The sequence below is a fragment of the Nomascus leucogenys genome, chromosome 22a, assembly GCF_006542625.1.
Source record: "Nomascus leucogenys isolate Asia chromosome 22a, Asia_NLE_v1, whole genome shotgun sequence".
Classification (NCBI taxonomy): domain Eukaryota; kingdom Metazoa; phylum Chordata; class Mammalia; order Primates; family Hylobatidae; genus Nomascus; species Nomascus leucogenys.
In genome coordinates this window covers 107758513-107830601 of record NC_044402.1, presented here as the reverse complement: position 1 = coordinate 107830601, position 72089 = coordinate 107758513, and the positions used below count along the sequence as shown (strand labels likewise).

General features: G+C 42.9%; 2 long non-coding RNA genes across 2 annotated transcripts; one reads left to right on the top strand and one right to left on the bottom strand.

The window, feature by feature from the left end:
- Positions 1-35850: 35850 nt before the first annotated feature.
- On the top strand, positions 35851-52351 carry LOC115832477. Its single transcript, XR_004027981.1, has 3 exons — positions 35851-35978; positions 49843-49904; positions 52239-52351. It is a non-coding gene; the product is annotated as an uncharacterized LOC115832477 (long non-coding RNA).
- Positions 44221-50366, bottom strand: LOC115832476. The gene is made up of 3 exons (XR_004027980.1): positions 50095-50366; positions 49882-49980; positions 44221-44819 (listed from the first exon to the last, which is right to left on the bottom strand). It is a non-coding gene; the product is annotated as an uncharacterized LOC115832476 (long non-coding RNA).
- Positions 52352-72089: the final 19738 nt, after the last annotated feature.

Sequence of the window (72089 nt, the reverse complement as noted above, 5' to 3'; positions counted from 1 at the left end):
TTGGGCAGACCCCAAGACCTCTTTTGATATTAGAGATAGTTCCAAGGATTTCTGTAGCTTAAAAACTCATAGATTTAAAACTCTTGTTCAAATGCAAGTAAAACATATCTGGTTGTTCCTTAATGATCTTACTTTTCCCTGCAAATATTTCTCAGAGTCACTGATTACATGCATTCCTTCACACACAGGGAAGTGGAGAGCCCTCTACTCTTACCAGTCTTTTCTTCTCCAGGATATACGAAGCCAGTTCCATTAGTATTTCTATATACATCCAATTTCCCAAACCTTTAATTGTCTTTTGTGCCTCTCATCTGGAAATACGTGATTACATGCTTGACTAAGAGAAGTGTTTGTTTTCTTGATTCTGTGTTGGCATTGCTGGAAGTGCTGAAGGGCTTCAATCTACAGGTGTCGTCGCTCACTTTCACCACAGATGTGTGCCCTAAAAACGTGAATATAAATCACTCTTTTGGGGTGAAATCAAATGGCACTTTCCCCTTTGCTTAAATTTCAATCTCAGCAATGCTTTCACTTTATTTCTCATTGGCCTTCTGGGAGCTCTAACTTCTAACCTTTTACTATAAAGTATGTTCTTCTTTCTAAACTGTCAATGGTCATAACTGTACTTCCAACCACCCCCAGAATAAAATTTATCTTTATCATGATTTGGCATTGATCACTCTTTTAAAAACTGGATTTACCGAATTGAGAATTTTAAAAGTCTCTTTTTAAGTCATGGAAAGGGAAAATACCAGAGGGTCAATAATCCTGGGAGGATCCTGGGTAGCAGCTAGAGGCCCCTAATTCACAATGAAAGAGAGTAAGAGAGTTCACCTCTCCTTGACTCAGGAGATTCACATGCTCCACCCCCACTCTTGCAGAAAGCAGGACTCAGTCACCATGGCTGAGCTGGGCAGGGCTTACCCATGGAGATGGGAAGGGAGGGCACAGCAAGCAAGACTGGCCTTCCTGTTCAGTTACTTAAGCTTGTGAAAAGCAATAGACAGCAATTCTTTATCCTGCTCTTCTGAGTATTTGATGAATGATGAGGGCAATTGCAGTTGGCAAAGTATTTGCAGCCCAGAGAGGTTAAATGATTAGCTGAAGATGATGTTGCAAGTAAGTGACAGGGTTAGAAGAAGAACCAAAGATTATACAGATCCAGGATTTTTTCCATAAGAGACCAGAGGGTCTTGATTATGGTGAATAACGTCAGGCTTGAGAAAGATGTTTGTCACTGGGGCAATATGGATCCATGCCCAGAGAAGCAGGAAAATCCTGTTTTCCCTCAACAACCATCAACCTTCTTTGCATCGACTTGGAGAGAGTATTACATATCAATTTTTCAGGAAGATAAGGTAATTTACATAAGGCTATAAAGGGACAGCAGAGCCAGAGTTGAGAATGATGTTCTGTTCTCCCTCTTGCTCCTGCTGAATGACAGGGTATTTATCTATTGTCTTTTTTGGTTGTCAGTATTTATTTTGGTGTTTCCCTAATCTCACTTGGAGCATTGAGCTTTGTTTCCCCATTTGTGAGCTTCCCTGTCTTGTTTACTGAGAAGGTTCTGGGCTTCAAGCAGAGCAATGGTCTGGGTGAGGAAGATGGAGCCCCGTATTCCCCAAATGGAATCATGCATTAACTTTGGTGTATTTCTTGAAGAAAGTTCAAACCAAATGAAAACCTCCCTTTCTTAATTTTGGCAGGAGAACTGTAATATAGTTTTACAATATCCTCTCAAATCTGGGTGATGCTCAGAGGAAGTTTGTAGAATTCACTCTTTCCCCAGCAGGTTATTTTGCCAAAAGCTAACATGGTCTCTTCTAGGGAGTGAGGCTGTCTACACTTCTGGCAAATAGTTCATCTAATTAGAACCATGGGAAACCCCTCCGGGGAATCCCTGGCTATGTGTGACTAGGCTATGGCTAATCTGAATAAACACACACTAGGGGATATTTGTCTTGTAGAGGCCACAGGCGTCCCCCCCGCCGCCACCCCCCCCTTTTTTTTTTGAAGGAGAAGTTTTTGTTTACTGCAATGGTCTGAGAAGATGAGGGTTTTTCTTACAATTTCGAGTCCCCATTCCTTTGTCTGAAAACTCCTGGGAGCTCTGCTCCCTTGCATAGGGCATGGGGGAGAGTTCAAACCTTGCATAGCACTTTAGGCTTACCATGCTTGGGGGGAGCTCACTATCTTAGTGATCTTTTTAAATTTTTATTTTCTGTTTTAGTGTAGTACGATCATAGTCAACTGCAGCCTCAAACTCCTGGGCTCAAGCAATCCTCCCATCTCAGCCTCCTGAGTAGCTGGAATTCCAGACATGAGCCACTGCTGCCAGCTTATTTTTATTTTTTAAGTAGCTTCTTATTGAAGTGTAGTTAACATATAGATAGTGCATGTATCATAAGTGTATAGCTAGATGAATTTTCTGAAGGTGAGACTAGACTGTGTAAGCAGTCTAAAGGTGAAGAAATAGAAGACATCAGGACCCCAGAAGACCCCTCGGGCCACCTCCTGTTCACTACCTCTCTCTTCAAAAGGTGACAACTATCCCAAATTCCAACATCATAGACTAATGAAAATGTTTAGAAATGAAACAATACATCGTGTTTCTCGCATGTCTGGCTTCTTTTGCTCAACATTATGGTTTTGACATTCATCCATGTTGCAAGGATAGTAATAGTTCATGCCCTATCATTGCTCTTAGTGCTCCATTATATGTAGGTAGCACAACTTCTTTATCAATTTCACTGCTTATGGACATTTGGGTGGTTTTTTTTCTTTGGATTTTAGCTCTCTTTTGATGTGTCTCTGCCCTGTGTACACAGTGTACACAAGCTGTCACATAAATGTGTGCCCAGGTGTGATCTTATTCTCTGCAGAGATATAGCTGCCAGAGATGATCAATTTTGGGGCTCAGGCCTGATTTCAAATATACTTATTGTTCCATGAGTATACTTCAGCTTATCAAATGAGTTATGCCAAGTTTCAGTTTGGAGAAAATGGTTTCTGCAGATACAAGACATGTAAATATGTTTCTTACAAAAACCCATTCTTCAAATAGAACTATGTTGATTCTTTGTGACTTTCAGCTATGCATTAAGTATGTATGTTTAGAAAAAACTTAAATTACATATAAGACCAATCCAGGTTATTCATATACAATTGAGTATAGCTTACTTTTACATGGATAACATAGGGAACGTTTTTACCCAAATTATACTTCTTACCCACTTTAGTTGGAACCACCTTGCTAAAGTATACTCTCTTTATTACACATTGTTTTATAAGACTAACCATTTATTTAAAAAATAAAACAAAATGTTTTTGGAACAGGCATGGCTAGATATAATGTATGTGACTTGTGTTGTATGTTTATCTACCATGGGATTTTTACCTTTCATATTTTTAGCCATTAGAGATGAAAAAATGGTTTGTCTTTCTTCTTGGTATATCTATAAACCAACATATTAAAGTCGTTTTTACTAGATTAATAACTAACTTTCTCTGACCTGGTTCAACTTCTAAAAAGTCCTCAGTTATATTATCCAGAACTACATAAGCAACTGTGATAAATTACCCTATATGCCAATGGGAGGTGAATATAACTCTTTCTAGGATAAAATGGGGCAGGCAACAAAATTGCTAAGAATGCTGTCCCCTCAAACAGTACAAGTACTTTTTAATGCATTCAAAACTTGTGAGCAAATATTTGGAACATAGTTCTGTGTATTTTTTTTTTAGTACAAACATTGTTTACAATAGTCACCAATGAACTACTAATGCAGTAATTAATTTACTATGTAGCTCTAGTTGGGAACATGGCTTGAAATTGTAAAAATGTCTTGTAAAGAATGATTTAATTTAACGATTTAACATCGAGTATTATCCCCTTTAAAGTCAAATTTATGGAAAACCCTTCTGTGTTGTCACCACGTGCCTCACATAATAATTTAGTGAGGAGAGGAGCCACATCAGGGGAGACAAATGCTTTCACTCCAGCATGGGAAGGTAAAGGGAACCCACCGTGCTTTGTCGCTGGTCTCCCCTGATTTTCTTCAGGTAGCCCTTTTAAGGGGTTACTTGGGGGTTAGAGACTTCTCACCAACCTGTCCCCCCACTGCACCTAGGAGAAACAGCGAATGTGATGGGAGAAATGCAGGCACATGTGGCATTTACCTTCCTTCCCAGGGATAGGGCCCAGACAGCATCGAGGGTAAAGGTTACTTTTGAGTGTGTGTTTTTATTGGTGTCCATGACCAGCTCTTGTGTTAAATATTCAGGCAGAAAAATCCTGATGACTTCCATTTTCTTGGACTAGCTAAATAACTGGCCACATGTAGCCTGAGTTCCCTCCACTGCTGATCATGACCTTGGATAAGTCACGTAGCTGATCTAAATCTGGAAAGGGGGATGACCACATCTCCCTCATTGCCTTGTGAAGCTCAAACAAAAATAATAGCATTGGAAAGCTCTTTATGAGTAAAGCACTCTCATGTTTACTATGGTTGAGGGAAAAATAGGTTTTTTTCCCCCCAGTCTGAATTGTGCCAACCCTTCTGGCTCACTCACTGCAGGTCCTGCATTCAGTTTGTGGAGTGTGGATTTTGCCTGTTTGTATTCTGATATTCTGCCTGTTTTGGAATGGAAGCTTTCTTTTGTGCAATGATTGTGGTTTTCTATGGATTATACAGAGTTCTGATCCAAGCATAGTAGAAAAGCTTCATGTGTTTTAAAAAATAAACAATAACAAAAAATTACTATTTTAATGAACCAACACATGGTCTTTATGTGCCAACTATGGACTGAGCTTTGTAAGACTTCTTTTTTTTTTCCTTAGAATCAACAGCAACATAAGAGATATGCTTAAACCATCCTGGCTAACACGGTGAAACCCCGTCTCTACTAAAAAATACAAAAAATTAGCCGGGCACAGTGGCGGGCGCCTGTAGTCCCAGCTACTCAGGAGGCTGAGGCAGGAGAATGGCGTGAACCTGGGAGGCGGAGCTTGCAGTGAGCAGAGGTTGCGCCACTGCACTCCAGCCTGGGTGACAGAGCAAGACTCCATCTCAAAAAATAAAAAAAAATAAAAAAAACAAACAAAAAAACCGTGATTTTGCTCCTATAAAGTGTAACAGGAAATTCACCTGGCTTCCAGCCAAAGGATGTACATAGTTAGGTGCAAATTAAGATTAAAATGGTTAGTCTGTGTCTGATCCCATTCCAGTTTTTCCCCCTGGCTGCAAATAGGTACAAGGAGAAGGAGTTGTCACAGTGTTTTTTCCCCAGGGTCTCCATGTGATCCATGTGATTCCAGCTGATTCTCCCTGGATGACTTGCCCAGCAATGCAGCAATGCTTAGAGATTTCTCACCGGGCCAGAAGAATCTACATGCACCTGGAAGCACATGCTTTCAGCTTGGGCATAAAAGATTGGCTCCAGAATGTGTCTGTGGTTTGCTGGTCACCCTTGAGTCCCAGCAAGAGCAGGGTGCCTCATACATCATACAAGGCCACATGGTGCATCTTCCAGGAGAGTGGGCAAACTGCTTAACTACTCAATTTGCTCATTTTAAAAATGGGGTTATAATATTACCCATCTTGGTGGGTTGTTTGGAGCATTCAGTGAGATAATGCTTACAAAGCAATTAGTGCAGGGCCTGGCTAAGGTTAGCTTTTAAAATTGTTGTGTGTCTCCCATCTCCACCTGCGAAGGAGGCTGTACCTCACAGTTTCAATGCCTGGTCAAGTAGTACAAGCCTTTTTCTCAAAGCTGCAGAGGCTAGATCCCATTGGGGAGCTACAATAGAGAGACAAACACCCCACAAAGATTGCAGGATTCCTGCCCTTCTCTTATTTCTGCTCTTCCAGCCTTATCTCTCATCTCCACTAGCAAATTTACTTTCTAAAACCAGTAGCCCTATCCTTTAAAGGGATTACTTGGTGAATAGTTTAAGAACAAACAATAACAAGTATAATCATTATAGCAATAACTCTTGGTTGGCCTGGATTGGTTTCTTCCTTGCACACATGACAAGGGAGACAGAGTGAAAGAGAAAGAGCAAATTTTTGCATTAGCTTTCCCTGTGAGGGGAGTTAGGGACAATTTCCCAGTTGAAAAGAGCAATGCTGCTTGGTCCTGGGTGAGACACAATGTGACAGTAACATGCCCCCAAATTCATAAACGCTGGAGGGAGTTGACAGCTGGTATTTTTAAAGGAGCTGATTTGGTGGCTAATTTTATTTATCTTGCTTCCTTTGCCAAGATCAGCTGCTTCTTTGCCCTGTGCCATTAAGTCCCAGGAGGTCCATAGGCAGCAATTTACAAATCTATTCATTTCCGTGGCGAAGGTTCTTTCTACCGCCATGGGTTTTTCATAGAGAAAATAGAAAATCTAGAAGCCATATAACCAGAGTGATCTTTAATGTTTCATCAAAAGCTGTCCTATATGGGTATTTATTTATATTTAGCCCAGAGTGAAAGGTCCCAGGAGGCTGCAGCCTGAGCAGATTTGGTTCAATATCTGCAAAGGAATTTAAATAAGCTTACCAATAAAGAAATCTTCCTACAAGAGGAAAAAAAAAAAAGTGCAACTTGAGTCTGATTGACCTTGAGACAAAGACAGCCTGGAAGCCATTCAGTAGTCAATAACAGAGCCATGCAGCCTGTAGACATATCTTTGTGAGTATGCTTATATGTAAATCGGGCCAGAGGTGGAGGGAGGGAAGCAACATCTTCATGCAGTCTCCATGGTTGCATTAGACTGAAAAAAAGGATATTTCATTATAAAGCTGAATGTTAAAAATTAGCATTCCTAAAATTTCTGACAATCTGGCTTAAATAAAATAATAACAGATGTATGTGAAAGTGATATTGCTAGAGATTAACAGTTGTATAATGGATATCCTGCTGTACAACATTTATGAATAATGCATCATTATCTATTATCTTTAAATCTATCCAGGATTAACAGCTTTGCAGATTATTTAGCCTCCAAGATTTAAGGGATAAAATCAATACATATATGTTTTGATAATCGATGGCCATCAATTCATTAAAAATAAACACCTAGCCAACCTCAGTTAAATGCTCAGGAGGTGTCCTTATTCTCTAATTGTGTTAGTTTATTTGCCATGCTAGCAATTTGGGATGATATCTTTATAATCCATGTCAATGTTGAAAAAAAAGAGAGAGAGATAGAATGTTCTCCAGATCCAAGCAAGAAACAAACAAACAACCCAAGACACCTTCTCCAGGAGTTTCAACCTAAAAAAACAGAGCTTTCTATTGCCCTTGGGGTTTTGCTGCTGCATCTCCTGACACTAGGGGCTGGACAGTGATTGGTTTCCTTTGATAAAAAGTTCTTCAGGAAAAGAACAGCTTAGTCAGAGGAGGCCACCAGGCTGTGCGCCCCAGCAGTGCAGCCTTGGGCAGGGTTGAAGAAGGGTAAGAGGAAGAAAAGCCACTGCCTCTGCAGCACCTACAGTGGGAAAGCAGTGGGCCTGGAAAAGGCAACAAATTGCTCATGTTACATTTAGGATGATCACTATTCTTCCCCATTTTGACATGGATGTCACTGTAGAAAGGGATTTTTAGCTTAGATTACTGATAGTTGTGGGAGTGAGGAGAGATTCCCCCACCCCCAAATTCTGTAGTAGAATTCTTTATTCTTGAGTTCATCTTCTCAAGGTGACACTAGACCCTAATTTCAGACAGTTGCTATATCTTTCCTCTCCCTCCACCTTTCTCTCCCTTTCACTTTCTTTTTGTCTATAATGCTGAGCTTTTGGCAAAGATACCAAACAGACAATCCATTTGCAGCCAAAAGTTTATGTGTATGTTGATTGTTTCTGATGAGTGGATGGAAACCTCAGCTTCTCAGTGCCCTTGAGCAAAAAGAGCTGAACAAGTTGTGTGTTTCCATATCACATATCATCTCAATAGCTAATTCTTAGGTTGCAGAATATTGTTATAATATGAAATTCTGGGGTTGTAGCTCAATTCACTCTCCTTAGTGAGCTACTGCACACACAGATCTGATTGTGTCACAGCTTTTTGTTTAAACCAATAGCTGGTTTCACAGGGGTTAGAAGCTGTGTTTGAGAAATGTGTTTTGCATCGATTAAAATTTCTTAAAGGACACACCGCAATTGAATGACAGGCTATTTTTAAATTATTTACAAGCTCGACATTTTACTCAAAGCAAATTGTCAACTAAATCTAGTTATCATTTTATCTACTGGACCCATTCCCCCTGAGCATACCAACCATGAAAAAGATTATCTCTTCAACTTATTGCTTTAGCAATTCAGTAGACATCTTCTTGGCACCCCCCTCCTAGTACTAAATGATGATAGAAAGGCATTGATGAATTTTGGGGACATTTGTTTCCAGAATTCCCCCAAACACAATTTTTCAATTGCATTATGAATGAAGGCCATGATATGAGAGCTTTTTCCCGGATCCAATTTCCACTATAATCACTCTCCTATGGAAAAATCAGAGATTATTTTTCCACTTACATTTTCCCCATGATACTAATAATATAAATTGACACGATTTCTTTTGGTACCTCTCTAACCATGTACATATTGCTATTGTATTGTCATGAATGCAGTTCTAAGCTCTTTTCCATGTCACTGCTTATACACATCAATTCCCTCTGTCATGGGGACATTCTTCCCATTGACCTTTGCTTGGCTCTGTCCTGATTATCACTCAGATCTTAGTCCAAGTAACAACTCCTCTGGGGGCTTCCTGGACCACCTTATCCTATGTTACTTACTTCCCCCAATACCATTCCAGTAGTTATCTATTACATGTTACCTACTTTATGTCACCTACTACCATCTAAAATACTCTTACTTATTAACCCTACATGATTCTGGTTTGTTTTTCTCAGCAGAAGATAAGCTCCATGAAAGAAAAGATCTCATTTTTTGGTTTACTACTATTTCCCAGTGCCTATCACAATGCCTGGGGTGTAGCAGACAATAAATATTTGCCACACAAGTGAATGAACAGGTACAAAATTGCAATCAGAAAACCTAACCACATTGCTATCTGTATTTTTGGTTTTCTGCATGATGCTAGACTTTCTATTTAACCCAGTTGATTTTCTACAAACCCATAAAATTCTAGATTTCAGGACCAAAAGATATCTGTAAGGTTAGATAGTCATTCTGTTGATGAGGAACTGGAACACAGAGAGGTCGAATCACCCAATGAGTGGTAAACGTGAGTTTTAATTCCAGCCCTCCAGTTTTCTGAGAACAGTGGTTTTCAACTGGGCAATTTCCTCCCTCCTCCTCCCCCCATCACCAGGGACACTTGACAATGTTTAGAGACATTTTTGGATGTCACAACTTGGGGAAAGGGTGTGTGTTACTGGCTTCTAGTGAGTAAGGGTCAGGGCTGCTGCAAAACATCTTACAGTGCATGGGACAATGCCCCACAACAAAGAATTACCCAGCCAAAAATGCCAGTAGTGCCAAGGTTTAGAAAGCCTGACTTCGAGCTATAAACAGCAATAATGAGACTTCTCCCTTCTGTTTGAGAATCAATGAGAAAAGGTCCATAAAAATTTGAGTTTTTCGGGATTTTGTAGTACAGAATCATTGATTGGCATTTTTTGCAACAAAAAATTGTAATTCTTAAAATAAAAGTGCTTTATTATTTGTTGATTATAGAAGTAATATGTGCTTGTTGTAAAGGAATTCAGGTCAAAAGAAATATATTAAAAAGGAAGAGAAAATCATTCATAATCCTGCCCCTTAGACATAAACATATGAGCATGTTGATGTGTATTTTTCAAGACTTTTTTTTATAAATACATACATACACCTACATATGTTTTGACAAAACTAGAATACCGAATTTATACATACTCTTGTAATCTGCTTTGTTCACTTAACAATATTTTATTGACACATTATAACTCTATAAATAAAAAGCTAATTATAATTCCTAATGGTTTTATATTATTCTGATGTATGGTTGATGCGAAATATGTTTACCATTCACCTATTGATGAATATTTATTTTGTTTCTGATATTTTAATATTATAAACAATGGGTCAGTGAATATCCTTGTTTATTTATTCTTGTTCATTCTCAATTCCTTCCTTAGGATAAGTGACTGAGTGGGATCGCTGGGGCAAAGGAAATGTGATACATGTTGTCAAGTGTATGCCCAATTACTGACTGGAACCAAATAATTAGAAATCTCAGTGTGCTGGAATTCTCTGTCACCCCACTTTCAGATGAGAAATGCAATTTGCAAAGCAAAATATAGTGAGGCATGATTTTTTTTCTTTATGCCCTAGTATTAGAACAAATTTATTCTCACCTCCTCCACTCATTTAAATTTGATTCAAGAAAAAATTATTAAGGAGGAAGGAAAGAATATTCACCAAGTCCTACTGTGCGTTATTCACTATATGTTAGGAATTTGTATTCTTCCAACAACCTGAGGGGTAGGCTGTCTCTTCGTGTTCATAGATGGGGAAACTGAGAATTAGACACTCTCACTGAATATCACAAACGTGAAACCTGATAGAGTCAGAATTTGAATGTGATTCTTGCCTTTAAGAAGTTTAGAGCCTACTGTAAGGCAGAATGTGCCAGGGACACTTGCCATATTGATGTCAGGTATGATGAGATTGATGTTCAAATTATGACCCTGAGAATTTCAAGATTTTAAACCTGTAAAGAAATAGTCAGCGAGGTTCAGGATATTGTACTTACCAAAGCAGGAAAGTTGATTAATGTATATTTGAAAGTACTTTCAATAACTAAGACTGAAAAATGCAGAGATGTCTGATCTCTCTCTAGTAATCAAAAAATTTAATCAGTTAATTGAGTTTGTACTTGATACATTCCTTTTTTCAAAAGACCCCAGGATATTTGCCTATCATCAGCATGCAAGATATATGGCTCCAGTCAATAACTATGCCATAAATACAATTTCTTTTAGAAAGCTGAGAAGCCAAGAATATTAGAGAGCTCTCTTGTCTACTCATTTTCTTATGTCCTTTTATTCCCCCTCATTAGAATTCTTAAGTCTTCTCAAGCCTGTGTACTCTGGTTAAGCATGTTAGGGTCTCCAAAAGGAGTAAAAATGTGCAGGGCCCAGGCAAAGAGAGATCAGACAGCTAGTTTCAGAATGAGATTTGCAAGATGGGAGAAAACCCATGGGGTGGAAATATATTTCCATTGGCCTTTGTGGTTTGAAATGCTCTTCAGCACTCCACTTCTGAGTAATTCATTAAGAAAACACTCAAAGATGTACAAGTGTATTTATTGCTGTACTGTTTTAGATAGTGAACAATCAGAAACAGAGTAAATGATCATCACTAAGAGATTAAACATAAACTATGATACATATATACTGTGGAATAATACGCAGCAGTTAAAAGAATCTATTGTGGGTAGGTAGGTATTTTTTGTTATGTATATGTATCATGAATATTTTTTGTGGCTTGCCTTTTCGCTGTCTCTCTCTCTCTCTTTTTGAGATGGAGTCTCGCTCTGTCGCCAGGCTGAAGTGCAGTGGCACAATCTCAGCTCACTGCAACCTCCACCTCCCGGGTTCAAGCAATTCTCTTGCCTCAGTTTCCCGAGTAGCTGGGATTACAGGCATGTACCGCCACACCTGGCTAATTTTGTATTTTTAGTAGAGATGGGGTTTTGCCATGTTGGCCAGGCTGGTCTCGAACTCCCGACCTCAGGTGATCTGCCCACCTCAGCCTCCCAAAGTGCTGGGATTATGGGTATGAGCAACCACGCCCAGCCCAATACCACCTATCTTTATGAACATATATACAAATGCATATGTGTCTCTGGAAAGGATATCAGGTGTTACCATATGTTGGCTTTCTAAAATTGAAGACATTTAACTTGACTGTATTATCACAATTCTGTTGGCATCAGTTTGGCAATCGAATTGGAGATCAGATCATTAGGTGGATTAAAGTTTACTCAGAGGGTCTCAGCAAAAGGGGCAATCAGGTGCTCCTGCTTTTCTAACACTTAAATAGAGCTGTTGACCAAGAGTTGAAAGGTCTTTGAGTACCAGTTGACCATGAATAATCCCAAACCTTGTGCAAACTGCTTTAACACTAGCTGTCAACTTTAAGAAAAAATATCATTCAAAAGCAAGTATTCAAAAGGGCACCTATTAAGAGAACCAACCATATTCCAAAAAATTTTACAAGTAAGTAGAGAAAAGTTGGCTGGGCACAGTGGCTCACAGCTGTAATCCCGGCACTTTGGGAGACTGAGGTGGGTGGATCACATGAGGCCAGGAGTTCGAGACCAGCCTGGCCAACATGGCGAAACCCCATCTCTACTAAAAATACAAAAATTAGCTGAGTGTGATGGCACACGTCTGTAATCCCAGATACTCAGGAGGCTGAGGCAGGAGAAGTGCTTGAACCTGGGAAGTGGAGGTTGCAGTGAACGGAGATCATGCCACTGCACTCCAGCCTGGGCAACAGAGTGAGACTCTGCTTTAAAAAAAAAAAAAAGTAAAGTTAATCATTTTATTTTTCAGGTAGTTTGAGACTAGAGAATAAATATGAGGGCCAACATGTATATTTGAGAACTGCCTAAATCTCTGCTGTTTCCTCTATCGATAAGATAGAGGAAATGAAGCCACAGAAGTCAGAATAACGAATTGGCCTACTGAAATCTCCTGGGAATCACAGGGAAAGCCATTGTGGGATCTCCTCGCAGTTGTATGGGCTCTATAATTAAGTTTTGGGGAATCGGGGCTGAATGTAGCAGCAGAGGAGAGAAGGGATCCAGGAACATTAGGAGGAGTCCTTTAATATTGGGGTGGAGGGAAATCAAAGGGACTTTAAGCACATCCGTAATTTCATTTGTTTGATTTCTGGAAGAGAGTGTAGCTAGTGGTGCTACATGTATAATAAAAAAAAAAAGCCCTCCATTAGTGTAAAGGCCAGAGCTGATTCCCTAACCTTGGATGGTTGAGGCCCTCTTTTTAAATGTTTGCATTGTACTGGAGTAAGGGTAATCTTGTGTTATTATGGAACCAGAGAACCGTGAAAGGTGGAAGGGCCTTAGAGCTCATGATTTTAATGGCTCTCAGCGCAAGATGTCTATAAGATTCACCTGAAGGACTTTTATAATGTTGAAACTGAATCAATGGGGTGAGACTCAGACATTCGTGTTTTTCAAATGCCCCCGGTGGATTCTGATGCCTGGTGTGGGGTGAGAACCACTGATCTATTCGGTCCATTGATTTTCATCTCTCTAAGGCTCCGTGGCCTACCTCAGATGCTTCAGTAGAGCTGTGCCACTTTATTCTGCTGTACAGCCTTATTTGAAGAAATAGTTCTACTTCTAAAGGCTAAACTCTGGAGAACCCCTGATTTAGTCTAATGAGCTTCCAGCCATTCCTCTTTCTTCACCTGGATGTATTGGTCAGATTGGTAATTTGGCAGCAATCCCATAAAGAGACTGAAATGTGAAACAGCTGTCTCAGATTGTCTCTTCAGAGCAGATGCTGAGCCCAAGTTTCCAAAGCAAGATGCTCATCAGATCAACACCTGAGAAGGGAAGAAAACAAAACCAGGATTGGGGAAGGGAGAAAGCTGACCTGTGATACGAGCCTGAAAAGGCCTTGGCCAAGCTGGTCGGGAGTGCTAGAGTGAATATTGCCCTTCCATGTGGTTTCCCTGTGGGCATCTCCCTCAGTCAAGGGTTGTGGGCTATCCCGGGACGAGTGTGACCTCAGGTGGAGAATGTCTCTCTGCAGCCAGGGCAGGGCCTGAAATAGCTGAAGGCAAAAGCGTGACCTCAGGTGGAGAATGTCTCTGCAGCCAGGGCAGGGCCTGAAATAGCTGAAGGCTGGAGGAGGTCCACTACGTACACTCCCACATCAAGTCATTCCTTGAAAAGGAAGCTGGGCGCAGCTCTGGGGTCTATATTGCAGGTATGCCGATTTTGGAAGGGGGAAGGTAGGGAATGCCTGTGAACTGGTAATCCATAATTCAAAAAGAGAAAGGGGTTCAGGGAGGCAGGAGGGAGGGAATTTTAAGCATCAGGTGGGGTTAGATAACTTCCCAGAGGATTCTATTATGCCTTGACTTTTGTCTGTTACCTCTGTCTCATGCCATGGACTAACTTTAGTACAAAGGAACTTTAATTGTTGCAAATCAGATTCGGCATGCATTTATTGAGAGCCTAGTATATGCTACCTTCTGTGCTAGATATTTTCATGTATGGTCCTACATGCCTATATTCTCATCTTAATTAGTTTGTAATGAAAATTACCCTTTGCATGATTTTCTTTTGATTTTTCAACTTGCTTGTTTATTTAAAAACTAAATGTAGAGGACATCATTTTCTGAACTGAAAACAGTGGAACCCCTAGAATCTTGTTACTAATGTGGAAAATAAGTTCTCATTGTGTTTAAAAGATTCATTGTTATCATCACTTTAATTATACTTGTAAAATAAATCTTCATGAGCAGGAATGCCTTTAGCTATGTTCTTAATTTTAAGAGACAGTGCACAGCCCTTTTATGGTGGTTGAGTAGATTAGATCTAGAGCAGTGAACTAATACTGAGTTAACTATCACAAGATTGGTTGTTTATATCAACGTTCTATAACAAACATAGAACAAGTCAACACAGGCTGTTTTCTACTAAAACTCACTAGGTTCAGTAACAAATTCCTATAATGCGCTTTAAAATATTTCATTTTCCATAAAGAACACTTATAGTTTCAAGGTTATAAGACAAAAGTTCTTAGAACGATTAAAATACACTTTTAATGTCATAAGAAATCTCTTTGCCATAAGAAGCAGGCTTAGAAGCTCAACTTTAAGATATAAACAAGGGATTAATTCAACTTAAATGTTGTTAACTGGTATGTAAATATTCAGTAATAATTTTCTTAACTGTCTATTAAGGAAATTTCTAACAGAAAGATTTGTCTACTCAAACAACCAGTGTTGACTGTCTCCCGAGAGTTTAAAGTTTCTCATTAATCTGCTCACTGAAGCTTGTAACTCCTGGCTTCAGTTATAATTTCAAGCCAGAGGTACGTTAAAAGAATATGGAGCCTATTAAATTCTGTTGTCGCGTTAACTAGACTTTAGGTTTGAACAAGTTATCTGTATTCTCATTTTGGCCCAAACGTGGACATCTAGAACTGGCCCTCTGGCAGTTACCCTAGGCAGGGGCAGATCCTAGCAAAAGATTGTGCGTGGGCTTGCACCCCCAAAGCCGACCGGCACTATGTGTTTCTGATCAGCCCGTGTAAAGTGAGAGTCAGGAACAGAGCTGTACAGAGGGTGGCTGCCTGCCTTTGAAGGAGCTACACTGGACCACTCTACTCCTATACCTTCCGAATTATACACAATGGAAGGAAGGGAGACTTGGGCATCAGGGATACTATCTTTTGCTCATAAATGAAGGCCAGCGAGGGGAGGCAGGTGGAGACAAGATCACAGTGTGACTTTCGTGGGCCCTACACACTGTGGCTGCTGTTGCCGAGGGCTACGTTGGCCATGCATGGAGATGCTGTTCAGATGCAGTCTCAAAGGTTCTGAGTTCCAAGTCCCCAGTTGTACAAATTCAAAGTAACAGAGGCAGTGCCAACTACTCTAGTTGACAGTGAATCTGGCCCCTTCAGTTTCTGCTGGGAGATAAAAAAACAAAAACAAACAGCTAAGAGACCATCATCAGGGACATAGGTGAAGAGTTATATCTGGTGGAATAGTCCATCATCAGAGTAGCTGTTTGGAAATATTATTTTCATAATTAAGCGGGGAGGGGAGTGGATAGGTTCAAGGGATCCAGCATTTTGGAGAACCTGCTACTTTAGGCAACTGGAAGACCCCAGAGATGCAGAGCCCCTTCTTAAGGGGCTGAAATTGGTGCTCCCCCACCACTCACTTCCCTCTATCAAAATCTCTTCAGGGTAAGGCCCTCAAGTTCTCCACTTCCCATTCACATCCTATCACTAAAATACCCTGAGGCTGGCCCTTTAACATCTGTTGTGACACTATGACTGAATATACAAAATACAGCATGAGAAGCCTCCTTAGGACCGTGTGGAATCTATTTAATTTGAGATGGTTTGTCTGTGGGAGGAATAAAAACACAACAAGCCCTAGAAAATAACTACTTCATCACATCTGATAATTTACTCCACCAGGAGATTGGAAGTATGCCTCCAAATTGCCCTAGTGCAATTTTTGTGGATTTGGTGGCTCATACTAGTAAAACTAAAGTCAGTGGAAAATTTCCACATGTGAGAATTATAGTATTAAATCCTTTAAATCAACAACATGTACACACACAGCCCCCAACATTTCTGAGTGTCTGGAAATCCTGATCATGACTCTGAAAAGCAGGAAGTCAGGATCTATTGCATCAATTGTGTTGGAAAGCACTTATGTGGTGTGTTTTTTTAATACTAAAAATTGTTTGGTTAGACTTAACATGCTCAGTCTCATTTCCTGAGAGGATTTCTTCTTAATTGCTACGGTGAAAAAGTTCTGCTTTACACCATTCACAATAGCAAAGACATGAAATCAACCCAGGTACCTATCAATGGTGGATTGGATAAAGAAAATGTGGTACATATACCGTGGAATACTATGCACGAAAAACAATGGAATCATGTTTTTGCAGCAACATGGGTGCTGCTGGAGGCCATTGTCCTAAGCAAATTAAAGCAGAAGCAGAAAGCCAAATACTGCATGTTCTCACTTATAAGTGGGAGATAAACATTGGATACAGAGGGACACAAAGATGGGAAAAACAGAGGGACACAAAGATGAGAAATTCCAAAAGGAAGGAGGGAGGGAGGAGGGAAAGGACTGAAAAACTACCCATTGGGTACTATGTTTGCTACTTGGGCAGTGGGACCATTAGAAGCCCAAACCTCAGCATCATGCAATATACCCATGTAACAAATCTGCACATGTACCCCTGGGTCTAAAGTAAAAAATTAAAGTAAAAGTCCTCCTTTAAATCATAAAGTAATATATAGGGGTTGATGGATTGGATTTTTTTTAAGTTAGGTAAACAGATAGTGTAGATAGAATGTGGTAGTAACCTATTGCTGGTTTTCATAAAACAGTTAATGGGAAAGAATCAATCAATCTTTCTTCTCTTTTTTTGTTCCTTCTTCTCTCTGCCTTATTTCTTTCTTTGTTGCTTAAACAATCATAGCTAAGACTATGAGTTTGCAAGAGCCACTGCCTTTAGATTTTCTATTTATTCTTGCTCTCAGATGGCAACTGTATAAATCTTGTTCTGACCTAAAATATCTTGAAATCTGGGAACAGGGACTGGGTTGAAAACTAGAAAGGTGCTAATTTTCACTGTCTGACCCTGGTGTTCTGATCATCTCAGTGCTACCACACATGGGCTAATGCCTTCCCTTAACAGTTCTCCTGGCTTGGAATTGCTTTCCTTACTCAGACCTGCTCTTATCATGTAGGCCATTTTCTTCCTTCAAAATCTACAGTTTCTATGCTGTAGGAACTAAAGTGCAGATAGAAAGAGGTGAAAATGGAGAATTATAGGTTAGAGCTTGGGCTGGGCTTTGGGAAACGGGTGATGAGTCACTGGAGGGCTTAGGAACAGAGTTACCACCAATCCAAACCACAGTTATATGTGGGAGTATAGGGGAAAGACTGGTGGTGCTGGAATAATCCCAGTTCAAACTGGGCCGACCAGTTCATGGAGGTTCCTTAGCAGAAGATGTCATGCAGCAATGTCAGTAGATACCAGGGGTGCTTGACAGGAGTCTCCTCATGTGAACCCTACACCCAAACCATCTGCAAATCCTATTGGCCCTACTGCCCAAATGTATTTAAAACCTGATATCCTCACCACCTCTGCCACAAACACCTGGGCCAAGCCACCATCCTCTATTATTTGGATTATTACCTACCTGGCTTCCTCGCTTCTGCTTGGGCCTCCCCCACTTCTCAGTATCTCAATCCAGCAGCCAGAGCAATCCTATCAAGACTTAATGGCTGAAGGTAAAAGCTCAAATCCTTCCTAGGGCCTCCGGGGTCCTACACGGGTCTGTCCTTCTCCTCTTCCCTCTTCATCATGTCCTCCTCCTCCATCACTCCCTTGGTCCTGATGTGATGGTCCACCAACTGCTTTCCCCTTCATCCCAGGCACACTCCCACCTCAGAGCCTTGCTCCTTCCTCTGGCTGGAGCACCTTCCCTCCAGGTAGCTGCATGGGCCTCTCTGCCAATTCCTTCAGATCTCTGCTCAAAGGTCTCCTTCCTGTGGAATCTTCCCCAACCACAGCTTTAAACCTTGCACTCTCAGCTTTACCGTACTCTATCCCTCTCTCCTGCCTTTTCTCCATAGCGCTTACTACTGAGGTATTTACTTCGTTGGTTTATTTTCTGTCTCTACTCGCAGAAGCTGAGGCACATTTGCTTTCTAATGTATCCTCGGAGTGTAGAACAATGCCTGGCACATAGTAAGCACTTAATAAATATTTCTTGAATAAATAAGTGAATAAATTGGTAAATTAAACAGGACCCTAGTAACGACAAGGGGAATAGAATGGAGCTCAGAATGTTCATCAAGAGTCAATGGGACAGTCAGGGTCCTGATTTCTGGAGCTGAGGCTGTGCTGTTAGGAAAGCAAAGGCAGATACAATATTGTCTATATTTATCTGGAGCTTGTAGTGGAGCCATCAGGCACAGGGTGCTATCAGTTTGTCAGAGAATGGTCAATGCCTATGGTCAAATAGGTTCAACCCAGCCAGAGGCTGCCACTTCAGGACCCAAGCCTTCTGTGAACCTCTGTAACAACCACTGTCTTATTCATTCATTCACTCATCCATCTGTCCATCCATCAATACATCCACCCATTCATTCAATCTTACAACAGTTATTTACCCAATGTCTTTTCAAACCCAGGTTTTCATGGCTTGGATTTTCTGAACATCATTCCTACCAAATTCTATGTCCTTGTGAGCAGGAACTCCTATGTCTTCAAATTCTCCCATACCTTAATATGTCTTGAATGAATGAACCTTGGACAAGAGGTTTCACTTGATTGTGGCTTATTTTCTTTCTTTATAGTCAAAGCAAAAGAACAATGAAAATGGATAAATTAATAGATCAAAAGTCTCAGAATTTTTAAGTTAGAATCCAAATCTCCAACTAGTGCTGAATACTCTCGCAGTGCTACCCATATGTCTCTGCTAACCTCTCATGATCAATTCCTCTTGTTTAGAGCCTTGATAAATCCCAGGCTGACCCTAACACTGGAAAAGGGGCTTCATTCCTGACTATTTATTCCATTAATTGCTAGGTTGTTTTAGTCCATTCATCTCACTGACTTTATTTCTCTTTCTTGTTCCATGTTCTTCTTGGGTTTAAATAACTGTAGCCATTTCACATAATAAGGTTTTTAAAATGGGTATGTTGGTGCTCCTCCAAGCAGATTTTAATTCTTGACTGCCTGTCTTAGTCAGCTTGGGCTGCTATAAGAAAATATTATAGACTGGGCGGCTTAAACAACAGAAATTTATTTTCCCACAGTTCTGGATGTCGGAAGCCCAAGTTCGGGGTGCCAGCATGGTAAGTTCTTGATGATGGTTGTCTTCCTGACTTGCAGATGGCAGTCTTCTTCCTATGTGCTCATATGGCCTTTCCTCAGTGTGTGGGCAGAGAAAAAGAGTGGGGAGGAGAGAGAGAGAGAGAGAGAGATTTCTTCATCCTCTTACAAGGCCACTAATCCTGTTGGATTAGACTCCACCTTTACAACCTCATTTAACCTTAATTACCTCTAAATACCTTATCTCCAAATACAGTCACATAGGGCTTCAACATATGAATTTTGGTGGGCACTATTCATTCCAAAACACTGCCCTATTTTAAGATGCCCATTATACACAGTAGCAAGTATTGATGGGGTTAATTTCATTGCAACTTTAATTTGATCATAACTCCCTGCTGTGTTTATGCCCAATCTTTATATTTTCTTCCTCACTTAGCATGCATTTCAAGTCGCCACTTAAACCCACTTCAGGAAGAGTGATTTATAGATTAGTCCTACTTTTGCCCCAGTTGTCAAGTTTTTACTTTACTCAAAATCTGGTTTCTTTTATTTTTGTTGAAAAGCTGGTCAGTATAGAATCTGCTGTCCCTATTAAACATTTTGTACACATTGTCCGGCTCTGTCTTCTTGATCTTATCTACAGTTGCACAGATACAAGCGCAAGATTGCTCTTGCTCTCTCTCTCTCTCTCTCTTTCCCCTCACGTGGCTGCTTTCTTCTAATCATTTAGGTTTCTGTTTAGAAGCTTCAGGGAAGTCTAGACCAAACACTATCTATGGAAGTCAGTCATCTCACATCACCTGTTTTTTTTCTGACACCTAAGACTGCTGCTGTTTTGCAGATGGAGAAACTGAGGCTAGAGAACATAAGGAATTTGTTCATGGTTATTCAATTTCTGAGTAAAAAAGAGAAGGCCTGAGAGGTGGGATGGGGCTCAAAGGAGTCTAGAGGTAAACCGGCCATGCCTCATAAAAAGCAAGACAGTGTATCATTAGGCTTTTCTCTTTTCAAGGTATTTTCAAAGTTGTCCTCTCTCCCTTCTTTTCTGTCTTGACCTCCTTGACAAAATCTGTCTGGCAGAGTGATAGGACAAGTATGTGGAGGGTGGTGGGGCATTTGGCCAGGTGTAGGTTGCCAGATTTAGCAAATAAAAATGCAAAAGCACAGCTAAAATTTGAATTTCAGATAAACAAATTTTTCTTAGAATGAGTATGTCCCCATGCAACATTTGGGGCATACTTATGCTAAAACATTATTTGTGTTTCATCTGAAATTCAAATTCAACTGGACATCCTGTATTTTATCGGGCACCATTAGCCAGATAGCTATACTATAGCATGTGTCCTCTGGGTAAAGGTTACAAGCCTCGCGTGATCGTGAGTATGCTTAAAAAAGAAAACAAACAATGAAGTCACATTGAACTTCATTGTTTTATTTACTTTAGTGACTTTTGACATTCTTTGACAATAAAAACAGCACCATAAATATACCAAATTAAATATGTATTTTACTTTGGAAATTCTGACTTACACTAATCTTTATCAGTCCAGTTCTTCTGAAACTTTGTGAATTCACAGCATATCTAGCCCAAAGTAACTAGAGAACAGCGTGGCTTCCTCATTCATCCTGAAATCACCTTAGGGATAACCTGGACAAGCTATTTAATCTCTCTTTTTACATCAGTTCCTTCATCAGCAAAATGGAGATGCTAGTGCCCATATCATCTGGGTATTGTGAGGAGTAATTGAGAAAATGTATATGCAAGTGGCTGGTCCAGTACTTGCCAGGTAGTGGACATTCAAAATATCAGCTTCCTTTCTCTTGCCTTACTCCTCCATTTCTGAGAATGGACAGCATCGCTTTTTAGACCATTGCAAAATATTAGGTTAAATAAGTAACACAGATTTGTCTCAAAGAAACATTGATTCTTACTACTTACCGATACACAGGTACCAGCTGAGCCACGTCCTTTTTATAATCCCTAATGATGATTAATCAATTGATTGAATCACTCATTCAACAAGTATTTATTGAGCACCTAACATATGCTAGGCACACGGTGTTCTGGGAGTTGGGGATACATGGTAAACAGAGCAAACTTGCCATTTTTCCTTGAGAATTGCTTATATGATAGTGGGGGCAGGGGTGATAGTAAACAAATTATCACAAGCAAAGATACTATATTATATGGAGCAACCAATTAGAGCAAATGTTGTGAAACTGAGTATTTGCTTATGTGGAGATCATTGGTGACCTTAATAATAACTTTTTGTTCCCTGAAGATTGTTCAAGAGAATGGGAGGAGGAGGAAGTTGAGAAAGTTGAAGACTCTGCTAAAAAGGGGAGCAGGAAAAGTAGTGGCAACTGAAAGGGGATATGGAGTAAAAAACCTGTTTTTGTTTTTGTTTTTGAGACCGAGTTTCGCTCTTGTCACCCAGGCTGGAGTACAGTGGCACGATCTTGGCTCACCTCAACCTCCATCTCCCGGTTTCAAGCTATTCTCCTACCTCAGCCTCCAGAGTAGCTGGGACTACAGGTGCACACCACCACGCCTGGCTAATTTTTGTATTTTTAGTAGAGATGGGGTTTCACCATATTGGCCAAGATGTTCTCGATCTCCTGACCTTGTGACCCACCCGCCTCAGCCTCCCAAAGTGCTGGGATTACGGGCATGAGTCACCGCACCCAGCGCTTTTTGGTTTGTAAATTTTTTATTTATTTATATTTTTTCAGAGACAGTGTCTCTCTCTGTTGCTCAGGATGGAGTGCAGTGGTGCCATCACAGCTCACACAGCCTGGACCTCCCAGCCTCAAGCAATCCTCCCACCTCAGCCTCCTGAGTACTTGGGACTATAAGTGCACACCATCACACCCAGCTAATTTTTGTATTTTTTTAAAATTTTGTAGAGACAGGGTCTTGCTATGTTGCCCAGGCTGGTTTGAAATTCCTGGCCTCAAGTGATCCTTCGGCTTTGGCCTCTCAAGGTGCTGGGATTACAGGCAGGAGTCACTATACTTGGCTGTTTTTTTTTTTTTTTTTTTAAGTGTTTTTATTTTTTTGTTACAACATGCTTGTAAGCTGAAGGGAATGGCCAAGTGGAGGGAAATTGATAACATAGAAGGCAGAGGACAACTCTAGGAGTGAGTGCTTGACAAGGCAGTGGAGGAAGAGGTTCTGCTGGATGAGAGAAGGGCTTGCCTTGGACTGCAGTGGGGAGGGTTTACTTTCTGTAGTAAAAGGGGAGGGTAACTATGTGAGGCTGCGGGTACGTTGGGAGCTTGCTCAGTTTGGCAATGGGAAAATGTAGAAGTTCTTTACTGTCTCAGTGAAATAAGATATAAAGTATTATCTTTCACTTCCCTTATCAATAATTATTGATTATTGATAAGCTGAAAATAGCAAAAATAATTATTGACAAGAAATTTAGCTTCCTCGTTGATATCAGGCTCTCACTGAGCAGCCCCAAATGCTCTTAGATATATACCATTGTCTCCCCACTCCCACTTTGGGGAGTGAGAGTCTGATTTAATTTATTCACCGACAGCTCTTTTCAGCTCACCAGGCTGACGTGCTGGTGTTTTGCTGTTTTTACTCATCATGTGTTTCTCTCCATTGAGATAAACTTCTTCCAGAAGAAGCTGCATATCTTGACAAGTCTGTTTTGAGTCTGTGCTCCACTGCACAGCCAGACCGGAGAGTGACGGGAACTGACAAACTCTCTGAACTTGTCCCATTGGATTTGTCTAATGGGCCTTTCCCTGACATAGATGAAAAAGTCATTGACAGAAGCAGACCATTTACCATGAACCTGAGTAGAGGTATAAGCAGCGACAGATAAAATAGGGCTTGAAAGAAAGCTGGGAAATTCAGGACGCATACCATGGGCCCAAGGAGATCTTCACTTTGAAATGTGAAGCTGAAGTGGATGGGTATTGGGTTTTGCAGCCCCAGGTCACCGGCTGACCAGTAAGAATGCTGAGCTCCTGTTCTCTATTGCTCTCCCTGCCCTGCACTGCAGAGAAGCTGCTAAGTGGTGACTTGGGGGTCAGGGGTGGCTTTCAGCATCCCCTCTGGGCCTGAGGGCTGAGTTCTCTTTCCAAAGAGAAAAAAGTGCTATTTGAAATTTCGTGGCCATTTAGAAATTCTAGTTTGTTGGCAGAATTCACACTGAAGGAAGTTTTCCAAACAGAAGAGTCACATCTTAGGAGTGGTATTTTTAGGTTCTATAATCAACACCTAACGTGAACATCATATAAACTCAGAATTACCCTTGAAAAGCCCTTACATCACCCTTAAAACATATATCCCTGTGTTCTAATTTTCATTCACAGTGAAATTTGAAAATCATTGTGCTAGATTAAAGGAACAAAAACAGGAAGGAAATGTATGTGCAGATGTCTGGCCTCAGACCATTCTGCCTTTAAGGCAGATACCAAATCCCCAGCTTTGAGAGAGCACTGAGGGGAGAACGCAAAACATCCTTGTTGGGCCATAGGGTTTACTTTATTCCCCTTGAATCTTAAGCCTTGACAAGTTTTACAGATGGTAAATGATGTATTTGTCATCGTGATGACTAATTGAAATAGCGGCAACGCATCAGGTCCAGGTTAGGGGTAAAGTGAAATGATATCACTTCACTCTATTTTCTTTAAGAAGAAGCTGTAGATAAGTCAGTGGATATGTAAAGGTAGGATCCAGGTCTCCTCTACAAGGAGTAAGTTGGCTGAATGAAGAGTTAAAATTGCTTGATTAAAGTAGTAAAGCAACTAATTTCTTAAATACTTAGGGAAAATGTAAAACGCAGCCCAGCATAGGAGGATCCTGTGCAAAAAGATAGCTGATAGTTTTCAAAAGGGAACAGAAGGACCTCTCCAGTGTCAGCCAACACTGGAGTCTGAAAACTAGCACTTTGAGGAGAGAGAGATGGTAGAAGAGAAAAGGCTTTGAGGAGGAATAGAGCCTGAGCAACATGGCGGGCCACAGACAAGAGAGAGGACCAGCCATGGGCTCTCCATGATATGGTAGTGCTGATGTTCTTGGGGAACAGAGATATTAGGCCTTGATTTTTGTTTTCCTTTCCTGGCTTTGGAAATTCCCTTATGATCTTCTCGAGGCTTGGGTAGAGTCAGTTACCTAGAAACATCCCTAGGGAGTAGGAAACTATTCAAGGGGTCAGAATCCAAGCTGGAATGGAAAAATGAGGAGAGTTGGCTCAACCCTCCCAGGACCACTCTTCCCCAAAGAGTAGAAACAACAGTGTATTAAATGGTTGTTGCAGGTCCAAGGATGTGATCAGCAGCAAAACCATCAGAGAAATTCAAGGTGGAACAGAGATAGGAAATTAGGAGCTAGGCAATGTGGAGGACACAGCTGCAGGAAACAATGGAAGAGTAGATTGAAACGAAAGTCCTTTCTCCTAAATATGCTGGAGTCGGAGTTGCTGACTCGGATGGCTACAGGTGCCAGCCAACAGCATGAGTAGTTGAAGAGGCTTAGTATAAGCTTCGTGCTAGGCTCCTTCTACTACAATTAAACATCATACCCACTAAGTTACTTTGGCTTAAACATCATACCTACTAAGTTACTTTGGCTTTTTTTTTTTTTGAGCTGGAGTCTCGCTCTGTCGCCCAGGCTGGAGTGCAGTGGTGCGATCTTGGCTCACTGCAAGCTCTGCCTCCCAGGTTCATGACATTCTCCTGCCTCAGCCTCCCGAGTAGCTGGGACTACAGGCGCCCGCCACCACGCCCAGCTAATTTTTTGTATTTTTAGTAGAGGTGGGGTTTCACCGTGTTAGCCAGGATGATCTCGATCTCCTGACCTCGTGATCTGCCAACCTCGGTCTTCCAAAGTGCTGGGATTACAGGTGTGAACCACCGCGCCCGGCCTACTTTGGCTTTTAAAACACTGTGGGGATGTGTTGAATGGTAAAACAAAATAACTTTTCGGGTTTCATATTACCCCAGGCTCCCAGACTGCAGCCTCTGAACTGGGGAAGGTAACCCTCTAAAGGAGAAGTGTGATTCTGCAGTCATGTGGATGGAGCTTATGCCTGTTTGTGTTTTCAACACGGAGTCCTTGGAACTAGCACTGCATGTTCACCCTGCCAAGGGAAATTTACAACTGAGGGCCTTTGGATCCTATCCAGAGTAGCAGCTCTATCTGACCCACTGGATACAGCTCAGTCTTTGGTCATTGCAGAGATCTTTTCCATTTACTTAGTGTGCTGGGGCTTTAAAGGGAATGTGCATTCATGCTTCTGCCAGCATTTCTTGGTTTGCCACCACTGAGGCTAGCTCATCTCTGTCTTGCCTAGGTTCTCCTGAAAACACAGCCTCAGTCAAGAACTGAATGCAGGTGGTTTATTTGGGAGGCGATCCTAGGAAGCAAAAGTGAGGGCATGGGAAACTGAGGCAGGGGAGGGGGAAAAACTAACACACAGGTGCATGGAGATCTCTGCTGTGGGCATACAGAGTGGGAGTGGAGTAGCGATCCATTGACTCTCAGTGGTTGGAGACAGGAGGAAAGTGACTTAACTTCTCTGGCTGTCTGCGTTTTCCCTGTGTGAAGCTCCCAGAGCTTCAGAGAAGCCCTGAGGCGGCAAAACAGAGAACTTTAGTAGCAAGCTTGGGATAGGTGTTGGCAGTGTGGATCTGACTTTAGGGAAGTGGCACCATGCAGGGCATCAAAAGTAACTGCTACAGTCCATAATGTGAAAGATCCATCCAGGACGGACCCATCCATCCTGGGAGTGCCACAGTCTGGGTGCTGCTGTGCTGACCTGAGCTTGGCTTCCTTACCTCTCCTCTGCCCATTCCTTGGACAATGGGAAAATTGCTCCATGAGATCAGCCCAAGGATGCCTCTTCTACACTGTTCTTTTCCTCCCTGGCTTTCCTAACACTCACACTCATGGGTTTCCATGTGTGAGCAGTAACTGCAAAACTTACTTCCCTTCTCTTGCCTCCTTTACCTTCTGTCTTTTTTTTTTTTCCCTTTTCATAGAGAATGGAGGTCTCACTATATTGTCCAGGCGGGTCTTGAACTCCTGGACTCAAGCTATCCTCCCGCCTCTGCCTCCCTAAAAGCTGGGATTACAGGCGTGAGCCACCGTGCCTGATCTCCTCCTTTACCTTCTAATGGCCTTTCCTTTTCCTTTTCTCTTCCTTACAAAACGTGGTTGTCTCTGACATTCAAGTCCCTAAGGCTCCAATCTTCTTCCTCCCCACATCCCCAGGGATATAATTTGGTCCCCAGTTTCAGCTCTCACAGCTATGTCACTGCCTCCATCTGAACATCTCCAGGTAGGTTTCTCTCTCTATTTCTGGCTCTATGTTTATCCTTACCCATCTCAAAATTACCTGGCTATTATGATGCTAATTCAAGTTTGAGAACCTCCCTTTAAGTGTGAAATCTCCCACAGTGAGTTGGATCCTTCTTTTTTGGTTTTTATTCAGCCCAGATCAATATGTCTAAAAGTGACATTTTAGACATACTGACCCCAGCCCATGCCTTTCTCATGCTTGCCAATGTCCTCTCTGCCCTAAAAAAAGAAAGGAAAACACTCTAACTATCCAACCTATGTGCATGTTACTGTCCATTCATTTCTACATATGTTCAAATCTGGTACCACATTTAATTCCTCAGTGTCTTTGACAGTGGCAGTCTACCTGGTATTCATAGGCCACGGTGTGGAGTCAGACAGAGGCAGATCATGAGGTGCATGGCCAAGCTCACTAGAGTCTCAATATACAGGGGTGTTGTGAGTCAGAATGCCAATGCTAGAAGGATCACTAACAATTGGCTTGAACAACTCATCACATTAAGATGAAGAAACTGAAGCCCAGAGAGATACAGAGCTTTGACAAAGGACACAGGGCCAGTTCATACCAGAGTAGGGCCTGGAGTGACCATGTTCTGTCTTCCTTCCCAGAGCCCTTTCTACGATAACATAAGTAAACAAGGAGCCTGCGTCAGGGACTTTTTTCACTCTTTTTGCCCAGGCTGGAGTGCAATGGCACTGTCTTGGCTCAACGCAACCTCTGCCTCCAGGGTTCAAGTGATTCTCCTGCCTCAGCCTCCCAAGTAGCTGGGATTACAGGTGTTCACCACTATGCTCAGCTAATTTTGTATTTTTGGTAGAAATGGGGTTTCACCATGTTGGCCAGGCTGTTCTTGAATTCCTGACCTCAGGTAATCCACCCACCTCAGCCTCCCAAAGTGCTTAAATTACAAGCATGAGCCACCACACTGGGCCACGTCAGGGACTTTTTACATGCAAGCAGAGGGTACCGAGCTCAAACTAGCTCAGACAATAAAGGGAAGTTATTTCATATAAATGAAAAGTTTAGAGGTATCTGGCTTCAGGTGACATTTGAACCAGAAGCTTAAATATGTCAACAAGGATACGTGGATGGAATGCCTGGTTAACCTCACGTAGACCACGTGAGCCCCAGGATCATATGAGAAATTCAAATAGAAATAAAGGATATTGGAAAAGGGGAATGAAGACAATAGATGCTTAACAGGGGCCGACAAAAAAAATCACAACAATATCCAAAAGGGGACAAAGGTATGTGATCTGAAGTCCGAATGATCCCAGTCACAGCTGGACTATGTCCACTTGAGTACAGTTGGAATGGAGATCTTGTTTTGGGGTTGAAGCCAGAGGGAGCTCTGGGACTTTTTGTCTGACAACTGCCCCTGGATAATTCATACCTGTGCCCTGAACATTCTTCCTATCTGTTCAGAGGGCAGGGCTGCATTCTTGGGATGGCCTGGGACTCCCACCGGAAAGCCCAGCGTGCTGGACAGTTCTGCTATTTTAAGAGCATGTGAGAAGGAGAGGGAGCTGAGACAGCTGCCCAGCTAGGAAGAAGGTCTAGGAGCCAGACCTTCCCCATGGGCAGCCGTCTTCCTTTGAAAGCTGGTCAGTGGTCAGGACCCTGGTCCCTGTCCTCCGTTCCTCACAGCCCTCAAAGCTCTGCTTATTCTTCTTCACAGATGCTGTTTCTTCCTCTACCCACCCGTCTCTGCCTCTACTCACCACTGCCATACCTCAGCTCCCGTGTGAACTACTTTGTGCCTGGGCCATGGCAAGGGTCTATAAGCTTGCCTCCCAAGCTTGCTCCCCACGTGCCCCGGCACATCCTGTGCCCTGTGCTAGGGAACTCACCTCTGACAACAGTTTTGGCATAATATCATTCTCCCACTCCAAGCCCCTAATCCAAATTCAAATGTCACCTCCTCTGAGACCCCTTCACTGCAGTGATCATTCCCTCTCTGAACCCCAATGGCACGGAATGTCCATCCTGCCCAGTTGGAACTGATCAGGTTTTCCTGCTTTCCATTGTTACAGTTTCAAGCATCTTCGGTCTCTTTACTCTGATGATGTGATCCTGGAGGATGGAGATTTACATGTCTAATTATGACTCAGTATACAGCTCTATACCCCATACGTAGTAGATAAACAAATAATATTAATTCCTTGAGGTTAGCCTCTTTGGCTTCAAATCTTGGCCAATTAAAACTTCCTTATTGTCATGTCTTTAAATCTCTAGAAATGTAGGTTTGAATTTTGAAATAGGAAGAAGATAAATGGAAGGTATTTTCCTGCCCCATTCTTGCAATTAATTTTCCTTGTCTGCTTGAGTATATACCAGCATTGATACCTACCTCTGACTTAATTTACCACAAGGTGCTCTAAAAACCTAACCAATGTGCATCTCTAAAATTCAAACGGGCATATGGTTCAAAACACCAAATTTGTCATGTCTCCAGCATGCTGGGCTCAGAGAGGTATTTCAAAAAACAAAACACACACACTCAACCTGGGTTTAGGGCCAGGAAATTTTAAATGAGAGTTTTTAAAGCATCAAAAATATCACAGGTGTGTTCTTTCTTGATGCTTACCCATTTAACTATTTTGTAGTTATGGGACCAAAATTCATCCCATGAGCTCGGCATTCCCGTTCTTGAAAAGGGCTGTGTGGGGCTGGATGGATAGTTAGGACTTATCTGAGCAGGAATAAGTTTTCAATGGTACAGGCAGATGCTTTGGGAGTCAGGAAGCGACCTGCTCCTCCTTGAAATGACTCTGGGCTGGGGCAGTGGTGCCACTGCCACCTCATGGGATCTGGGGTTACCTGGTGGAGGAAAGATGCAGGATGAAGAGAACCAGGTATAACCCTGCCACTTGGAGTTTTTCCTACAACTTGGGCTGGTCAAATGCTGAATCTCAGTTTATGTTCAAAATAAATGAAACCTCATTCTATTACCAAAATAAACTGCTCAGATGTGATGTTGATAATGAGACAGCCAGACAGAAGCTGCCTTCATACCACAACAAGCGAATCAGGTGGTAGGAATAAATGAACAAAGGGCAAGGCATTGTCACTGCCCCTTTCCTTCAGCAGTAGAAAGACTGACTAGAAAATTCATACTTAAAGAAAAAGACCTTTTTTTCTGTTGTTAAAACCTGAAACGCCATGGAATTATTTGATAGAGCCTTTTTTTGGAGAGAGGGTGTGGGCAGACATGGTAAGGGCAGATCCTGTGTCTTTCTGTGTCAGGGGCAGTATTTGCATTTGCCAAAATGTGTATGCAGACACAGAGAGGAGGGGATTAAGTTATTTGGCCCTGTGACACCAAAAAATTATAATTGTTGTTATGGAATGAATTGTGTTATGTGTTAAAGTCCTAACTCCCTGCACCTCAAGATGTGGTTGCATTTAGAAATAGGGTCTTCAAAGAGGGAAAATGAAATGAGCTCTTATGGGTGGGCCCTAATCCATGATGTCCATGATATTTGGTGTCCTTGTAAGAAGAAGTTAGGATGTAAACAGACACAGAGGGAAGACCTGTGAAGATGGAAGACCTGTGAAGATGTCACAGGAAGGTGATCATCTACAAGCCAAAGAGAGACGCCCTTAGAAGAAACCACCCCTGCTGACATCTTCATCTTGGGCTTCTAGCCTCCAGAACTGTGAGATAATAAATTTCTGTTATTTAAGCCACCCAATCTGTGGTCTTTGCAGTCCTAGCAAACAGTAATTGTTAAACAGGAGCAGGGGGAGGCAGACTTACTATGGAGAAACACAATATTGGGCAGCACTGTGTTTTATTGTGAATGAATAAAGGAAATAATCCATTCATTTCTTCAGCACATACTTTATTTCTGATCTTTAGAGGGTGGCATGTAGCAGCTGGGAGAGGCTCTCCCTTTCATTGTCTCCAGCGGAGAATAAGAAACATGGTGTGTGGGCTTAAAAACTTCTGGCCACCAGCCACTGGCACCCTGTCTCTGGGAAGCAAGGATAAATCTGGTGATCCACTGATCACTGGGCACTTAATAATGATCACTGGAATGAAATAACTATTATCTTTTCGTATTTCTACCAGACTTAACCTTGCAAGGTCAATATCATCCCTGAGTTTTAAGTTCTCAGCTTGTATATAACCTTGGATGAAACTGTGAATGTTCAATCTGGATAAAATAATTAATGTCTTTTTATTGCCCCTTTCAGAAACACACAAGGTCCTTTTTGGCTTCATGCATGGAGTATGGACAAGTAGCTCTTTACTTAGCTGGTCTTACAAGCTGCTTTGCAAATGTCTCTGGCAGGTGGTGCAGTGTATGGGGGAGGGCCGGCAGTCTGTCCCTGGAGGCTCAGCTGAGTATCTCTGGCTAAAGCATCATCTCAAAGGCTTGAGAAGCCTAAGCTCCAGCCCCCACCCCTTCTTGAGCTGATTTCTCCCTCCTGACTCATGTCTGCTGCCTCATTTGAGTTACTGTGCAAATGTTTAGCCAAGAAGCCATACCAGGCCGAGTGCCTATTTATGACCACCTCAGGAGTTTACAGCCCAGGCACTGAGGCAGCATTCCATGCCTCGCCTCTGGTCAAATAAGGACAAAGTGAACCACGCCTTCCCTTCTTGGCAGTGAAGCAGGGGCAGTTAGAATGCTGTGTGCTGGGTGCAAAAGCCTCCCCCAGGCGGGGCCAATTCTTTCCTAGCTTCCCAATGACCTTGAAGTTGTAGGACCATAAATTAGAAGAAAAGAGTGTAGAATATTTGTGACATGACTCAGGATGCTGGGGGAGAAGAGGGCTGCTTGTTTGGTTCCCTTTCTGGGCTTCTGTAGGAAGTGGATTATGAATTCTCATTGGTCTAAGAGAAAAAGCACTTTTGTCATTGTGCATGTCCTGTTTGTCAGCAGGGAGCCTCGTAGAGAAAAACCCTCAAAGAGGGGCACCTAACAATGCAGTCTGAGACACATACATGTGTGCACACACATATGCACACACGCCCAAAAAGCAACCCAAAGGAATGCAGACAAAGCTACCATCCTGGGAGAACGACCACGGCAGACACCAGCCTCAATGTGAGGATTTGGAAATAAAGGTGGCTGGGGTAGGGTTTCTCGTTTTAAGAGACTGAAAGTGTGCTTGCAATCAACCAGAAAATTTGAATTTGTTCTCTGCAAGCCTTCCCTCTTAGCCTTGTCAGGGAACACAAAAGCTCCCCAGACTCAGCTCCTGGCCAGGAGGAGCTGCAATCCAATGTGGTGGTGGGCTGGGGAGGTGTACAATTACACATAAAAGCGTTCATTGACAATTCAAGACCAGAAGAATAGCAGGGATAGTCAGCACTGTGGGCAGGGTGTGGTGACCAGATGGGTCAGACCCTTCCAGAAATTCTGATGTTTTGCTGCTCCGTTTGCTTAATAGGTGATAACCTAATGTCTAAGCAGCTAGACCTCCTGTATGCAAACCCCCAGGGAGCAGGGTGTCTGGTGGAAGTAGTGTCAGCCGTGACTGTGCCATCCGCTAGCCCTTTCCCAGAGCTCCAGCTCTCTGTAGAATGGGCCTCATGCTACCAGCTCTGTGTACCTGAGGGGGTGCTAAAAGGAGAAAGCTAACAAAATAAGGGGCAGCATGGTGCTTGGCACACCAAAAGTGGAAGGTGAGAAGGTAAACAATCTTCTGTGTCCTCACAGAGGACCCTATACAATAGCACTCAGCAAATATTTGCATGATCGTGATGGTGTGGGCTTTAAATAAATCCCTCCGGGGTGGGGAGGGAGGATGCTTCTTCATAAGATAAATATTTATAGCTACAGTGAAAGAGCAGAAGGAAAAGGAAATAGGCCATGGGGCTCCCTAGGCTTCCCAGAAATATCTCCGTATCTCTTGGTCCTTTCTTTTGGAGGCGTTTCTTTATGTTCTATCCTCTCCACCCACTGCCCTTCTACCTGCTGCACCCACTGTCTTGTCTTTGGGAAAGTTCTTTCTCCCACTCTCCTTTCTCAGCTGTTCCCAGGGGTCTGAGAGTCCCCACTCCCGCCCAGCTTGGTAAGGTGAAAAAGACTTCTCCTGGGGGAGCTGCTCCCCTACACTTTTTAATCAGCTTCCATGCAGTGCTGTCGGTTTCAGAACACACATGCTTTCTCACTGACACACGCGCTTTCACAGCTTGGATAACAAGGCTCTGCCTCCCGCCCTTCCCACCCTCGGCACTGCCTGCTCTCCCCTTCTCCCTGCCACATGCACAGGGTCTTTCTAGAGAACGGCTTTCAGGACCACTATGGAAGTCCCATGTGTCCTTAGAGGCAGTTGAGAGGCCACATAGCTTGCATGTAGCTCAGTCCCTTGCAGGCGGTGTGGCTGCCATGTAAATTGCTTGCGTGTGTGTCAGGGGATACATTTGTAAATAACCTTTTTTAGGGGAGGAGGGTAGAAAAATGAGGAAACAAAGGACAAATGCAGGAAGGTGGTCAGCTCAGGACCACACTTCTTTATTGTTCATTTCCAAATGAGATGGCATAGCTCTGTTAGTCCATAGGGGCTGTGTCTGGCATGAGTCAGCAACCAGTACAATCTACTGCCAGTTGATTAAATTAGCATTTGTTATAAGCCAGAAAGGGAGGGAGGGATGTTGTGTGCAGAGATAGATGGAGAATGAAGAAAATCTTCTTCATGCCTTTTGAATTATTTATGGCCTGGAACTTTACATGCTACAGCCTAACCGGACTCGATAGAGAGAGGCTGGGAAGAACTCTCTCTTCCCTTAAAGTCACAGAGCACATGCTTGGGTCCCTGGGAGGACAGGAGCATGCTAAGAATGATGGACTATAGTGGAAAAAGTGGAGCTCTCTTCATTTTATTATGACCTTGAAAACAGGACTGTTGCATAGAAATCCTGCTGCCATTAGGCACAGGAAGACAGATTTCTTAGCAACCTTTTGAGCGACGGACGTGAATGTGTGAACGCATTTCACTTTGATTTTGCCGAGTGGTAACATGGGATGACTGTCAGATCAGTGGACAAAGGATAGGTCTCTTCGATCTTCGCCTCTGGCTTTCAGCCAGATGGGAGAGAAACAAAGACTCCAAAGCTGCTGCTCTCCTTCCCCCACCCTCTCCCTCCTCCCTCCTCCCTCCTTTTCTCTCCTCCTGCCTTCACCGCCTTGGATGGAGTCTACTAACTACTAACTGCTCTTACATTTTGGGAAATCTTGTCTAATTGTTTAGGGTGTAAAAATGCAGTGATTTTATCTCAGAAAGGGGCTCTTCCTTTTGGGAGATGTGTGAATCCAGAAGAGAGCAATCTCCATGCTGGGGTGTCTGCCTCAGGGAGTCGGGCAGTGTGTGGATGTGAGTGTGCAAGACACCCAGTGTGCTCCGGCTGGGTACCAGGGCGGCCTGGCGGACATCTTTTGTTCTTGGCTCTTCTGACTGCCGGGAGCAGCAGGACAGCCCACATGCCTGCCCAAAGGAGCTGCTGCTGTTCATCATCAAGATCTGAGGCTTTTGTCTGTGAGCCCCAGTGAAGAGGCAAACTGTTGGTGTCCTGCTATCGACTCATAGTCTGCCTCCAAAATAGCTTCAGGATAGGGCTGCTGCTTTTCAGCTGAACTGCTGCCTGTGGACCACCTTGTTATCCAAGGTTCTCACTGAATGGAAGCCGTCCAGAGGCATGTGGCTCTATCCCGAGAGATACAAGAAGAAAGGAGCAAGGGAAGAGTGGCCGAATGAGGGAAAGACAAAAGCAGCCTGGCAGATGACAGGGACTAGAGTCAGACAAAGAACTGGGACGTGTGCTTTGGCAAAAAAGCAGGCAGGGCAGTCATTTCCTTGCTTCATCACTGCTAGCTCAATTTACCCATTTTATGTACATATAAAATAAACTGTGTCCAAGACTGACCCTGTAGCAAGAACTTGAAATGAGTCATTTCTTCCAATCATTAGTATAAGTCCTATGTTTTTACTAATGCGTAAATGGAACAAAGCAGGTGGTGTCTGTTGCAGTCCTGGGAGATACAAATGAGTAAAGGATGAAGACTTACAGATTGACGATGGAAAACAGGATCACAATGTTGAACTTGAGTGTGGGGTTTCCCCAACACCAAGAGGGGATCCATGTACCCCAGGCCGTGGGGAAGGGTTTGATTCCTACAGCTCAGATACCATGTTCTGCCCACTTCTCCCTTAGCTACGCAAAGAAGGAAATTGAGGTCATTTTCATAATTTAGGCAAAACTTCCCTTTCCACTTGAATTACTGAGATATTTCGGGCAAACGCAGATTTCAAAAAGAAATTAAATAGCAAAATTTGAGTTTGGGAACTCATTAACAAGCAGTGAGACTTCCTGTATTGCATCAATTATAAACAATTTGGAGGAAAGAGAGGTTCCTTTTTTTTTTTTAAAGAAATTATCTGGAAAATTACCCAGGTCTTTGCTTCCTCTTTTTAGATGAGATCTGGACAGGCTGAGTTAAAGACAGTAACCTCATTAGGATGGGTTTAGATGATAAAACCAGGAGAAGAAACCAAGAAGCCCAAACTGCCCTCTGGATTTCCTCCAACTAGCCTTGCCTCTGACGAGTCAGTTCATCTCTCTCTGCACTAGTATCTTACCACCCCCACCCCACACACTGAAATGGAGCCAACTTGCTTTGCCACTTTTCTACTTCATAGGAATGCTCTAAAAATTAATATTCACTGTGAAACTAGGAAAGCCACAGAGGAATGATCCTATCTCAATATGAAGTATTATCAGTTTTGTTGTGCCTGCCACTCTCAGTTGGCATTGATATATTGTTCAGAATCTCTCTAAAAATCTCCATTCTTTTTCTGACCCCAGTGACCACTAATTATGGAAAACAATATACTGGACTATATTCAAGAAAGAAATATTTTGCCTGTTCATCAACTCAGCCAACAGGGTTTAAAGTGACCCAGATCATTTTAAGTGGCTCAATGAATATACGGTATAAGCTATGTACTATTGAAGGAACTTTAGCTGCTGCAAATCTTATCCTTCCTCCCTCCAGGTTTTCTTTAGTGTTGAAATTGGTATGGAGACGTGGATGGAGATTTGAGTCTTAGGAATTTGGGAAGGTGAGTCATGCTGAGAAGCTGTGTGACTTTACTCACTAAATATTTCTAGAATGTCTCCTCACCCTTCCATCCCTAGTCCTCCATGTAAGTCAGGCACTTACTGTCTCTTGCCTGGATGTTTGAAGCAGTCTTGGGACTGGCCCTCTGGACTCCAATCTTATCTGTTAAGCAACTCTCCCCACTGCTGTTGAGTCTATCCAGAAAGCAGGCTTTATCACATTGGTGCCGCCATTGCCCAGAAAATATAGTCCAAGCTCTCCAGATGGAGGGACTTACATGTCCTGTTAACATCTTAGCTCCCTGTGTCTCTAGCTTCAGCTCCCTCCAGTCCCTGCCTTACAGATTTGTATTCAACACCAGCAAACTGCATATGCTTCCCCTACATAGACTGCGCTACTTTTTGCCTTTGGGTCTTTGCTTGTGCTGTTTCCTCCACCAACAATCTCAAAGCAAGCAGACAGAGCAAACGATGGAGCATCAATAGCTCCTCATTCATCCTCAGGGCCATGTGACACATACGTTGTCTCCTTTCTCTCCTCCTGTGTATTTCTCCAGGGTAGTGGTCTCCTCTCCTGAATTCTCACCCCTGTGATACCCTGGGCAAGTCTGTCATTAAGCTGATATGTAAGGTTCTATGGATCTTTATACATGCTTGTCCACCCACTAAACAGTGAACTCTCTGGAGAGAGAGAACTCTGCTCTGGATCTTGAGCAATACCTGGTTCAGGAAGGGGTCCAATATATCGTGAAATACATGCTTCTTAAACAGCTTCCATGTGTAAGGCAACTATGTGCTTGGTGTTTGGGGAATGTTTCTGATACTAAGTTGTTCAAAGAGAAAAACTGTCTAATAAGTATGTCAATGTATACTTGAGTGAATTCTTTATTTTTCTTTGAATGAATGATACAGATTTATGCAAATAATTAGTTGGGGGGAACCCTATGTCAACAGCAGACCATCTGGCAGTGTGATGTCATGGCAGGTTGCTTCTCTTTGCTGCCACCATCCTGGAGCCTGGGGCTTTCTTGCAGCTATGGCCTTGAGTGTAGAGATGCACCCACCCCCCTTCTCTGGAGTTCTCTGCCTTGTATTCTGTTGCCATGGCAACAACCCACTTTCATTCTGGACTTGCTGCATGGGAGAGGGGAACCCTTTACTACAATGGTATAAATGATGAGGATTATTTAAAAAATAAGTTGACAAGGTTAATCATCGCCACATGATACTAGTACCACAGATTCTGATTTTGTGAGACTATAGTTTGTTAGGTGTTTCTGGCAGTACTGAAAATAGATTAGCTAGAAGAATAGAAGATTTGATGTACCCTTTGTTTAAATGTCTAACTGTCTCTGTGCCTGTGGTGATTCTATTTTGAATGCAAAAAATATTTTTATTCTCTTGAAGTATATGCAAAACCTGTTTTCAGTCAATCCAGTGTGTCAAAGAAGGGAATAAAATTTCTAGAAGGAAGGCTGAATGATCTTGCAAGGTGTGGAAGGCTGGGATAAACAAAGATACTAACACCTGTCTAGGACTATGACAAATCTGCGCAAATCTGTTAAGAGATTATGTGGAAACATAGTAATGTGTCATTTAGTTACTTTTTTGGAGAGAGTCAGTTTAAAAAAAAGAGAGAAATGGCTTGCAGACTTGCTTTTTAAACACCTTTATATATTCAGGTGACCAAGTGCAGATATATATTGTAGGAGCCTAGTTTATTGTTCAGTGACTGCAGAAGTCTAACAGAGACATTCCACATGCTCTAAGCAGGATGTTTTCATCTGGCTCTGTGAGCCTTGCCTCCTTGTAGCTCAACATCTCTCCTTTTTTTCCAGAGAGATCAGGCTTCTCTTTCTAGGTGGAATGAGCTCCCCCTTGGACCTAGGCTGAGTTCCTTCTGTCTCTTTACCCAGGCAGCGTCTCTCTCCTAGTTTCCAGCTTTTACCCTCAACACAGATTGAGGACTCTGGTTTATTTGAGAGGCAGATGTCTGCTGAGTGTCACCATGCAATGGCGTGGTCCCCTGTCCCTAGCCTCCTCCTGATGCCTGGGTTCCCCTTTGATCAGATATACCTTGTAACACAGGCCCATTTGTCTTCTCTTGGAGGAGCCAGACAAGATTCTCATTTATTCACTCACTATCCGCTATTACCATCTCACAGAGGCACACAGCATGTGTGAGTATCATTACACCAGGGACGTCATGTGTGGGGGCACAGGCCACAGAGGGGTAGGGATTTGATTGGCAGGCTTATGTGTGACAGAATTAATCAGTAGATAGTTTTTCTGCAAAAACAAAGATGATCCTATGCTTACCAGGCATCACTCGCAGCAGCTGTCCTGGGCCTGGCCCTGCATGGTCGGGGGCTGTTCATTTTTAGTTCCTGTAACTCAACATGTAGCCATACCCTGTTGGACTGGAGTGGGGGGTACCTCATGGGCTGATCCAGTAGGATTTTGTCCACTGGGATTCTGTACTAAGAAATCTCAATGAGCTAATGAGCAATGGGAGGTTGGAAGAGTCACAGTGGGCCATATCCAGGCTGAGAAGCTAGGAGTAAGTAGAAGCTACACAGAGCATAAAGAGAGAAAAAGTAAGTCAGTGGCCAAAACAGAACAGAGCCGACACACACAAAAGGGGAAACGGAAATGTTGAGAGGGACAGAGGGAGGTGGAGGAAAGGTAGAAATGTGGAAGGAGGGAGAGAGGAAGAGGGAGAAGGGTGAGAAGATGGAGGGCAACAGGGAGAATCCCTAATCTACTTCAGTTCCATTCAGGTTCCCCTGGGGTAGCTGACTCGTACTTTAAGGAATGTTCCTTGACACCAGCCATTGATTCAAATCCCGGCTCATCACTTACTAGCTGTGTAACCTTGGGCAAAGGCACTTAACCTTAGTTTCCTCATCTGTAAAATGGGGATCAGTACAGTGTCTGCCTCTTAGGGATATGGTGAGGAACAAACAAGTTAACACACATAAAGCCCTTACAAAAACATCTGGCTCAGCTTGGTGCACCGTGGTTCACACCTATAATCCCAGCAGTTTGGGAGGCCGAGGTGGGTCACTTGAGCCCAGGAGTTCAAGACCAGCCTGGGCAACATGGTGAGACTCTATGAAAATTTTTTTTTAATTAGTTGAGCATAGTGATATGCACCTGTGGTTGTAGCTACTGGGGAAGCTGAGTCAGGAGGATTGCTCGAGCCCAGGAGGTGGAGGCTGCAGTGAGTCATGATCATGTCACTGTACTCCAGCCTGGGCAGTAGAGTGAAACCCTGTCTCACACACACACACACACACACACACACACACACAAACAAACAAAAAAAACCCTAGCACACTACGTAAGCGTGGTCTATTTTTACTACTGAAGTTCTTGGTTTCAATAGACTCTCTCTCTTACTACCTCATATAAATCCTGATAATAGCCCCCACCCCCAACCCCAGTTTAAACTGAGTACATTTGTGGGTATCTGTTCCTTATGATCAAAACCAGCTTAACTAGAATACTTCAAGAATACTTCCTAAATTTTTGAAAGTAAAAGTCATATTTTCTTTTGAATTTTATAAATTTAGGATAAAAAGAGAAACCAAGCGTGTGCCTTGTGGGAACAGAAATGAGTAGAGTAAAAGAAGAGACTTTCCAAATGTGTACATTGTCAAAACAAGTTATCACTAATTTGGGCAAACAGGGTGGGGCAGCTTCACCTTGCATTTCCCCAGGGCCACTTCCTGGGGCTGAATGCTGCATAGGCAATGTTTTCCTTTATGGAAGGTTCTTCTCACTGCTTCTGTATTGAACTCATGTACTCAGGTTTTGCTTTCCTCAGATGTTCTGTTTCATTTATTCCCTGAGGCTTGAGGTCATCTCTCCATTTCTTGGCAAATGTGGGGTTTCTGCATCACCCACCACTCCCCAGCAGTACTCACCCCGTGTAATTTTGTTGCAAGTGTTTACAAGCATTGGCAACAAAGTTCCATGTTGAAATACCAAGAATAAAGCCCATGGAGATGGCCCACAGTGGCTAACATTGTCCCAGAAAGCAATTTTGTCTTTTGGAAGACCTGTGGTTGCCCTCCTGACACACTGACTGTAGGAGTTGGCCAGGGCTGTCTAGCAAAAGTTCCACAGACTGGGCAGCTTAAACAACTGGAATGTATCATCACAGTTCTGGAGGCTAGAAGTCTGAGATCAAGGTGACAGAAGGATTGGTTCCTTCTGAGGGTTGTGAGGATGAGACAGTCCTGTGCTTCTCTCCTGGCTTCTAGTAGTTTGCAGGCAATCTTTGACTTCCTTGGCTACTGCTCCATCACTCTGATCTCTGCCTTCATTTTCACACCAGGTTCTCTCCCTGTGTATGTGTCTCTGTCCAAATTTCCTCTTTTCTTAAGGACATCCGTCATAGGAGATTAGGACACACCCTGATAGCCTCATCTTCCTTTGATCACCTCTGTAACGACCCTATCTCCAAAAAGGGTGCATTCTAAGGTACTGGGAGTTAGAACTTCAAGATATCTTACCTGAGGGGAGAGGAGGACACAGTTTAACCTGATAACACTGACATATTTGAGAAGTGAGTACCAAAATGACTTTTGGGGTTGCCAGTTTGGTGACGGGGCTTAAAGCTGTTTGCTGATAATGGAATATTTGCGAAGTAAGTCCAGTGGCTATAAAAATTGTGAATCATACCCTCATTGCTTACCATTCTCTTGGCTTTTGTATTTTCTCACTTTCTTGGTTTTTATTCTGTACTGGTCTCTGTTAGAATTCTCTGCTAGACCTCTAATGTGCACCTTCCCAGTGTTCGCTATCTCAGTGTATAATGGCATCTCCATCGTTCCATGGCTTAAGTCAAATCCTACGAATCCTTCTTGATCCCTTGCTTTCCTCAGCTCCCTCCTATGTTCATTCCAGCTTTAAATCCTGCTGGCTGTTACTCTAAGATATATATACAGTCATGCATTGCTTAATGCTGGAGACATGTTCTGAGAAATGCACTGTTAGGCAATTTAGTTGTGTGTACATCATAGAGTGTACTAACATAAACCTAAATGGTGTAGCCTACTGCACACCTAGGCTATATGCTATACAGCCTATGGCTCCTTGGCTACAACCCGTATGGCATGTCACAGTACTGAATGAATGCTGTAGGCAAGTGTAACACAACAGTAAGTATTTGAGTATTTAAACACGGAAAAGGTACAGTAAAAATACAGTATAAAAGATAAAAAATGGTATACCTTTAAAAGATACCATGAATGAAGCTTGCAGGACTGGAAGTTGCTCTGGGTGAGTCAGTGAGTGAGTGGTGAGTGAAGATGAGGGCCTAGAACATTACTGTAGACTTTATAAATACTGTACCCTTAGGCTATACTAAATTTATTTTTAAAATTTCTTTCTTCAAAAATAAATTAACCTTAGCTTGCTTACAGTGACTTTTAACATTAATTAACTTTTTAATTTGTAAAAACTCTATTGCTCCTTTGTAATAACACTTAATTTAAAACACAAACACTTATACAGCTGTACAAAAGTACTTTCTTTCTTTATATCCTTATTCTATAACCTTTTTTATTCTTTTGTATTTTTATTTTTAAACTTTTTTTGTGAAAAACTAAGACACAAGCACACATTAGCATAGGTCTACACAGGGTCAGGATCATCAGTATCACTGTCTTCCACCTCCACACCGTATCCTACTGAAAGGTCTTCAGGGGCAATAACATGCATGGAGTTGTCATCTCCTGTGATAGCAATGCCTTCTTTAGAATACCTCCTGAACGACCTGCCTGAGGCTGTTTTACAGTTAACTATATTTATTAAATAAGTAGAGGGAGTACTCTCTAAAATAACGATAATAGTATGGTAAATGCATAAACCAGTAACATAGTTGTTTGTTATCATTATCAAGTCTTATGTACTGTACATAATCCTATGTGCTACACTTCTATAGGACTGGCAGCATAGTAGGTTTGTGTACACCAGTATCACCACATACATGTGTGTATGCATTGCCCTGCAATGTTCCAGCAGCTATGAGGTCACTAGGTGATGGGAATTTTTCAGCTCCATTATCATCTCATGGTACCACCGTCATATATATAGTTCAGCATTGATTGAATGTCATTATGTCTCCCATGACGGTACCTGGCATCTCCTCACCTCTCACCGTCTCTGTGGCTACTGTGGCAGGCCAGGCCACCCTGGACAATTGCTATAACCTCCTAAATGGTCTCCTTTTACCACTCTTATTATCCAGTACTATCCCTCCTGGTGCTGTTCAGAATAATGTAGATCAGCTCTTGTTCCCCCTCCCCACTTTGCTTTAAATTCTCCAAAGGCTCTTCATTGCCCTGAGAATCAAACACAAACTCTTCACTGTAGCCAACATGACCTACAATGACCAGGCCTCTGCCTACTTCCCACTACTCCTCATATAAAACCCTCCAAGCCCATTTTCTGACTACTTTAGGGCTCACACTAGCTAGGCTCTCTTTCTAGAAAACTATTATTTCAGATGTTCCATTGGCTTCACTCCTTGTCACTTAGGTCTCAGCTCAAATTTTGCCTGCCCAGAGCTGCCCTCTGATTATGCAACATGAAGCAGACTCTCCCGTTCTCCCTGTATTTCCTATCATATCTTCCTGATTACTTTTCATTCTGTCACTCATCACGGGCCACAGTCACTGTCTTCTCCTCCCGCTGGACCAGACCCTGCATAACACTGCGTACATTGTCCTGCTTGTGCAGTTTGTATCCTCAAGGCCTAAAACAGTGTCTTGCACAACTGGAGCATCAGTGAATGCTTGGTTGTTGGATGAATGAATGAAGAATTCATGGACAAAACATGAAAAGAACTTGCAGTTAGAATATATACTATAAGTCAGACATGGTTCAAGGCTTTGTTACTAGGGTTTCTTTTGATCCTCAAGAAATTCTTTAAGGTAGGTATTGTCCCCATTTTAAACAAGGAAATTGAGGCTCTGAGAGATTAGTAAGGAGACTGATCCAATAGCTCATAAGTTGTTGAACTGAAGTTGTACCTGATCTCCGCATACTTTCTCCTATGACATAAGCTGGGGGTGACAAGTACATAAGATAATACATTCAATGCTTTAGAAGTAAGAGTGTAAGCAAGTTACTGGAAGTACTGAGAACAGTGTTATTTAGTTCTGGATCAACTAAGGAAGATACCCTTTTAGACTTAATCTTCCTGTAACAGGAAAAATTAATTAAAGATTGAAGATTTCCATAGTAGATGGCATGCTCAGAGCAGGTGATCTGAAATAGAAGAAAATTTGAATTTTAATGAAAAAAGTTATCAAAAGGAAAAAAAATTGGAATATTTTTATTACCCTGTTATGGGATTCGGCACCAAGAGGCACATTTCAAGTCAGGAGTCAGAGTGCGTACAGAGATGCTCTGTACCTTGCATGGTGCCACCTGGGCATGGTACTATGGAGGAACTGAAAAATATTTGTTGAATGAGTGAATGGAGAGAATTAAAGTATAAGTCTATGTAGACACCCCTTCTCTCTTCCCACGTCGTCTTTACTATTAGCAGAGGTGGGGACTGGCGACTTCATGTGGCTAGATGGCTGGAAACCAGGCAAAAGACTTCCCACCAGATGCATGGGCAAGCCCCAGTGCTTAAAGTGTGTGGAAACGCCCCCACCCTTTCCTGGTTCTTACTCGCTCACCTACATGCACATTCATTCCCCTTATGCCTGTGAAGGTGCGAAGACTCAACACGTTACTTTGAAAAGATTGCCAACTCTTTCCTATTATCCTCTAATGGCCCTGCATCAGTCTTTTGTTGGTTGTAGTTACATTTGGGGAGAGCATGATTTAATCCATGATATATTGCATTCTTGGTGATAATGAACTGTAAAGAATGGGGTCCTATTGTAATTTATTTCAATAAATTTCAAATTACTATCTAGAAGTACTAGGAATAATCTCATGAATAAAAGAAATAAAAAAGGAATTTATGGGATCTTTACATTCCCTAAGGAAATAATTCAAGTACCAAAAGAAGAAACTAAATTTAGGTAATAGAAAATCAAGGTGTTTAAAGGAGAGCTGTTGTTTTACAATATCTGAAATAACTACTTGGGATGCAATAAAAAGTGGTAAGGGTGTCTGCTTACAGGGACCCAGTGTCGTGAACCAATACAAGCATTAACGGAGAAAATTATCCAGGTCAAAACAAATGAGGTGATTCAATTTACAAAGGACATAAAAGACAATGGAAAAGATCCTTTATGTACCCAGCAGAAACACCAGGGGAAGCTCTACCTCTTGATTAGATGTAAAGATGGCAGGACAGATTTAACACCCAGACACATTTCAGTGAGAAGCTGTGTTCACGTTGGGATCCTAGAGCAGGTTTCCCAGGCCACAGACTGCAGTGGAGATCTGCTTACAGGTGACTGGGGGCAGGGAGTTCTCTGGGGAACGATACCTGTTGGGGAGTGAAGGCAGCAGGACTAGGCAGAGGGGAACGTAAACTGTGATGCAGCTGCAGCAGAGGCCTCAGCACCCCACCAGGAGCTGCAGAGCTGGGGTGGCTTTTCCAAGAGATCCTGAATTCAGGCAAGATGGGTACAACCTTTGTACCACACTATGGACTAATCACTTGGAATGTGTGCTGCCCCCAGGGTTGGGGCACATCCTAGAGCAAGGTGGCTCTTTTCAGCAATGCTTGGGGAGGGACTCAGCTGTGAGCCATCAACAGCTAACACTTCTGGCAGATGGGGGGCTGCGTGGCTGAGTCCTGAAGAGGGGGTGGGAGTTAGGCCATGCATCTCCGTGTCTATTCTGTTGGAACCAGCACCAGGAGCCTGAAAGAAAGAAGGTGGTAGAATGTTGCTTAGTGTAATCTATTTTTAAATGTGACGCTCAGTTGACCTTCAGCTCTTCCCTGAGCCACTACAATAGCCTTCCTATAGCTCTCTCCACTTCCACATCTGGCTCCCTTCAGACTGATGGTGAAACAATCTGAAAACATAAATCTAGTCCTGCCATACCCCTGCCTCATACCCTTCAATGATTTCCCATCTCACATGGGATAAAAACCCAGCTCTTTGACATGCTTTTAAAGCAGGGTGACCAGATAACTTATCGTGCAAACCAGGACACTTTTGAGAGTGAGAGGAGGCCCTATCCATAATTGTACAAGGACAAAGGTCTAAACCAGGACTATTCTTGGCAAATTGGGATGTATGTTCACCCTACCTACAAGGCATCTGATAATATGGCCACCTTTCACCCGTGTTTCAGCCTCCTCCCAATGTCCACTCCCCTTTGCCTTCCATTAGATCCTGGAACAAATTAAGCTCTTTCTCACCCCAGGGCCTTTGCTTTTGTCACTTCCTTCCACCTCTGCTTCTCCCTCCTTTATTCTTCAGGTCACAGCTTAAAATGTTTCTATTTGGAGAGTTCTCCCCATCTAGTCTCCATTGTGGTGCCAATTTATTCTATCCATAGTCCTAACTACTATCTGAAATTGCAATCACTAGATTTTAAGCCCCAAAAGGACAAGAATCTGCTCTCTAATCAGTGTGTCCCCAAGGATTAGCCTAATGTCCTTCCATAGGTTTGGTATCAATATGTACAAAGTGAATGAATGAGGAGCTTAGGAAACTGTTCTGAAACAAAAATGTGTGTGTGTGTGTATGTGTGTGTGTCAATGAAATGCCCAAGACCACCACCAAAAGACAAACACATCGCCTATATCAGAAATTATACAGGTGGCTGCTCATCCTCAAAAAGTGGACATACAGAAATGCAAAACATTAAGCAGTCAATTTGCAAACACCTAGAGGATCACAGGCTGCTGGATAACAACCAGCAGTTTAGTGATGAGGAGATACTGTCAGAACAATCTAATTTCATTTTAAGACAGAGAGACCTTCATCAAAAGCGTTTATTAAGTGTCTGTCCGCACACAGTCAGGAGTCCATTGGAGGTGGAGAGGCTTGTGTTCAGCTGTGAAGCATCAGATTTAATATGTGTCTTGACTTCAACCAAAATCTGATTTTGCTTCTGTGATAATTTCCTTTTACAGGCCAAGCAAATATGAGATCCTTACAGTAGAGGGTGGTAGCAGAATTGTTACCAAGTTAAGCTCAGTATAATTACCAAAGCCTTTAATTGAAAAAAAAAAACCCATTATTATGATTAAAGGATGATATTTGCTCAGGTTAAATGAGGTTAAATTTTCAGGGCTCTGCCTTGTAACACCTGACCATGTCCCAGAAAACAGAATTGTACTCAGATGAGCAAGTGAGTGGTTTTAGATTCCTGTGGAATGGTTACCAAATGCCCTCTTTTGAGAGAGGGTTCAAATGAAATCCTGAAAGTGAAACATTTGATACTGATTCACGCACAAACATCCTGGCGAGCATTGCAGACTAACTGAAATGCCTTTTTAGGGGTCAAAAAGTCACATGCACCTTCCCTGATGCCACTGCCAGGTATTATAAACTTGACTTTTACGTAGACGATATTTCGGGTCAAGTTGACACAAACCCCTCCTATCACCCAGCCATACAGACCCTGCAGATGTGTGAATTGAATACAAAGCAATTAGGAGATTCCACAACAATAAACACAAAAATCTTAAAGGTGAGATCGAGGGAGATGAGACCACTGGATGTAGTGAAGGTTAAGCTTGTCCCAACTGTAGGGATGGCACAGGTACCAAAGAGCAGCTCGCCAGCCCACAAGTGAGATATCTACAGCTGAGAAGTCAGCTACAGTCCAGGGATCTGGCCCTAGCCATAGCGTACTGCCCTATAAAGACCCCGAAGAGCAAGATAGGACCCCAACCCAGAGAAACTGGAGTTTGGGGAATGTTGAAAAAAATGCCTCACATCTGTCCACAGGGGATAAGGTAGTGGCAGCCTAGACATGGGGGCCAGCACTGATGGTAGGAAGGCAAATGGGATCCAACATTGCTCCATGTACCCAGTGTTTGTCAAGAATGTATTTGTGGCTAGGTAATATCCTAGGTGATGGGATACAGCATGAACAAGACAGACACCATCTTTGCCCTCAGGGAGCTTATGGTTTCCAGAGAATTTAGATATTGATGAACCTGATGGGTCATTATATTTCTGGGCCTGCAGAGAGAGTCATGGAGTTTGGGGAATAACTGAACCAATGGGAACAAGGATTAAGTCGGGGCAGGGGTTGGTATTAACTAATCCCAGTTATCTAGAGTAGAGGCCTGTAGGACAGAGAGTCCAGATAACAACTTTACAATCCACTTTAGGTTCTGTGATTCATTATTGCCCTAAGGAAGGCAAAATGCATTTGAATGTTTGCCAGATTCAATGATTGCAGCAAAGTCCTTGTCCCCCGTATCTGCCAGGAGCGTTTAGCACAATGGACCAGTGCTTCCTTCTTGCCCATTCTCCTCTCTTGGTCTTGGAGATCTCCACATCTGTCTCTCACTTTACTGGCAGTTTCTTCTTCATCTCCTTTGCTGGATCATTCTCAACTGCCCAACCCATAAATGTTGGAATGTCCAGGTCTTTGTCCTGGGCTCTTGTCACTCCTAATTGCTGTCCTCCAGTGACCTCATCCAGTCTAAGATTTATGCCAGTGACATCCAACCTGTTCCTCCAGTGCTGACCCCTTCCCAAAACACCAGGCCTACCCCTTGTCCTAACGGGCATCGCAGACTTGAATGTCCAGCCCCTAATCTATGAGTTTCTTGCATTTCAGTTCATTCAGTTACTGGAGCATGATCTAGGGGTTATCCTGATTCCTCTCTCTCCTTTGACTCCCACATCCAATTCATCCCAAGTCCTGTCACTTCTTCCTCCAAAACATATTTGATCTCTTAATCTCCATTGCTATAAACCTGGCTCAGTCTGCATTATCATAGGAGCTTCCTAACTGATTCAGTTCCTCCACGTCTTCCTCTTAATAACCACTCTGTGCCCATCAGCCAGAGGACTCCGTTTAAACATTAATCAGATATGTTACTCTCCTATTTTAAAAGTGATAATAGCTTGCTCAGTGCATTTAGCATAAAGTCCAAATTCTTTATGTTGGCTTAAATGCCCTACCTGTTCTCTCCATTCCCTCCCCACATCCCCTTTTTCACTGTGCTTTAGGCACAGTCTTCTGTTTTTTCAGACACTATAGTCCAACCTTGAGGCCTTGGCATTTGCAATTCCCTCTGCTTGGAGTGCTGTTCTCCAATTTTTACATGGCCCACTCTACACTGACACTCAGATCTGTCTAAATGTTTCTTCAGTGTGGCTTCCCTGGCCACCAGACCAGTAATGTACGGTTATTCTTTATCATATAATATTTTAAATGGTCTGTATGTTGCTTACTAATGCTGATATTGTTATTATTTACATGCCCATGTATTTATTTGTGGTTTGTCTTCATCCTTTAGAATGTAAACTCTAGGAGAGCAGAGATATTGTATCCACAGAGCCTGGAACAGTCCTGGTTATATATATGGCAGGAGTCCAGTCAATCTGTGAAATAAAGTATCTGAATGCCCAACAGCTAGTATTATACCAACTTGTCATGAGTAAGTGTATCAGTCAGGTATTGCTGTGTAGCAAGTCACCCCAAAACTCAGTAACTGAAAACAACAGGCATTTATTATTGCTCACCAGGCTATGGGTCAGTTCTACTGACTTGGGCCAGGTTTGGGTGATTTTGGCTTGGCTTGCTCGTGCATCTGTGGTCAGCTGGCAGGATGGCTGAGGGCTGCTTGGTCTAGGAAGACTTCATTCATATGTCAGGCAGCTGTTTGACAAACAGTGATGGTGACAGGATGACTGGGCCATATGTCTCTGTCATCCAGTAGTGTGAGCTTGTTTGCAGGGTAATCATGGGGTCTGAGAGAGAGAGGGCAGAAGTGCCCAAAACCTGTTGAGGCTGAGGCTCAGAACTGGCACATCATCCCTTATACCGTATTCTGTTGGTCAAAGTGAGTTCCAAGGCAGGCTTCGATGTAAGGGATGGGGAAGTAGACTCCACTTATTGATGGGTACAAATGCAAAGTCACATTGCAAAGGTGTGGCCTCAGGAAGGGGCAAAAGGCCGAGGGTATTTTTGCAATTAATCAACCATATTAAGGATGGCAATGTGAATATGCCATATTTTGGCACATACTGCCCTATAAAGACCCCGAAGAGCAAGGATGGCAGAATGTGCCAAAGTGGTGACTTTTCATTGCCACATTCTCCTTCCCAGACCAAGGCATAAACGGCATGTGCAGGCCCAGAAGTACCTTTTCCTCCACAGGAAAAAGGCTGGCCACAAGATACAGTGTGTTCTTGGTTGCACAGCTGTGGTGACTGGGGAATCGGGGGACCTGGTCCCTGCATGCACCACTGCTGGAGCTGTGTAGACTCATCTGTGGCCAATGAAAGCCACAGAATCCCCAGTCCTTCCTGATACTCACTCACTCACAAGGAGCCAGCACATAACCGAACATATGTATGTGTGTGTGCAGGGTGGGGCCTAACACAGGTGCTAATACCCCTGTTGAACACCCCCCAGAGAAGGCAGCAAACACCAGGCCTTCTTTTAGCACCAGATGGCTCCCATTTTGCAAGTATCTGGTAGAAAACAAGGATAAATCAAAGTCCCAAAGGTCTCTCCCTTCCTCTCTCCCTCCTCCCAACCTCTCTCTCTCTCTCTCTCTCTTAGAATTGGGGTCTCACTCTATTGTCCAGGCTGGAGTGCAGTGACACTATCACAGCTCACTGCAAACTCAATCTCTCCCGGGCTCAAGTGATCCTTCCACCTCAGCCTCCTGAGTAGCTGGGACTACAGGTGTGCGCCACTATACTCAGTTACTTTTTTATCTGTCTCCTCTTTGAATAGAGCTCAAGTGATTCAGAATGAAAAGACCTTGGCACAGACCTGTTAAGGAAGCTGCATATAAAGTGAAGAAGACAACGTGCTCAGCCATGTCCTTGCCTTGTGCGCACGGTAGTGCATTCACTGCCTGAGAATTCGAGGCTAAAACAAAAAGAGGAGCTTTTGTTCCAACAGATAAGTACTTACCTTTTTCAAAAAATGCATAAGCTGTCCTGGGTGTTTAGCAGTTATTCACACAGCTTTCCAAAGACTCACAGCATTTAAGAGCTAACCCTACAGAGATTCAACAGCTTCTTCCGGGTCCCACCACAGTGGAAAAGAACTCTAGTGTCCTGGCTCCCTGTCCAGCTCTTCTCTCTCCCCTTCCAGCTGCCAGTTCAGCTTTAAGAAGTTCATTCTCCACATTCAGATGCAGGCAAATGTGTTTGACTTGAGCATATTGATTTCAGGCAGGTGAGAGTGGATGTAGCGATTCAGCTTGACAAATATTTGGATCAGTTAAGTGTCCTTTAGAAGCACTTGAACTCAGTGTTTCCTTTCCCTGACCATTTCACTCCATAACCTACCTCCCCAGCATCAAATATGCAAATTCTTTCTAAATTTCATGTGCTGAAAAAATACTTCTAGGCCCTAGCTACATGATATCTCCACTGGGAGCCCTGTCCTTTCCATGCCCTGAGAAAACCGGATCTAAAGCAGATTTAAATGACTCAGCAGTAGGACTCAGGTCTCTGTCTCTGCCTGCTTACTTGGGGAGTGCTCCAGCCTTAGGGGCTCTCTTGCACTCCAGCATAGGAAAGAAGCTATTGATGGCTCCATTCCCCAGCATTCGAGACTTTTCTTCCCACAGACACATTCCTGAGGACACCAGTCATGGGTAAAGAACTCCACTGGGGTCGGCATTGGATCCCACTAGGCAGTTTAGGACTTGTAAGTAGAGTAGTGTGGACTTGGTGTTCCCAGAGCCTCTCACTCATGATTCATGGCTCTGCACCCCAAGCATCGGAACTTGCCCAACTTCACCACAGAAGGAAACAGACTGTAAGCTTGGAGGGCCAGGGAGGAAACCAGAGGCATGTGTGGGAGGATTACAAACATGAAAAGATATTTAAAGTAAGGTTCGCTTGTCATCCTCTTGAACTGGGGGTGCATAGAGTACAATAAGACCCCATGTGAGTTTGTTAGATGATAAGGCTCAGGTTGGATGGGTGTGTAGAGTAAAGGCTTTGCATCACCTTTGCCAGGGTGAGGGAAGACTATGGATAGCACAGGGGACCTTGGTGATGGGGTGAGGGAGCCCATGTGGACGTAGTGGTCACCAAGTACTTCCTAGTTCTCTACATGGGAGAAAGAGCCCTTCTCTGTAATCATGGAAGCTCAAGTTCTTGATGGTTCAGAGGTTAGGGACCTCTGATTACTAGGACAGAACAGAATAGCAGGGCTGGTCCTGGTAGATCAGACATCTCATGACACCCTTTAAAAGGGACTAGAATATTCAGAACTCTGGTGTAACTAAATGATCCTCAAGCTTTACCAGCAGATGAGCAAGGTCCCATTGTATTTGGTACTCACATCCCCACCAATTCTGTAAAAGTTTGCCAACTTTCCCCTCCATCCCCCGCACCCTTTCACCGAAAGATATGCCTAAGAGTTCCCAAGAGGCATCTAACATAGGCCTGCATGTCAGCCCAGTCTTCTGGGCTGAGCTGCTGCACTGTTGCTGGCCTTGATGGCTGAACCTGATCTCTGTCGCAGCACCCACCACTCTTTCTCAAGCCTTGACACCTTGGCAGGCTTTGTCAAAAAGAGGAGAGCTATTCTTCGTCAGCATTATGTTCACTTAGCAGGGGTCCCACAGCCGGGGTGCTTGGACCCCAGGGTATTGTAGGGCTTAATAAGACCAGCCTTTTCATCTCACACGCTCTATCCTTTCTCTCACTGGTGCACCCACGTCAGGTGTCTGAGTGGGGAGTGCGCGAATATCTGCCACCAGCTTGAGTCAGAACCCCGACTTCCCTCAGCTTTTCAGGGTCTGTTAACTGAGTCTGGTCCACACTCCAGGGTCTTTTCCTCACGGTCTGGTCTTTTTCAGGTGCCTACCTTTCCTCCCTGCAAACTGCCTCGAGTTGCCTCCCCTTTTCCCTTCCTTCCTGATCTGTCAGAGGCATCTTGTCTGGGTGCATATTTGAACCCCATCAGTAGACAGAAAACATGTATTTCCTTGAGGGCCCCTCAGACCCCAGGTACAAACATTGAAGTAAATAACAGCAGGGATGGGGGTTCTGCCTTGCTTCACCTGCCAGCCATGTGCAGACCTTGTTTCAGTCCAACTGAGACTTCAGTGAGTGCTTCATTCTGGTTCGTGAATGGCTTCCCAGTGTCTGTCACTGTGTTCACAGGGCCACCGGGGTTGGCTAAGTCAGAATACCAGCCACGTGGCATGTCCCATGGGGCAAGAGCTGTGCTGCCCATGGGAGCCCAGAGAAGGATCACACTGAGGACCAATACCAGCTAGGCCTTGCCCAAACAGGAGTCTAAAGAAGTTGGCCAAAAGAGGGTTGCAGATCTAGTAGTTTGGAAGTGGTGCCAAGATGAGGTCAGATTCCGAGTGTATTTAGATCAAGTAAATGGTGTTTGAGGGTGGCTGTCCTAACCACCTGCAATTGTTCACTACTCACCTGTATAGGCCAGATTGTGTCTGCCAGGCTGATGGACCAGGCTGGCTTGAAGGACCAGGGCAGATTACATGCCCCAGACAGGTGTTATACAGTGGTTAAAGCTCCTCCTTGTGTTTAAAGGATTATTTACAAAATGTAAAAAGACCCAAAGACTTTAATTCCTTTGTAATGTTGGGATTAAAATCTCAACTAACAGTAGTCTAACTGGATTGGAAATGGGGAATTTCCTATGGAAATTTGGTTCTTTTGAATTCCAGCTGCATATACAGTAGATTTTTTCCCCCTATAAATGAAAGTGTATGGCAATCTGGGTATTCTCTTATTCAAGTAGAGATAGTAGTAAACTAAACATTTTTTAGTGAGAGGATTGCTTTATATTCTGCTTTTTCTGCTGTTGTTCACTAGGGCTTCTAATACAAATGAAGTATCACCCTCAGCTCTTCTCATAATACTTGTTGTGTGTGATGACGTGGGTGCTTAGGGGAACAGGATAGGGAACCTCTTGTATTTCAGGGGATGCAGGCATGAGTAGATGGCCCAAGGTCAAATAATGAACTGAAGTTCATTATCTCTGTTTCCAGCTCTGCAGATGAGCAATATCATCACAACTAACCAATCAGTCAATTATTCATTCAGTCATTTAATGAGAAGCTACTGTGTACCCATCCCTTTCCTTGGCCTTCTGGACAATTAGACATGGTGCCTGTCTTCAAATTGCTCACATATCAGTTGGAGACACAAAAGTTACATGCAGTAAGCAACAATCCCTAAATGCTCAACAGCTCACCAAGCCTGAATGGAGAGGAAGAGACCTTGGTGCGGCCTGCAATGAAAGAGCAGCTTTAGGAAGGAGTGGCATAAAAGAGAGAACTTAATTCAGCAGTTTTTCTTCCTCTATGCCCAGATGGTATTACATGTGTTACCGGCCAGTGTTGGGTACCAATGGCACTGGTGTGGTTACTAAGGGTCCCTTGGTACCAGGGCTGGGACAAGGGTAGGGAAAGCAAGACATCTAGGCCCTTCAAGAATGAGCACCTCCCTAAATGATGTGCCTAGGTTGTCCCTCCCTGGCCTCTACCTAGTCCCAGTATGCTTTCTCTGCCTCTCTCTATTTCATTCTCTAGCTCCATCTTCTTTTTATTAGTGTTATTTTTCCTCCCTCCTGGTTGTTTTTCTCCATTCTTTCTCTTCTTTTTTTTTTCTTTTCCTTTTTACTAGTCTACTTCTAATACTCTTCCAGTGCCCCCCCCCATGATCCATTCCAGATGTTGCTGTATTCTTATGTAGACTGGTGCTAGAGGCCATGGGGTGGATGTAAACAATGTCTGCAACCTACCTTAGCAGTGTTATTTTTAATCCTGTGATGACAATAGTACTGACACATATTACAAGTCATGTCTTTGGATCTAGTTTCTGAGAAAGCCCAAGTTCTTTTTATGAAAGAACACCCATGTAAAGGAATGAGATGATCTAAGTTACATGAAGAAATTAACTGCAACAAAATGAGATTAATACATTTGATATTCTTGGCCAACTAATGCTTCTAAACATCTTCCCTTCAGAGCATAAGCTCCTTGCTCATCTTATTCTCCATGGACCCCTCTCCATTGGATCTCTAGCACCTAGAATAGAGCTGGGTATACATGATGAGGTGCTTAATACATATTTGTCAAATTGAATGTTGAGTTTCTGGAGTTTAAAGAGTGTTTTCAAATGGGGAGAAGCCGAGACAAATAATCTCAGGAATGAGATGAAATTATTTAACCAATTGGAGATGAAATTCGAAATGGAAACTGACATGACTCAACATCCTCAAGCCCTGAAGTAATAATTAGCACATAAAGTTGGTCTATTATAGACTTCGTGTTGTGCTCCCCGCAAAATTGGTATGTTGAAATCTTAACCCCCAATGTGATGGCATTGGGAGGTGGAGCCTTTGGGAGGTCATTAGGTCACAAGGTTGGGGCCTCATGAATGGGATTAGTGCCCTCATATGAAGGATCAGGAGAGAGCTTGCTTTTTCCTTTTTCTGTTCTCTACTTTGTGAGGATACAGAGAGAAGACGGCTGTCTGTAAACCAGAAAGAGGGTCCTCACTGCACTTCATATCTGCCAATGGATCCTTGCTCTTGAACCTCCCAACCTGCAGAATCACGAGAAACAAACATTGTGTAAGCCACCCAGTCTACAGTAATTTGTTCTACCAGACCGAGCTGACTAAGATATGGTCTCATCACGTAACCACTTTTAACCTTAGTCTGTCTATCTGTAAAGTAAGTGGGTTAGAGAAATCATCTAGAAGATGTTTCTGCTTTAAAAAAATTCTTCTATTTCCTTTCCAATGTGAAGTTTGGGTGGTCCCATTGTAAATGACTCCATTTGATTTTGGTTTTGAATTTATTGTCTTTCTTCCCACTTTCATCTCAGGTACTTAGTGCTGGTACGTGCTTTTGATCACAGCCTCAGAAAATAGAACAGTGTGTGGCATTGGGAGGTGGGGCCTTTGCTTAGGAGTTTTGAAAACGAAGTAATTTTCTTGTCCACATGTTCACAGTTTAAGCCTAAGTTCTTTAAGTTTTAGTCTGTATTAGTATTGGTTTCAAACATTTAATGTATGGATTATTCCTTTGTTTCCTGTGTTCCTGCTTTCATAGGCATATTGACTTGTTAAATAATGAAAATTAGCTGAACTGTAGCCTAAGAACCAGCATCTTCAGGGCTAAAAGGAAAAATGTAGAGTTTGGTCACATCCCCACCCTGCTTTCTTCTGGGACCCTCGGGGTAAGGTAGCTGGCATTTGGTTGACATGGTCCAGGTATTGAATAGATGTCCATGCTTTCCTTTTCTTCAAGAATGAGGAAGCTGTCTTCAGATGCTGAAGTCAAATTCTATATAAATAGCTGGGATATTACATCTGAGCAACCTTGGAGGAATAGTGTTCACCCTGCCTTTAGTTTTCTGCTAATGTTATCCAACATTCTTTTCCCACTTTGGTCTCTTTCTTCCTCTCCATTTTGGCAGTTGCATTGGCCTTCTTTTCTAATCTAGAAATGGTGATAGGGATGGTGGCTGCAAACACCAGAGAGGAGTTGGCGGAGTGGGTAGGGTTGGTGGGGGGAGGCTATTCTTTGACAAGGAATAAAACAGAAGCCTAACTGTAAGGCCATCAATTCACCCTCTGAGTGTGAGCAGCAGATGATTGCTTCAGATTATCTGGGAAGACAGTCATCTTTTAGAGCAGGAGTTGCAAACTGGCAGACCAGCAGTGAAATTTAGTCACAAACGTAATCGTTTAGCCAGCAAAGTGTTTGGAATATATTTTACAAAGGTCCACACCACCCCTAGTGTCTTGTTCTGGACCTGACACACACTCATACAAATTGCTTGTCCCTTTGTGGGGAGTTTTCTTTTACAATCTAGAGTTTGATCTCAGATAAAACTACTTCTGCTACCAAAAGAAGATGCACATCAACTCATCATTAGCTGACTTTTTCTCCATCTTTAGTTTAGGCCATATCAAAAACATTGATAACCATGTCTGTAGACAGTAACTGCAAAAATTGTAAAAATTAATATCCAGTTTCACTATTACAAATCGGCTGACTCCATGTTTTAGAGCCTCTCGTTCAACTTTTCTCTGCCATGCTAGACACATGACAAGCCAAACTCTTTCTATGTCGGTCTTCACTGTGCTGAGCTCTGTTGGAAGCCTCTGGGAGCTCAGTGTGCAAAGGAGATAAGCCAGGAGCATGATGCTTGTTTAATGGTTCTCTCTGCAGTGTCCTTGTATTCTCAGCTCCTTTTTTCTTGCCCATTTCCTTGGCCTTTTATCATAAATTCCCTGTGTTTTTTCCATACCACTCTTGGCAGGATTGCCCACTGTATTCCTTCATTAGCTTGGTTTTATAAGGGAAAGGACACTAGGTGTCTTAGTCTGTTTGGGCTGCTATAAAAAATACCTTAGACTGTGTCATTTATAAACAGAAATTTCTTGCTCACAGAATTTTCTGCTTCTGGAGGCTGGGAAGCCCAAGATCAAAGCACCAACAGATTTGGTGTCTGGTAGGGTCTCATTCTCTACTTCACAGATGGCACCTTCTTGCTGTGTCTTCACATGGCAAAAGGGGCAAACAAGCTCCCTCAGGCTTCTTTTACAAAGTTACTTAATACCACTCATAAAGGTGGAGCCCTTGCGACCTAATTATCTCCTAAAAGTCCCCACCTCTTAACACTACTGCATGGAAGATTAGCTTTTAACATATGAATTTTGGAGGGACACAAACATTCAGCCCACAGTACCAGGGTACTATTTGATGTTTTCTCTCTGTCAGCATTTTGATACTCACATATACTGGAGCAACACTTTTTTTTTTTTTGAGACAGAGTCTCTCTCTGTCACCCAGACTGGAGTGCAGTGGCACAATCTTGGCTCACTGCAACCTCTGCCTCCCAGGTTCAAGTGATTTCCCTGCCTCAGCCTCCTGAGTAGCTGGGATTACAGGCATGCACCACCACACTGTGCCCAGTTAATTTGTTGTATATTTAGTAGAGATGAGGTTTCACCATGTTAGCCAGGCTGGTCTTGAACTCCTGGCCTCAAGTGATCTGCCCACCTCAGCCTCCCAAAGTGCTGGGATTACAGGCATGAGCCACCTCACCCGACCAAGCATCACATTTTAGTAATTTCATGTAGCACCCTTTGGCCAAGCAGCTGTTCTCTCTTTCTGGACCCTAGTTCATCACCTTACAGAATTCCATGGTGTCAAACGTCTCTGATGTCAGAGATTTGCCTACCCCAAAGAGCATTTTCTCTTCTTCACTTCTGTGTAAGAATCTGGGAACCCCAAACACTTGGAAGGTTAAAGGGAAGGCCATTTGATTATCTCTAGGATTGCACAAAAGCGAGTCCTACTGGGTGGACTGGGTAGGGGGTTGGGTTTTAAGACCTCTTCAGTCTTTTCTAGCTTTTTTTTTTTTTAATTTAATGCAATAAGTTCATTGGGAAGTGTTCTCAGGGTCAACGTTGTTGAGGGAATAAGTAAAGCAGGACTGAGCAGAGGGAGATGTTGGACTGCGATGCAGCATGGCATTTTTTGTTTTGTTTTGTTTTGTTTTTTCCCCATGTCTTACAGGGGCACTCTGGAGCTGGAATGGATTTTCAGAGATGTCCTGAATCAGGGCAAGGGGACTAGGTCTTTATAACCCCCACAGACCAGTAAGTCAATGCAGGATTCCCTCAGGAAAGGGGGGTGTGACTTCAATCAGATTTCAGTTCTTAGATTCTGCACATGTGTTAAAGGATGTGTTTGGCTATTTGTATAAAGCAATCTGCATATGTATCCAAAGTCCTCAGAATCTGATGCCTCACTAAGGCATTCTATGATTATTGCCTTGAAAATATTGTCTGCGAATGATGTGGGTAACCACAATTATTAGTAACAGAGTATTTGCTTCAGCTAGAAGGAAGGGGACAAAGAAAAACATAGCATGCCAGGAGGCAAGACTGAATACCAGAGAGGATGACAGAGGGGGTGCATATGGAGAAGGAGACCTCACCCTCCAATGAACTTCTCAGAATGGAATCTGCTCAATGTCTGCCTTGGGCATGAAGCAAGCCTTGTTTTATCTTTAGCTTCTGCTAGAGGAGTCTGAGTATTTTCTCAGCTTACCTTTTCCAATATCTCAGGCTGTTCACTCTGGGTGCCTCACTTGAGGATTTGACCTTTTCTCCTTCTTTGTGATGGTTGTTTGAGTTTACAAGGAATCAGATATTTTGTGGGCATCCTGGGGTTTGACTGCTCAGGGAGGAGCCAGAGATAGTACAAAGCCAGTTTCCCACTTTTCAGGATCACTGAGTGATTTGCAGAATGGAGGGGGCTTCTAACACATGGAGTGTGAATTGTGTGCATAAGCAACTCGAAACCCAGGCAACCTTCAGCTCAGGGTTTCCTGTGAATCAGCTGGGTTTTCTGGCATAGCAGTGAGCAAGTGGCATTAATGAGGTAGGCATAAGATGATGCCAAAGGGGCTCGTCCATTCAGTAGGAGTTGGGCATAGCAGTGGTGGAGAAACAATAAATGAGGGGGCTGTTTTATCCCCTCCCCCTCCTTTTTTATTCTTTTTTTTACAGTAGCAACGTTTTGGCTGATTAAAGTACTTTTCATGGTTCCGGGAGGGAAGTGCCTTTTGTACTACACACTAGAATGTCAGTTCTCATTACTGAACCCTGGCTGTTCAAATGCTATCTGAATCTCCCCAAGGCCTCTTTGGGGAGGCTGTAGGCAGAAATTTCAAGGAGCTTATGCCAATTATTTTCTTTCTATCTACATATTGATGGCTCATCCACAGTAATCATGTGAGTCAGGTGCTATGAACACAGTTTCCTTTATTTCATTCATGACTTTTAAGACAGATAAGTTTTTTTTTTTTTTTTAAACACTTTTTTCCCCTTAGCCTCTGCAACTGCTGTTTGTGTTGTCTACTTGAGAATTACATGGCAGATTGGGGGAGAAGTGACCCAGATTTTTTTGGGGGGTGGGGATGAGAAATAATTATTTGGGCATTATTTCCGCTAATACCTGAGTTAGTCAAGGATGTATAACATAAACATATTCTGAGGCCTCAGTGGTGGGAGCAGGTGTCAAACTCTGGACTGCATGGCTTAAAAAGTCTATAATTTAGTCCTTTTGTTGTAAGTTACAGATTTTACTCCAGCAACTCACAAGGGAAAAGAGGAGTTAATTGAAGGATATGTAGTAGTCATTTAGCAAAAGCCAATGCTGAAAATCAAGTATCAGAAAGTACTGGAACTAGAGAATTTAAGTAGCAGGAAGTAATAGTCTCTTTAGGGAAGTACCAGTGTTTCACGTCATCTTCAATTTCTTTCCTTTTCCTGTTCAAGGTTAAAATTCCTATGCGAATCTGACTGACCCAGCTTGGGCTTCATTCCAACCTCTTGGCTAGATAAGAGTGTGGAGCCTTAACTGATGGTCCCTTTGACTGCTCGCCACAAGGGAAGATCCAAAGTGTGGCAGAGAGTGACCAGGTTCCAGACAGGCAAAATCAGCAGATGTCCATTCGCAAGCCAAAAGAGCTCCAGGTGCCCTAGAAAGGGACATCGATGCCCCAACCTTACACTGTTCCTTGTTGTTAGTGCAGAGTGGCAGGACAGCCTCTGGGTCCCTTTCCCCAGTGCTCTGGGATGGACTCCATGTTGCCCCCTTTGGAAGAAAGATGAATTACAGTTATCCTTGGTAAAGTGATCACAAAAACCAATCCAGTTTAGCAGATTGAATTCCAATTTGAGAGGAGAGGCTAGGGCACAGAGTTGGCAAAGACTGTATCTCCCCAGGCTTCAGAGATTTGTCTTGAGTGGCTGTGAATGCTGAAAGGGAAGGCGATGATTCTCTAAAACCCTTGTTCTCAGGCCCTCTGATGGCCGCCATTCCTTCAACTGCTCAGATAGGCTCCTATCAAGTCCTAGCAGGCCTCATGTGTATTATTTATTTGATTTTTTAGAAATTGCGCCATTTGCTTTTAAGGAGCCTCTGGGAATGAGCATAATTAAGCATAGATTAAAATGTCTGAAAGACTAAAAACCACCATAGCGATACAGTGAAACGAACACAAGCTTAGAAACAGCCTCACGTTGTCATTCCATCACAGAATCCCCATTTAGAATGATACTTAAAAATCAAGTCTTACTGGAGATGATAAAACTGAGATTTCAGCTTTTGGACTTTTACCGTGATTCTAACGATTTGGAAAGATTAATGTGGGACATAGGTCATCTACACCATCAATGGAGGCACAAAGGGCATCAGTCAGATTTGAAGGAGGAGCAGATGAAGGAGGAAAGAAAGAAGAGAAAGGAAGAGGAGGAGAGAAGGAAGAAAAGTAGTGGGTGGAAAAAGAGGAGGAGAAGGACCCCCTGAAACTCCTAAAAAAAACACTGCAGGGGATTCTGGTGCCCACCAATGTCTAGAATTTTGCTATGAGCCAAGTAATGTTCTGGGTAAGACAAACAAACTGTCAAGTGCAGAGGCATTAAACAAACAAGATATTTATATAGAGTGATAACTTCTATGAAGGAAATTGTGACTGGGACAGAGTTGCTGGGTGGCCACTCAAAGTTGGGTGCTCAGGGGACTTCTCTCTGACAAGATGAAGTCAGTGGAGAGAAGAAAGCAGCCTTGGGAAGACTGGGGAGGAATTTTCCAGTAGAAGGAGTAGTGATTGCAGGGGCCAGGAAATGAGGCAGGATGACGTGCAGATTGGCCTTTCCTGGAGCATCTGGGGAGAGGAGCAGGAGATAAGTAAGTCAGGTGAGTAGCAGTGGTAAGGCAGGGCCAACACTGACAAGAAGAAGTCATTTCACACCCTTTCTTGGGGCCTGCTTTTAGGTAACTCTATCAGTTAGGTGCTTTGGGCTGCAAGTAACAGAATCCTAACTGGTGGTAGACTAATCATATAAATTAATTTTTAAAAATCTAACAATAAGTCTGGAAGTCAGCAGTTCCAGGGTTGGTGGAGCAGCTCAATGACGTCAAGTTCCTGGGACTTTTCACATTTTTATCCTTAATATCTCAGAGATGATTTCCCTCATAATTTCGAGAAAGATGCTTCAGCTCTAAACTCTGTGTCCTTATGTGGCAGCAGGCCAAACAGAAAAGAGGATGCAAAAAACATGTTCCTTGTAGAGCTCTTTCCTTTTATCCAAGAGGAAAATCATCCCCTGCTGTCCCCCAGCAGATTTGCTCTTAACACCTCCCTGCATAGACTATGTGCGCACCCCAGAATGGGAGGGTCTAGGAGGGGGTGAGCTCAGGGAAGGCCCTATCTGTGCCCAGCCTGGGCAGCTGTCCACAGGGGTTATTTGAGAAATGTTTGCCCACGTTATCTTAGGAAACTAATGGAGTAACTGAAGTAGGGAGGATGTTCTGGAGGAGGCTGTTGTTTCGGGTTCACTTGGGGGAACAGGGCCAGAGTGGTCTTGGCTGGGGTTTGCTGGAGTGGGAGGAGGGGGTTGCTGGCATGCTGTGGAGGACACAGCCCACCAAGCTGCTCTTGGAGTGTAAGATGGAGCAGAGGGGAGGGCGAGCTGAGGGTAACAGGTGCAGGCTCTGGAGAGACTCTGTGGGTGCAGGGCCACTCATTAGCCTTGTGCTGTCCTGGGCTTCATCATCTATAAAATAGGAGTGACAGTAGGGCCTGTTTCAAAGGGTCTTCTGACAAATACACATTTTATACATGTGAAAGCACACAGAGCAGTAGTGGCATAAAGCAACCAGTCAATAAAGGCTGGCTATTATTTTATTGTTCTTCTGTACCATCCACCTCTTCCTATGTCAGATTATTCCACAGTTTGTTGCAGATTTTACACTTTCTTTACAGATCACAAAGAGTCTTCATGTGTGCCAATTCACTGGCCACTTGGTCTCCACCCTCTTGATGATGTCTGTGGTCATAGCATGAGAAATCCCTTGGTGCTAAAAAAAAAAGAAATCCCTTGGTGCTTCCAGACCCATAGGGGGTAGAAGTCTCACAGGAGCCTTTGTGAAGGCCCAGCCCTGTTCCTTTTAAGGGACAGCTCACCCAAGGGGAGTGTTTTGAGAGTTTGGATGAGTGGTCTTGGAGGTGCCTCAGAACCTCCAGCAGCAGCAGCAGCTTCTTTGAAGCTCATGAGGTCGGGGTGTTCTTGGCATTGCATCAGTTTCTTCTCACTGTGCCTAGGGGGCTGGGGAGAGGGGAGAGGTGATGAGAGGAGAAGCACAACCTTTTGATTTCTTTCCTTGCTGCTGAGAAGCTTTTGCTCCCTCCAGAGTCTGGGCATCTGTGGGAGAGCTGGACTGTTTTATAGCAAGGATTTTTTTTCCCCCTCTCTTTTTTTCTTTTCCCATCAACACTTGTCAGGGATTCAAGGCAAAAAGCCTGGCAAAGGCCTGGGCTTCTGCACCAGCGCAGGCAAAAGATGGGTCTAAACAGGGAACAGAGCGAGGCATTGTTCCAACACTGCAGAGTGGGGAAAGTAGGTCAGGGAAGAAAATGCAGGTTTGACAGAGCTGGGAATTGAACTTGTCACCTCAGAGCCCATTGGTGTAGAAAGTGAACAGCCAGCAAGGGACCAGGGAGGAACTGAAGTCTGCTGCCCAGGCAGGGGCAGACACACGCTGTGAAAAGCCGCCTGCATGACGGTCACTGTCCCCTTCCGCGTCATGGCCGAGCTGCCATCTTCCCCCTCCCCACACCCCATACCCTGGGAAACTACACCAAGTGATCATTCTAGACAGCAAGAGCAGCTGAGACTCTCTCTGGAGAGAATGCCAGGCGGCAGCTTCCCAGCCACCAGCTGCATTTGCGGGACTGGGATTTGAGACAACCCCCCCCCCCGCCCCGCCCCCTAGCCCGCCCAGAGAGGAGGCTCTAATTACAATCAACATCACCTTCTAGGAAACTTCTTGCGTGAATGGCTACCAGCAGAGAAAAGCTTTCTCCTCATCACCCTCCTGGTTAGTACCGTGGCTAGGGGTGCCAGACGTATCTGAGCCTTGGTAACTCTCCCACTTTCTCTGAGTCCAGGCACTGAGCGATTTCGAATGAAGGGTGCTTTTTACAATGCTAAGGAAGTTTCAGATTGGAAGCAGGCTCCAAATTCTTTGCTCTGATAGAGGCCTCCTCCTCCTCGCAGGTCTCAAACATGCTTCAGTAGCAACAAGAGAGACTTTGAATTTGTCATTTCAGGCCTGCCAGCCACACCTTGGACACCAAAAAATGAAAGTTTATTAGACACTCCTTCACTGAGTACTTTCAACATACACTTGAATCTGAAAGATATGCATAGCCACAAAGACCACAAACTTCTGTGCCTATCACTTCTCCCTGGACTTTATTCTGTAATTAGTGACTTGTTTTCCCTCTTTGTGAAATGGGGATAGCATTGGGAATAACACCACCTCTTTGTAATGGAAAGGTTATCTGACTGGATGCAAAGACTCAAACTCCATTTCTGCTTAGTTCACTTACCAAAATTTGTCACCTCCAGATTCCTCAGCTATAAAATGAGGACAGAGTGTCATATAGAGCAGAGTTGTAAGGATTCAACCACAGATAAATGAGTTTGATATGTGGAAGCACTTTTCCCAGGCCTGGCACCTACAGGAAGCTGAATCCAATCCAGGAAGCTGCTCCCTTCCTTCCTCCTTGTTGATAATGCTGAAAGAATTTCTGGTGGGAGTATTTGGGAATAGATATACTCAGGGCTGGCTCTAAATAAACAAGCAAACAAACAAAGGGAGCAGAGAATAGGATCTGTCTGGTCACCTTGTCTTGCACATGTGGCTATTTAAATAAAAATTAACATTGAATAAAATTAAAAATGCAGATTCTCAGTTATGTAGCTAAAAGTTAATCATTCAATGGCCACATGTGAGTAGTGCTTCTCATATTGGACAATACAGAGACAGACCATTTCCATCATTCCAGAAAGTTCTATGGGACAGTGCTGAGAGCATTCTTACAGAAACGAGCCTTGCCCTACCAATGAGAACAAGCTTCTTAAAGCAAAACCCAGATTTCCTTTCACCTCGGAGTGCATCGTCTTCTTTTAAAGACGTCGCCTTTAAGACACACAGTATTTATTTCATAACCTAACCAAGAAAACCACACTATGTACCCAGGTGTGTTCATAGCCCCCTTTCAGCTGGTCTTGTACATGTGTCTTCTGACCAGCTTCTACTCCCCCTGCCAAGCGGGTCAGGGGAAGACCCTATGAAAACAATGTGGGTGCAAATTGGGCTTTCCTATTTCATAGACCTTGCTCCCCTGGATGGCTTTGTGCCTAACATAAAGGGAGAAAGATACCACCACATTCTGTAATTGTATTGTGGAATATGAGATGACTTTAAAACAGATAAGAGTGCCTACTCTGCCTGCCTTCCAAGAGCTGGGTCAGAAAAAAGTTTTTATTTTCTTGGTGCAATGAAGGAGGCAGTTTTTATTATTGGGGGTAATATAAGGAAATTGGAAAAAAGACTTTTTAAAGAAAAATGAGTGTTGTGAAAAGGAAAAGAGGGACATTTCCTAAATCCCAAGTCACCTTAGCCTCTGGCCGGCAATATTAGTGAAAGGACATCCGTGGTCATTTTACATGGGTGTGGCTAAAGCCCCAAGCATCGGTCACTGTGGGCTTCCACATGACACCCCTTCCTGCAGGGCAGTGAGCTCACACTTATTCAATCGCTCTCACTTTCTGTAATTCAAATAGAGCAGAAGTTTCCAGGAGGGATTAAAATGCACACCTGAATGACTCCAGCCCACTCCAGCCCAGAGAGAAGGAAAGTCGGTGTGATGGGGGCGGGGAGGCATGAAATAAGTCAAGGTTAATTCAGCATGTGAGGAAAGTTTGAATTATTCATTTTCTGACCCTGTACCAGATACTTTTTACTGCGGTCTGCTATAGTCTCTTTGGGGGCAGAGTAGTCACACATGTGTCTCAGCCATCTTTTAAACACATGCTTTGTCTTTTAGTTTTAAGCAAAGGGGTTGCGAACATAGGACTCTGGTGCCAACAGCAGCCTGGGAGATGCCTTTTAGGAGCACCCAAATGTGGCACAGCTGAGAGGAGGGAGGGAGCAGCCACTTAGCACTTCCATCCCATTTAGGCTAAGTGATTGGGCAGGAGGAGAGGAGAGATTAAAAGCAAGAAGTGAGAAAAGCATCTAAGGGTTTGGAGGAGGGCAGGAAGGAGGAGGAAGTTTCATAGAAGAGGCGTGATTTGGTTTCCTTAAGTCATCAGAGCTCTTTCTTTGTCTTTAAATGACATTTCCAATTGGAAATTCATCTGAACAAGAGAAAAAGAGACAAAGCTCTATTGATTTAAAGAGGCAGGGAACATCATAGAAAGATTCTAGTACGTATTAGTATGAAGAGAAATCAGAACTGTGGACCTTGGCTAGGTTGTTCTTGTATGTTAGAGGCTATTTCTCGCCTCTCATCCCACTGTGAAGTGAGTATCACAAAATATGCCAAGCAGTTTCTGGATCTCAGGCTGCTTTGGCTGGCATTTTATTTAGCTTGTGACATTCTTGGCTGTTCTTATTCTGGTGGGCATCAACACTGCCCAAATCTGTTGGATTGAAATTCCATGTTCAGACTACTCCTTTGTTCTAATAACTATTCCATGGCCATCATCCCTGACCAGGTTGAAATAGTGGAGTGTGTATATTCCAGTGCTGCATCTCTGCATTTGTGAGGGTGGAAGCCTCACAAAGAGTTGTGGCCATGTTTACAGCAGGCTGCCATGCAAGGCTAGTGGTAAACCTTTCAGATGCAGGAACTGAGATGTATCCATGCACAAAATGTGCTTGTCGGTTCTAGAATGTAACCTTATGTTTCTGGTTGAATCTAACTCAGAAGCCATTTAAAGTACAGGTCATGGCCGGGTGCGGTGGCTCATGCCTGTAATCTCAGCACTTTGGGAGGCCAAGATGGGTGGATCATGAGGTCAGCAGATCGAGACCATCGTGGTCAACATGGTGAAACCCCGTCTCTACTAAAAATACAAAAATTAGCCGGGCATGGTGGTGTGTGCCTGTAGTCCCAGCTACTCGGGAGGCTGAGGCAGGAGAATCGCTTGAACCTGGGAGGCGGAGCTTGCAGTGAGCCAAGAACGCACCACTGCACTCCAGCCTGGGGACAGAGCAAGACTGTCTCAAAAAAAAAAAAAAAAAAAAAAAAAGAAGAGGTCACAAACTCAAATACCTACAGAGGCCCAGGTAGATGTCAATGACTGAAGTAAATGAGTGAAGTGGGATGGGAGTAAGGTAATGGGAAGCAGTAGGGATGGGGGCTAAGTGGAGAGCATACAGCCAGTTCAAGAGAAAAACTAGAACTCAGCTTCGGCAGATTGGTGTCACGCAGGGCTGGGTTTTTGAGATAATCTAGAAATTCATATTTTTGTGAAATCTGTTAATTTTTTAAAATATTGGCCCAACGTAGATGGTCTGGCCAGGCAAAAAGCAGCCATGAGCCAGATTCAACCAGTGGGACACCAGTCTACAAACCATGATTTGGAAACCTCTCTGACAAGGCTGGTTCTAATGCAGTGATTTGCAAAAGTAATCAGTTTCATGGCTCCCATGATCCTGAAATGCCCCCTTAATGGCACTAGTATCAAACAAGGCCAAGGGGCTGAGACTGTAAGCTCCTTTCATGTGCAGCCATTTTGCTAAGTGGCTCTTACCAGCTGTAGGCTGTAGAGTTCCTCACCCTGTTCCAAGCATGGTCTGGTCCTTCTTGGGGATTGGAAATTGTGCTCTCACTCCTCTTCCAGCTAATTGCTTTAATGCATCCTGAATGTATCTAGGCTGCCGCCCCTAACCACTGGGTCATCATTTATTCACAGGCCTGAAGTCCCTTAAGCAGCCTCCTGCTGGCCCTCACGCTGCAGGGGATTAATGTAGTCTGGTTGGTGAGTCAAAAAGAAAGATGACATCATTTTCATGTCAAGAATGAGGATGTGTGTTTGTGTATGTATGGGTTATAGAGTACAAAGACAGGAAAACCGAGGCTACTTCTTTTATAAGGTAGCACAATAGCCCCCTCCCTCTTTGTCTTTTGCTTTCAATCCAATCTGGCTTCTCCCAAGTGAGTTATTAATATGGGACACAGCCTGACTTCTTCCCTTCTGTCTCCTCATATAAATCCAACTAATTAATTTACTTCAACAAGAGGAATCTTTTTCTATCTCTTTCCATCTTCGTCGTTCAAGCTCAGTTTCTCTGAATTCAAATCCAAGATACACAGCTACTTCAATAATTACACTTTGAACTTTATCTCTGAGGCTCAGTGTGCAAAGATCTCTTATGTTGCGTCATCAGATCCACTGTCATAAGCTAGGGGAAAAGGAAGTCTTAAGTAAAAGGGTTATTAAATGAGAAGAAGAGTCAGAGAGGGCAGGTAAAGACCAGATTCATATTCTGTCTGGTTCAATTAATGTAGGGAAAATGGAAAGAATACTGCATGTGCTGCAAACTGGACAACCTAAAGATATTTACACATTTTTTTTAAAGCTCCACTACGTTGAGTTCATTCAGTACCACAGAATGGTGGCATCAGAGTGTCTCCTCCTGAACAATTACTTGGTTAAATCTTGTGTCTTCTTTTAATATATGAATGGAAAACTCCACCAAAATATGCCATTTGTTGCCCGTTAGCCCAATTAGAAACCTCCCCACCCTTCGAAAAAGAAAGCTGAAGCAAACAGGGCTGTTTTGGTTTCAGGGATGCTCTCTCGTAAAACAGTGTCTGCATGCCACAAGCTGAAGGAAAGGTTGATCCTGCAGAGGAAATTCAGGTCAGAACTGACAAAGGTGAGATACGGGAAATGCAAGAATAAACTAGAGATCACCTTGTGTTCCTCCCAGCTGCAGGAAGGTGTGGGAATGATTCCCCATGTGAATGAGCACTGGTGGAACTTCCCAAATCATTGCTTAGAGCTCCTTTAATTCTTTCCTTGGTGCTGTAAGGGATTTGTCTTTTTTTATGGAAAGTGTCAATGCTTGTCTTTCAAAAGCACCACCCCCACACCTGCCACCCCCCAAGAAAAAGTAAAAAGAGGATTTGCAAAACCAAGTGCCATGCTGCCCATTTGCACATGCATGCAGAGAGGAGTCAGGAACTGCTAATGAACGGACCAACTGTGGATGGAAAATCAGCCAAGCTCAGGCTTTGGACTTTCATTTTTCTGCTGAGATCCTGACTCTAGACTGCCTGTGAGAAACATGAGCATGGCGTCAACCACAATGTGAACAGAGAGCAAGACTAACAAAGGTGAGGTTCTCCTGGAATATGAGTTAAAAATGAGCACTGTCTTGGAGCAAGCCAATTGTATCCCATTATGATGTCCTGACTTGGTCTGGTAACATCTTAAAATACAAGCAAAACTACCTTCTTCTTATTAGGACCTACGACCTTTTAAATCTTGCTTTCCAAGATTTAAGAACTGGCAAGTATGGTTACTTTTTAGAATATGTTTCCTATTCTTTCCTCACTTCCTCTCGCCTCCCTCCCTTCTTTCCCTTTTTCCTCCCTTCTTTTTAATACAATAAACTACCTAGCTATTTTTGACTGAAATGGATCAAAATCCCAGTGTGTATGAATTTAGGGATGAGTGCAATCTTGAGTATGTCTAGAGACATGTGCATCTAGAGTATGTCTAGAGACAAGCTGCACCCTTTGTGCAGCTTTTCTGTGCATTCATGTCTATCATAATAATAATAGCTACTATTTATTGAGCATTCAGTATGCACCGAGCATTGTGCTATGAGCTCTGCATATATTACCGCATTTAATGCAATTATTAAAACTGAAGAAAAGTGGAACATCTCCTTTCTGTATTCCAGTAATTCTTCATTAGTAGATTCCTTCATAGATATGCCACTATACCTAGCCCAAGCCCAGATGATGACTACTGCCAAGGATAAGGTTGTTTCAATGCGTAAATATTATTTGTATTCTAGAGGCAAGTGGGAGATATCGTCTTCAAAGCAGTAAATCTGTACTCACTTTCTGGAAGTTTGCTCTCAGGGGACTTGAATGTCTTAAAGTGAATTAAATTACTTGCTTCCAAAGCTTGGTCTTGGGCAAGCTATTCAATCTCTTGTGTGTGAATTTCCTCAACTGTAAAATGAGACTTAATGGGTATATATGAGGGACTTAGAACAGTACATGGCATATTAATTGCTCAGTGAATGTTAGCTATTATCATTGTCATTGTTAAATTATCACAACACTCTGAAGAAGGCACTATCATCCCCATTTTACAGATGAGGAAACTGAGGCAAAAAGAATTCAATAACTTGCCCAAGGTCACATAGCAGTCAGTGAGGGAGGTGATGATTCTCACCCTAGGTTACTCTCAGTTCAGAATCTACAAGTAAAATATTTTACTTCTCGTTATAGAAAGTGATATGTGATCATGGCTGTATAGAAAACTTCTTTCTCCTATAGGAAACCTGAGCTATAAAGCAGACATAAAATGTCCTGAAGACTGGAAACGTGTCACATGAGAAGCATTTTCGATCCCTCTGGTAGAGAAGGAGTGCTTAATTACCATGTGCCACTGCTGTTAACCTTTGCAAATAAGTCTAATTATCACAGATTAATGAACAGAGCTTAGGCACATCTAAAGGGGCTTTGCTGAGGGGTTTTCATTTCTGCATTTCATTATCTCCATAAACGCTGTTGTTCCCCATGCACATGGTTATGGGACTTTTATTATTTTTTTAGCTGCGCTCTGTGAAATATCAACAACAGAGCCTGCGAAATAGCTCAGGGCAGGGATCGCTTTCCAGGAAATCTTTAGGAATCCTGTAAGTTGGGTGGCTGCTGCTTCACTGTTTACTGATGAATCATGCCACATTGGTTTATAGGGAATAAAGCCTTAGACAGTCGCCAAGGAAACAGGCTGAGATGTTGGAAATATCTGAAACCACAGAGAAATTTCCAGAAAAAAATCAATGTCTTAGTCAAGAGTCAGGTTAACCTTATCTGCATCAAGGTGAGTAAGAACAATGCAAATACAGCTTAAAAGATCCATTCCTGTCTGTACCATGACTTAAAACCATACATACCATGTTGTGATTCTCAAAAAATGTTCTCTATGAATAGAAACCATGTTTGCTATACTCATCCTGGAAAGTGGCCATCATGCTGGTCCTTAGAGCAGGCTGTGCCTGGGAGCCATCTTTGAATATCCTGTGAGCTCAGAGGGAGAGACATACCTCTAGTGAGGATCGTGGAAACCTCTGTGTGACATTGTGACAAGAGAGCAAGCTGGGAGTTCGCAAAGGGCTGCCGCCATTCAGAGGCTGGGACCTCAGGAAGATCTTTGGCACAATCTACTAGACACGTTTCATTAATAAATGATTAGATTTGCAAATCTTGTCAGTAGAGGTTGCTATCACAGAATTAATGAAATAAATAATGAAACATTTCCAGTGTTTCTGGCTGGCTTTCAGAGCAGAGTAGATCTCTGCCTTTGTTGCAATTTATGGCTGTCTCTTTGATCAACTCCTGGGGAGTTCAAGGAATGATTTTCCTGCTTCCAACACATGCCTTCGGCTTTTAGGTTTGCCTTTTTTTTTTTTTTTTTTTTAACTTGACTTTTCATATCATTTTGAGCTTCAAACACAAAGATTCCCCAGGATAATTTCAGATAAAGAAACCCAACAGAGTGAATAATCTGCAGTAAAGAAAATCTGAATTGTACTTTGAGAAACAACCCATTTGACGCTGGGTTAGGGAAGGGGTACGGGAGGGATTTTGCTCACAAACGAACACAAAAAACGTTCATGATTTTATTCGAATGTCTCCATTCTGCACAGCCTAAAGCTGAGAGCATTTCCTGATCCAGAAGCAAACCAAGATGCCACCCAGTGTGGATTACCCAGCAGGCAGACAAAGCATATGTTCAGGACATTAGCGATGCCGGGTGGCTGACATTTCTTTTGTTCAAAAAGAAGAAACAAGATTTTTCATATCTCAAAAAAAAAAATGTCAAAATAGTCATGGAGAAATCAGAATGTTGTTGGAGAAATAAAAGCTCATTTTCTGACTTAGTATTATTTTAATTTGAATTACTATCAGGCACAAGAGGGAATGGAGCCCTAACATCTGTTCACTGTATGGGGCTTCTAAAACTCTTCATTTGCCTGGTAATACATGAAATTTCTTCCTTGACCCATTCTAGGCATAAGGCAATGTGGCCATTATCTGTAAGCCTGACATTTTGGGTAATCTTTCAGAGGAAAGCATAATATTAACAATATAAATAGATTTTCAGTTCTCTCCCTCCACATCCCCACACAGTATGTGAACAGGCACACACACCATTTCTTGGAAATCAGTGAGTCCAAAAGTTGCAGTCCTGGTTGCTCCTGGACTTGACTTCTTGGGAGCTACCATTATGCTTATTGGGCAAGTTACAGTGGAGCCAAGTTCAAATCCACCCAATTAAAAAATCCAGTTAAAAATGCACCTTTGAGTATCTTTATCCTTTCTAATTTCATCCCGTGGCACAGCAATTCTACAGGCAAAACACTTCAGGCTTTGTCTCTTTACATGGTTTGGGAACAAGATACTTTCCCAGTAGAAAAAGACTTGAAAAAGTAAATTGTTAAGTTGAGGAAATAAAATTAATGCTACAATTATAAGGATCAGAACAAAACAAACAACAAAAACTCCCCTTTAGGTTTGAAGAGGGGTCATCAGGATCTGTCTACAAGGGGGTAAATATTCTTGCACTGTAGTTTTATGATACATTTTTTTACTTATCTCCCAGAATTAACTACTTCTCTAATGGGAGTTTAAACATTTGATTGGTTCTACTCTCCGAGATGAGAATTAGACTTTATTGTTATCAAATTACTACTCTATTTTATTGATTCTAAATTGCACAATTTTTTCACATTCTGTCAATTCTGAAATCACGAGGCATATCAAAATCACCATCAGCCAAGCAGCAGTCATGATGTAACACACATGGACGTTGAAACTTTCAAAATGGGAGGCAGCT